Below are 71,167 nucleotides of genomic sequence, written 5' to 3' on the forward strand. Positions count from 1 at the left end.
TGAACACATCCGAGCAAGAATATGGAAGAGACGGAGGAGACTAGGTCGAGAGCTGCTGAATTAACAAATTCTGGAAACATCCTTCTTTTGGACTTCTTTTTGGGCAAGAAAATTACCCTATTAACCATTTGAAGTTGGTTTTTCTGTGACTCACAGCTAATATGGGGTCTTAGCCATCTTCTTGTCCTTTATGGTTCTTAGAGCAGCTCTTTTTTTTTTTTTTTTTTCTTTTTCTTTTTGAGAGAGAGAAAGTGCGTGTGGGAGAGGGGACAGAGGGAGAGGGAGAGAGAGGATCTCAAGCAGGCTCCATGCCCCAATTCGGAGCCTGGCCCGGGACTCCATCCCACAACCCTGAGATAATGATGTGAGCCGAAATCAGGAGTCAGACACTTAACCGACTGAGCCACCCGGTGCCCCTTAAAGCAGCTCCTTTTACCTAGAAGAGAAATAACTGCAAATAAAGTGCATGTGTTCCTTTGATGGGGCCTGGGCTTGGCCTTTGACAATGGTGGTGAGAGCTATGAATCACTGAAAAATTCTGGGAGTTTCTATTCCCCCTGATTCTCACGAGTGCTGTATGGTGTGACCCTGCCTGTTCCCATCTCACTTTCACCCCATCCAGGTACGGATTCAGTAGGATGTCCTTCCGATCAGAGTCCCTTCCTGCGGATTTGGAACCGAGACCAGGAAAGAGATCTCCAGGAACTGGACTTAAAGCAGATTTTTAGGGCTAACATTGCCCCTCATGTACCTTGGGACCCAGAAAAAGCAGGTTTTCACTGAAGGATAAGAATCAAACCAACAGGGGCACCTGGGTGGCTTAGTCGGTTAAGCCTCTGCCTTCAGCTCAGGTCATGATCCCAGGATTGTGGGATCAAGACCCGTGTAGGGCTCCTCGCTCTGCAGGGAGCCAGCTTCTCCCTCTCTCTCTACTTGCCTCTTCCCCTGCTTGTTCTCTCTCTCTGTCAAGTAAATAAATAAAATCTTTAAAAAAAAAAAATCAAACCAACAGAGAAGGGCAGACAGATGTGACGGATGGTTTTCAAGTCTCTGGTTCCGGTTAATTCCTAAGGCCCATTTGTTTACACACTCAGGCATCATATACTTCACTAGCAGATTCTTATAATATTTTCCCTTTTTTGCTTAGTCTAGCTCAAGTGGGTTTCTATTACTGGAAACCAAAAGAATCATTTAAACAGTGGTGTGCTGGTAAATGCTTAACAATCGGCTCTGATTGTTAAAAGCCCTGATTTTGTAGCACTTGCTGATTTGCATGATATAAATACTCCCACTCTTGCTTATTTCAGCTACCAAAGTGGCATGAGTGAACGTGGAGTTGGGAAGAGATGAATGCGTTGACTGGGGAACCGGTCTGAGACAGCTCTGGCACATCGCTGCCTAAAGGATAACACACATCACACACTTTGCAGAAAATCCCTGTTATAGAGAAGGTTCAGGAGTATATACTGATGACTGCTAAGTTGGGAATACTGGAATTAAGAGTTTTTAATTAATTTCCAATGTGCAGAGTCTTGGGGCTCAGGGAGTAGAGCAAGTAGGATTAAGTTTTTAAATAACATTGAAAAAAAATTTTTTTCAGTATAATCATGATTTGGGAGTATTGGGACTCTGGGAGGTAGGGGACTTGAACCAAGGAAGGGGAAAAGGCTGGGAGTGCATGTGGAAAGACGTGGAAGAAGGTGACCTGCATGAGGGCACGATCCAGGCCTTGACAAAAAGGAGGTCTCTTTCTGCAGGTGAGCAGTGGCATTCTTGGGGTGAGAAGGCAAGGCCACCTGGTGTTCCAGGTCCCCACACCAACAAAAGACTCAATTAGGTCATTGGGCTACCTCCTGATCTGCTTTGTTTTTGACTGAAAGCCTTTTATTACACAATTAAAGATAAGAAGGTATAAAATGTATTATGCTGGGGTGAAACAGTCCTTTTATTATGAGGGAGGTCAAATAATCAATCAGTAAGAGTAAGTCTGACATTAGATCCTTTCCTTCCCTTGGTGAGGGGAGGTTGCGGGGTGTGGAGAAAGATGGCCCCCAGCCTTTAAGAAGCCCTAACTACCTTCCCACACTTGCCTCCTCTCTCTGAAACGCCAGTCACCAAATCTTCAAATGTTTTACTCTTCAAATATTGAATCCCTCCTCAATGTTAAGGCCCGTCTTCTGTGGCTCTTCCGGGCAGGCTGGTTCCCACAGTTGAGACCCCTGTTGTAGCCCTGATCCTAGCCAACTATAATGAACCCCCAACCTCCTTTTTATGTTTTATGATCAAATAACTGGAGTTTTTGGATATTATGCACGGATACTCCTAAACTCCCAGAACTTGAATTTTTGTACTTGAGGTCATGAATGAACATTTCAAACAACTGCATTTGTTTACTTTCAAGGGCATCGATATCTTTGTGCATCGATGTTTATACATGTATTCAAATATTTAGTCCTTGACATTTATACATGGTAAAGTGAATGTGTTGATGTTAGTGATAAGAAGGGTAGATTTTATAAGGTTAGTTCAGTTGAGACAAAGCTGGAAATCATTAGACATCCTGGAAGTGGTGGATTTTAGTATCAATTACATATTTGGACGTAAGCCTGTTGACTCTGTTCATTTGTGGGAAAAAGAGAGATAAAAATTAAAGAACATGTGTAAAATGCTGAAAAACATAATCCTGGAGAATATATCTGAAAGGTGATGTGAACTAATTCCTTACCTAAAAATTAATTCCAGATGGAACAAAATTAAAAGATAAAACAAGGAAACCACAAAAGTACTAGAAAAAAACACTAGTAAAAAATTTCCTAATCTCAAAGTTGGGAAGACTTTTCAAGCATAATATAAACAAAACCCAGAAGCCTTAAAAGAAAAGACTTTACTTGGACTGCATACAAATATTTAAACTTCTGGAGACGGAGAGGGAGAATGAGAGAAAAAAAAAAGTCAGTAAATAAAGTGAAAAGGCAAAGGCAAACAGGGAAAATTTTTGGAACACAAAATTAGGGCTAGCCCTAATATCCCCAAATTATAATGAGTTTTTAGAATAAGATAAAGCCGAAGGCGTTAGTACCAAAATGGTTAGCAGAATTGAATAGAAAGTTTACCGAAGAGGAACTCTAAATGATTCTAAATGGTACACAAAAGGATGATCAACTTCACAAATAATTAAATACAAAGGAAAACAAAGTATTTTTCTTATTTTAGGCTGAATAGGTCCAGTGTTTGATGATACCAGCATTGGAAAGAAGGCCCTTTTGAAGCAATGTTGGTGGGAACGATAATTGGTATAATTTCTTTGGAGGGCAACCTGGGAATATAAAAAATGCCTGTGCTCTGAAACCTAGCACTCTACTGCTAAGAATTGGTCTGACACATGTGTGTGTGTACACCCACACGAAATAGGTACATACTGATGGATAGTCATTGAAATATTGTATCTGCTTAGATTGCCAGGTTCCCAGAATCTGCTTTTTAGTTATTTATATTTTATTTTTATTTTTTAAATTTTATTTATTTATTTATTTATTTATTTTAAAGATTTTATTTATTTATTTATTTGGCACAGAGAGAGAGAGATCACAAGTAGGCAGAGAGGCAGGCAGAGAGAGAGAAGGAAGCAGGCTCCCTGCTGAGCAGAGAGCCCGATGTGGGGCTCGATCCCAGGACCCTGGGATCATGACCTGAGCCTAAGGCAGAGGCTTAACCCACTGAGCCACCCAGGTGCCCCTAAATTTTATTTATTTATTTGACAGAGATCACAGTAGATGGAGAGGCAGGCAAAGAGAGAGAGGAGGAAGCAGGCTCCCTGCTGAGCAGAGAGCCCGATGCGGGGCTCGATCCCAGGACCCTGGGAACATGACCTGAGCTGAAGGCAGAGGCTTTAACCCACTGAGCCACCCAGGCGCCCCTATTTTTATTTTTTTAAGTAAGCTCCATGCCCAGCATAGGGCTTGAACTCATAATCCTGAGATCAAGAGTTGCATGGTCTACCGACTAAGCCAGCCAGGCGTCACCCGGAATCATCTTCTTAAAAATGACATCTTTATCATGTTGTTTTCTGATTAGAAGTACTTGGGTGCATTGTAAGAAACTCACAGAACACAGTTATGTTAAAAAACAAAGTAAATCCCACCCCAAAGATGATTACTGCTAATAGGTCCGAGCACATTATTTCCAGACCATTTTTGTGCATAAACATGTGTAATGAGCCTGAATCTTGCTTTCCAAACCTAACAACTGAATAGATTCAGACAAATATTTGAGATCTATTTCTCCTTATCCCAACTCTTACTATTTGCTACCTGAAACTCAGGAGCTGAATACATTCAGAAAACTTGATATCCTTCACCATCTGAATTCACTACACATATTTGAACTCTCGTTCTCTGAATTTAGAAATAAATAAATTTGGATAGCCAGGATCATCGTACAAATATTTTTTCTCTTACAAAAGAAGAATCGTAATATACGCTATTCAACAACTTGCACTTTTTTGCTTATACATATATTTTTTTACATCATTCCATGTTAGTTCATAAAGATCTATCTTATTTTTTTAATGCCCACATAGTACTCCATTGTAGAATTATATCATAATTTATTGAGTGAGTTTCTTATTGATGAGCATTTACTAGTAACCTAAGTATATACAGTAACATAGAAAGTTGTCCCAATAATACATATATATTTTTTCTCTTCCCTTCCCGCTCTAAGAGTGTCTGACTGTGGATCCACTTTTAATTTAGAACTACATGGTTTGGCTCTTAATTATAAACTAGATTATAATTATACTTTTAATGTATGCATGTTTATCTCATCTCCCCACATACTGTAAATTGTGAGCTCTTCAGAACAAGAAGTTATCTTCACTTCTGTGTCTTCCAAAGTGCTCATAAAAATATTGGGCACAGACTTTGGCAGGTTTTCAGAAAGTTATACATAGTGTTACCCTCGGACCCCACAATCCATTCTTTTTAAACACAGTTTTAGAATCTGATTTAAAATTTGTTTTATATCAACTGCATTTTTTACTTTCTATCTTTTGACCTCCTTCACCCAAACAAAATTTTTACCTTAAAAAGTAAGTTGGACAAAAAAAAAAAAGTAAGTTGGACAGTATGTATGGCCTGTCTAAAATTCTGTGAAAGAAGGAAATAAGCTGGTTAATATAGATAGAGAAAAAAATTTTGCCTGGTAACAGTCATCAGAGGTAGAGACTGGGATAAGGGAGTGTGGGCAACAAGAGAGGTAGTACCTTTTTTTGTTACAGTTTTTAATAATGTTTTAATGTTTTTACTATGCAAATATTATTTGAGAAGCAGAAGAAGTAAATATAATAAGTATGCAAAGATACCATAAGCATGTTCCTTGTATATGCTTTGAATAGTAAAAAATTGGATGTCGTAAATAAGAATTGGTTGAATAAGTTCTAATCCTTCCATATAGTGGAATACAATTCAGCTCTCCCCAGAATACAGTTATCAAGTCACACTAAGGGGATCTGGGTGGTTCAGTCGATTAAGCATCTGCCTTCAGCTCAGGTCATGATCCCAGGATCCTGGGATGGAGTGCCACGTTGGAATCCTTGCTCAGAGGGGAGCCTCTTTCTCCCTCTTCCTCTGCTCCCCCCCAACTTGCACATGAGTGTGCTCTCTCAAAAAAATAAATAATTTAAATCTTTAAAAAATAACCAATAATAATATGTTCTTATATAGCTAAAACTGTTAATTATTTCTAGGAGTAATTTAGCTTTCACAGTTATTTCAATAATGTTTCAATTCTTAATAAGCCGCATGAATTAATTTTTCAATTCGGATAAAAGGCTCTTACTTAGTCCATGTTGAAATTAAGGATTTTATGATTTTTTTTTTTACCTCTTTAACTATTCTATCCTGTTAAATCAGGTAAATCTACTTTTAACTTTTATGCATTATACCTTTTTGTAAGTCTCGGGAAACTATAGTGTATTTTAGTAGGAGACTGTTTGTTTAGATGCCTCTTTTTATTTTTTATTTTTATTTTTATTTTTTGGTCTAGACAGTGTTACCCAGTAGAAATTTAAATCTAAGCTACATATGTTATCTAAAATTTTCTAGTAATTGGGGGTGCCTGACTGGTTCAGTCAATGGAGCATGCGACTCTTGATCTTGGGGTCGTGAGTTCAAGCCCCATGTTGGATGTAGAGATTACTTAAATAAAACTTCAAAAAAAAAATGATAGAAGGAAACAGGTGCAATTAATTCTAATAATGTTTTATTTACCCAACATAGCTATACTATCTAATCTATACTAGCTATACTATCTAATAAATGCTATCATTTGACATGTAATGAATATAAAAATCATTAATGAGTTATCTTATTTTCTAACTTTCATACTAAGTCTTTGAAATCTCATGTGTGTTTTACCATCACAGCATATCTCAATTTGGGTGCTGAATTTTCAGCAGTTAAAATGTCTTACCAAGGGGCGCCTGGATGGCTCAGTGGGTTAAAGCCTCTGCCTTAGGCTCAGGTCGTGATCCCGGGGTCCTGGGATCGAACCCCACACCGGACTCTCTGCTCAGCAGGGAGACTGCTTCCCCCCCTCTCTCTGCCTGCCTCTCTGCCTACTTGTGATCTCTGTCAAATAAATAAATAAAATATTTTTAAAAAAAAGTCTTACCAAAACATTGTAGTGTGTTTAAAGGAAACATATTTTACACTGCTTTAGGTCTTAAATTTAAGTTAAAATTAATTAAAATAAAATTTAAACATTCAGTTCCCCAGTCATACTAGTCAATCTCAAGTGGTCATAAGCTACATGTAGCTGGTGGCTGCATTATTGGACAGTGCAGATAAAGAACATTTCCATCATTATAGAAGGTCTATTGGACTGTGCTGGTCTAGACATTGAGCTCTTGCCTGATAAAATCTTATTCATCTTTGGAGCCCTATTACTTAATGGTGCTGGTCATTCAGGAGATAGTCCATAAATGAGAGATATATTCATGGACCCTGAACTGGGGTGACCGTAAATGGGTACCTAGTGCAGAAAGAGAAGGGTGAGAAGACAAATCTTCAGAGTTTGGCCTTGGGTGGCTCTGCTGACTTCCGGCTGCAGAAGGACAAATAGTTATTATACTGGAGGTCTTTTGAGCTTGGTGTTGCAAACAGTTAATGACGTATAGAGTCTGTTTGTTCTCCCCAACTGACTTAATATAAAAAAGAATTTATGGGGGTGCCTGGATGGCTCAGTGGGTTAAGCCTCTGCCTTCGGCTTAGGTCATGATCCCAGCGTCCTCGGATCGAGCCCCACATCAGGCTCTCTGCTCAGTGGGAAGCCTACTCCCCCCCCCCCCACCTGTCTCTCTGCCTACTTGTGACCTTTCTCTCTGTCAAATAAATAAATAAAATCTTATTTAAAAAAAAGAATTTATGTAATGGACTTGCAGACCTAAGCAAGAGTAAAGACTGCCTTTGGAAGACGGTGGGGGGGCCCAGTGTAAACTGGATCCCACTGGATCCACATTATGGTCGTTTGCTGGTGGCAGGAGGGGGCAGCAGAGAGCTTCTAGGGCCGTGCTCTCTGGGGAGCCCCGAAGTACCCATACGTGGGAAAATGGAGTATTAGGGTGAACTCAAATCAGGAACTCAAGACCAAAAGGAAAGCCAGCCTAGTAAGCTCAGTATCAAGAGGGATGCCAAACCAAGTTGAGACCAGGGTCTAAGAAAAGAGGCTAGGGTCTGTAGTTTCCTACCCCACCTCAGAGGGAGATTTGGGCAGCCTCCGCAGACCGGGACCCACCCACCAGCTCCGCGGGCATCAGCCAGGCGAGGACTGGCAACTTGACTTCACTCACATGCCTCGAACAAAACCTTTAGATACCCACTACAATGACAGCTCAATGGTGGCTCTCCCCCTTAACGACCTGGCTCCTTCTGATCCTAAGTCCCCTTATTCTCCTCTGTCTATTAGCACTAATCGCCCCCTGTGTTCTTCGTTTCATTCAGGATCGCATCCTCGAGGTTTCCAGGGTCACTGTCAACCAACTCCTCCTGCATCCCTATACCAGCCTACCCACATCCGAAGGACCCTATAACAACGCCCCTTCGCCAGCAGGAAGTAGCCAGATCTGAATCGCCGCCCCATTACACCAAAAAGGTCGGAATGTTGGGTCGGCGGTTCAGGGAAGGCAGGAGGAACAGTAGAAATGACCGCAGGGGCCGCCATCTTCCAGTCCCCTCCCCGCCTTCCTTAACCCTAGACTCTCCCGCCAAAAGGGTATACGCCCAGGTCACGTCTCCATAGGTAACCTGATACCTATGTAGGAAACAGAAGTATCAGGACCCCCACCCCATACCCTCCGATCACCAAATACCCTACCATATATGGATGTGAGCCCATGCCCTGCCTTGGCCTGATAAAAGACCCCCGCCGACTCGCTCCCACTACGACTTCCTCGACTCCCCCTTTCCAGAGTCCCGGAACCTCTCCCGAGGGCGCCCACTTCCTCCCGGTGCGACTTTCCTGGCTCCCCTTCTCCTGAGCCCTGAAACTTCGCCCGAGAGTGCCTTTAATAAATCTTGCCTTGCGCCCACCTTGCCTGGTGTGTTTACCTCGCCTGCGAAACTTTACAACTAGGTTAACTTTTGGGGGTATTTCTTTCCTATATCATCCTTTTTCTTTTCCCAGCTATATAATTTGAAAATGTGTTTTGTTTTGTAAGTGGTATGTAGGTATTTATTTATTTGTAAGTGGCTTTTATGTTTTTAAATTTTTTAAAATTAAAAAAAAATTTATTTATTTATTTGTGTGTGTGTGTGAAAGAGAGAGATCATGAGCAGGAGAGGTGGGGAGGGGCAGAGGGAGAAGCAGACTCCCAGCTGAGCAGGGATCCAGATGCGGGACTTGATCCTAGGGCCCTGAGATCATGACCTGAGCCGAAGGCAGATGCTAAACCGACTGAATCACCCAGGCACCCTGTAAGTGGTTTTTTAAAAAAACTTAATATTCTGTGAATATCTTTCCTTGTCTTTACACATTCTTAGTATTCTTATACAACATCATTTTAAAATTAAATTAAAATTTATTTTTAAATTTTTATTATTGAAGTATAGTTGATGTACCATGTTATATTAGGTTCAAGTGTACAACATAGTGCTTCGACAATTCTATACATTACGCTAACCAGGATAAGTGTAGTCATCATCTATCACCAATACAATGTTACTAAAATATTATTGATCATATTCTCAGGGCCCCTGGCTGTCTTAGTCAGAAGGGCATGTGACTCTTGATCTCAGGGTCATAAGTTTGAGCCCCATGTTGGGTGCAGAGATTACCTAAAATAAATAAATACAATTTAAAGAAAACAGTACTATTGACTATAGTCTTTATGCTGTACTTTTCATCTCAGTAACTTATTTACTTTATAACTGGAAGTTTGTATCTCTTAATCTCCTTCACTTACAACATGATTTTTAATGGTCCCTTCATCTTTGTTTGGTATAGATTTGCTCTGCCTGATTTAACCAATTGCCAGTTAGAAGACATTAGGATTTTTCCAATTTTTCACCGTTCGAAATAATATAAATACTAGGTAAATCTTTGTGCTTCTCCATAATGCTTTTCTTAGCATAGATGTCTAAAAGTAGAATTGTTAGGAGTTAGTTGGACAGTTAGGGCAGGGCCAGAGTCCCCAGCAAGAAAATATGGAGTCAGGACAGCTAAAATAAAACAGCGCAGACATCCTGTTTGCAGCTTAGGCAGGACCTCACTACCATGCTGCTCTGCAGCCTTTGCAGAAATGACTTCTGCAAAACGTTCTAAAATAAGACAATGTACCACAAAGCATTTGTCAATATCACTGGCAAGGGCAGTTAAGACATAAGCCCCCGGATGTCAGCAAAAAAAAAGACTGGCAGCACGTGGACACGAACCTAAGAGGTAGACAGATAACGTGACCAAAGCCCTAACTGGCACGACTCAGCACACTCTGATTGCTTAAGATAGTTCTGCAAAAGAGCTCGTAAAAACCCCTAAACTTAGAAACTCGGGGGAGACCCTTTCGGGTCCCCTTCCCTCTCAGTGAGCTTTATACTTTTGCTCAATAAACTTTGCTTTGCTGCCTACTCCTTTTCATCTGGTCTACCTCTTCGCTCTTCTTTGAAGCAGCGTGACTAAGAACGGTGGGCACTAAAGGCAGAGAAATCCTGAAACAGAATGCTAGGTGCAGAGGCACATAGCTGTATGTTTTTGGCTTTCAGTTGCCAAATCCCTTGGAAATCCTTGGAAGTCTATAACAGTGTACACTCTTCCACCAGTACCCATTTTCCCAAACCTTCTACCAATTTGGCTAGTATTAAAAATAAGCGAGGAGACAACCATCTCCCACAACCAAAACACCCAACAACTTTGCCAACTTGACAGGTGAAAAACCAAAACAAAGCAAAAAAAATGTCATGTCATTTTCAAAAATAGCATTTCTTTGGTTACTAGATATTGAACATTTAAAAAAATGGTCATATATTGTGTATGTGTGCCTATTTTTGTTACTATCCGTTTTCTTTTCTTCTTTCTTAAAAAGATTTTGTTTTATTTATTTTATTTTTAAAGATTTTATTTATTTATTTATTTATTTATTTATTTATTTGACAGACAGAGATCACAAGTAGGCAGAGAGGCAGGCAGAGAGAGAGAGGTGGAAACAGGCTCCCTGCTGAGCAGAGAGCCTATTCGGGGCTCAATCCCAGGACCCTGGGATCATGACATGAGCCGAAGGCAGAGGCTTTAACCCACTAAGCCACCCAGGTGCCCCAAGATTTTATTTTTAAGTAACCTCCACATCCAACATGGGGCTCAAACTCACATCCCTGAGATCAAGAGTCGCACTCTTGCCTGAGTGAGCTGGCCAGGTGCCCGGGTATTACTGTCAATTTTCTATAAGATACTTTCCTGTAGTTTTCTAACTGGCCTCTACCCAGTGAGGATATTAATCCTTGAAAATATATGCTGCAACAAGCAAAGAAATAGTTGCATATATTTCCCACGTATATTGCCTTTCCATTATTTTTACACATGGCTTCCCAGAAGTTTTTTTTTTTTCTTTTTAAATGAACTTGTTTTTGAGTACAATTTTATGTTTATGGGAAAGTGGCTGAGACGTATGGAGAGTTTCTACCCACCTTTCATCCCATCTGCCCTAGTGCTCCCTTCTACATAACTGTGGTGATTTGCCCAAACAAAACAATACCATGCAGGATTGAAAGTTGTCTGTTCATGGGTGCCAGAGAACCAAGCCAACTCATACCATCTTCATCTTCCTCCGATGGAAAATCTGGTTGAAAGTTTGGTTGATGGACATTTGGAGCACGTTCTTTTCAGATACTGTGATTTTGTGGATTTTCCGGGCAGAGCACAGAGATCTATGTCATTCAGAATGTTCTGAAATTTATCATTCACCGTTTACTAACAGAGCTGTGGGACTCTTTTTACTATGAACAATAACGTTTCTACATGCCAAGGGCATTCAGAGTTTTGATTTTGAAGGGCTCTGGAGCCTGGAAACTCTGCTGGAGGATTTAATCTCCTGTGGTTCCGTTTAATCCCTCACTCTCCCCTCGATCAGGCTGCTCACTTCCTGGGGTTAAAGGGCAAACGTGGGAAGTGTGCCTAACATCATCCTTAATAGGAAGTAACATGCCATTAGAAGAGAGCTATCATCTTTCTCTTTCTAAATTACAGCTTCCCCACTGATAGCCTGATAAAGAAGCATTTGGTCTAAAACGGTCTTTTCCTAGAGCAGAGTGGAATTACCTGGGATGACAGGACAGGACAGTGTCAGAGCAGTGACCCATGGTCTGAGCATGGAGCTCCTCGTGCCTGCTCCACTTCTGATCAGCCCTGACCAGGGGCTTTGTGTAAGTCCCCTCCCGTCTGGCGCCTCATTTCCTCATCTGCAAAGCAAGGGCACTCCAATGATTTCTTTCCGGTTGGAGATTTTTCTCAGTGATTTTCAAAAACCGACTTTATTGGAGTTGATGGATATGTTTATGATGTGGATTGTAGTCATGGTTTCCTGGGTGTATGTATATGTCAAAACTTATCAAAGGGCATATTTTAAATACAGGCAGTTTATTGTTTGTCATGTGTATCTTAATATAGCTATCTAAAAAGATTTTATCCAGCTTCTAGAATGATGAGGCAAGAGAAAGGACAGTGCTCTGTTCTGATAAAAATCTGTTTCCATTGTCAGTAATAGAGAGAAATAAACAGTGCTTTCTGGAGTTTCCTTACAGCCTCCTGCTAAGGTTTGTGCTTTCTTCTTCTCCAGTTTCTATGTGTTATTTAAGAGGACTATTTGCATCCATTCCAGGGAATGTTCATTCTGCTCATCCCAGGCATCATCCTTGAAGTAGACTGCCCAAGACTCAAGAGTATGGGGTCCAAGCTTCTCTTGGATGCCCACTGCGGTTCTACATTCATTTCCAATATCCTTTTCAGGAAGAGAAGAGAATTGTCATGTCTCTAACAAAATGAATGCAATTCATTGGGTAGTTTGTTTGAAATCGTGTTGTATAAGGGCGGTAAAACAAATTCTCCCAGTGGAACTTCACAGCGTGACGTGTGGGAGAGGAGAGGAGCTGTGGGAGGCTGTGTGGAGGTGGTGGTCTGCCCTTCCTGCAACATGCCCTGGAAAGCATCCTTTCCCCGACTTCTTCCATTCTCAGCCAGGCACCGGTCACTCAGCACAGACTCGAGATTCTCCCACGGAAATACTTTTGAGCCCCGCTCACACATTCCCTCTGCTACCACCTGGTCCGGACGCACCACTTTAAATCAGTCTGGATTTCTCCGGGAAGCTCTTTACCTGGCTCTTTGCTTCCAGGGTCCCTGCCCTGCAGCCCACCCTGCCAGATTCATCATTCTCAACACTGCCTTCCTCAATCACTTGCAAGCTTAGCAGCCTCCCGAGGCTACTTCCCCCTTTCATCAGGGGTAAACTCTACTGGGACCACGAGGACTTCATTAGCAGCCCTTCTCGTATCTTTTCCTCTTTCACCTTTCTCGCCATGCCCAGTGGCAAGAAAGGTGTTTCGCCATGTCTGCCCAAGTAGGGCAAGTTTCTGCCTGGACCCAGTCACGTGCCCCATGTTTCTCAGTTCCAGACCTTTCTCATCTCTCCCTACCATCAGGTTGTCTTGAGCAAATCCTACCTGCTTTAAGATTCACTCTGCTCAGACCCCATCTTTCCCCAGAAGCTTTTACTGATTCTCCAAGTACATTCCCATTTCTATGACTACTGTTTACTTGCTGGGAGCAGGGCACATGAGGATGAATTCTGGCCTCTGTCTCTTGGTTTCTGTCTTCTCCCTGACACCCAAGAGAACGAAAAACCAAGTTGATCCAGGAGTTTCTTAAACCGGAAACCGCATGCTGGATACCTTCCCCCTTCAAGTATGTACTTGAGAACTCTAATCCCTGGATTCAAAGTGTGTGTGGAGGAAGAATTTGACACACAGAGGATAGAAGAAAATTTCCTTGTGTCTGTTTGTGGTTGATTCTTGCTGAGCTGGACATAATGTGTGTGAATGATTAAGTGCAATAAGGTATGATTTCTAAAAATAGGTAGTTCGATCCTTCTCTTCTGCAATGGAGAACAAAGTCAGATTAATGTAGACTTATGTTTATAAACAAGGAAAGATCACCTTTGTTTAAAAAAACCCTTTGCTTAAAAATCAGAATATATGGTATCATGTGTTCAAGAAAGAGCTCTAGGGGCTCCTGGGTGGCTCAGCGGGTTAAGCCTCTGCCTTTGGCTCAGGTCATGATCTCAGGGTCCTGGGATCGAGCCCTGCATCGGGCTTTCTGCTCAGCGGGGAGCCTGCTTCCTCCTCTCTCTCTCTGCCTGCCTCTCTGCCTGCTTGTGATCTCTGTCTGTCAAATAAAGAAATAAAATCTTTTTTTTTTTTTTAAAGAAAAAGCTCTAAAACATGAAAGAAATTTGGAAAGATACATACCAAATGATTTTCTTCGGGTAGAGGAACTACTGGTGATGAAATGAAATACTTCCTTTTTATCCAAACTTTCTATAACAAGCAACTTCATTGTCGTAATCAGAAAGACATTTTCATTTTGGGGAAAAGCACAGAAACAAGGACATCAATTTGGTACAAATGCAGATGGATCACTTTAGAAACAGTCCAAAATTGAATATTAAAAGGCCTTCTGTTTTGTTTTAATATAGAGTGAGGACAGGAATGGGCCACCTCTACAGGGAGATTCAGCAGATGTGGACTGAGTGATTGTAGTGTTTCAGGGTAAACATTATAAAAATAAACAAATGAGCAAACTAATGGAATGTGATAGACAGGACGCTGGCATAATTACTATAAATGCTGTGCCCATTTTTATTTGTTTTTTTCTTTTTTGTTTTTTGTTTTTTTTTGGTCAGACACCCAAAAAAGACTTTAACCTCAGGTCTATTAATTTGGCTTCTATCACCGGTCAGTTAGTGGCACTTTATGTTCTAAATCATAAACACATGATTTGCCCTTGGTATGCTCTAGCAATTTTGTTTTCCTTCCATCAAAGTTTGTTATCTCATTGCAGGAACGGAAAATGTACGGATTGGACATATCACACAGGTGGGTGCCTACAGCCTTGAGAATTGGACATGCAGGTGGGAATTTTACCATGTGGGCATTGAACTTGAGTTCTTACACAGATCAGCCTCAGCTGTGGGCCCTATAAATAAAGTTTGGGAGTGACACTGAATTCTGGACTCTGGGAAGACCCTTCACCATGAAGTTGATCCTGGTTTTTTGTGCCCTTCTGGGGCATATCTACTGTCGAGAAACATTTGAGGGGTAAGTTATGCTTTCTGGTGCCTGTTTGAACTTTTTTTTCACCTGATTCAGAGGGTCTCATTGGATAGTTGCAGAATAATGGGTGTGAGTGTTCGGCATTTTCAGATTTAGAGCGGGAACAGTGGGAATAAAGGAATGAGTGACCCAAGGAAGAGATGAATGACACCTAAAGGAAAAAACAGAGTGAAATCTGAACACATACATCTTTCTCTCTCCCCCGGTGATCACAATGAGGGATGATAGGTGTCAGTGAAAATAAAGCAGTCTGGCTGATTGTCTCAGTGCATCTCAGTAAGTGATGGTTTCTCCTCCACCACCTCCTCCTGGCCGTTCTGGGCTTTGCCCTCCCCGTCAGCCCTTGTCCTCCCCGCCTGCAGATCTAGCGCCCAGGCCATGGAACCTCACGAGCTGGGAGGACCGGGGTTGTAGATTTCAGCCCAAACTCAACTCTCGTGGCGTCATAGGATTCACCTTTGCTCTAAAGTACTTTGGTTTCAAGATTCTGTGAAAGGCTTTGGGCGGCATTTCTTAAAGAACGTTCCAGGGAATTAAGGAAGTGATCTAGTAAGTCTGGCCCAAAGAAGTTGGTGGTCAAATAAACTTGGAAATCAGAGGGTTTAACAAACTGTAGGATTTCTAGTGACTTTTACTGAAATTGTGTGTATTATAAATCTATAAGAAGGGATATAGGTTGCTATATTTACACATTTTTTTGATCATCAAACTCCTCTAACTTTTTTTTTTTTAATGTGCTGAGCGACTCAAAGAGCTACTGTTCCTTAGAGCACACACCAGGAAATGTAGCCCAAAGCAGTACTTTTCTCAGTGCCTTCCCATTACAAAAGAGGGGTGGGGGGGGTCTCCAGGGAGTCTGCACTAACCAAAAGGAATGACACTCAAATGGAAGAATTTTCAGATCACAAGGTAGGTGGCTCCTTGCAGGCAGAAGAGCCTTGAAGATCTCAGACTCTATTACTTAGGTATTTTACTAGCATTCGTTGGAAATGCATGGCACTTGGTTTCAGAAGACCTGGGTTCTGGTCCTTGTATATGGCTCTTTGTACCAATCCTTTCCCTGATGCGCAAATGCTCAAGGCAGTGACTCAGGAAGTCAGCCTACTTGGAGAAAGGACAGAGGAGAAGAAATCTCCTGCCAAGGAAGGGTTATACGAATCCAGATCTACTCCCCCACTTATTTCTAAGCATATGTGTTTGCTTGTTTTGTAACTTCTCTTTCTCGCCAAGGAGTCCTTGATATCCTTTATTCCTCATTATACATGTGTACGGGTGTGTGTGGAGAGCACAGCACGATTTTTCAGGGTCCCCGTTGTCTCTGGCATACCCCAAGCTTAGGCCACATGAATGGGGTTTGGAGATGGAACTCTAATACATTTCGGTTAACAACAACAAAACATCGTAGGTCTATCCAGATGTGAATTCGATTTCTTCTTCCAAGCACTAACTAAATGATTCCACTTAAAAAAAAAAAGGCAAAAAAACCTCATTTCTGAAAAGCAGGAACAGACAAGTTTTAAAAGGTATTGCTTTATGACCAGCAGGTGTTATTTTATAAATAATCATTAGCTAAAGGAAAGGTAACTTTAATGGCAAGCTTCCTGCTAGGAGTAGGTACACCTCTCAATTATTAGCTAGATACCATTTCCTGGGGGGGAAGTAAAGCCATTCTACCAAGTCCTCATTCTGGGGATGTGGGTCAGTATACGAGTTATTAGTTTCTCAATTGTCAAAGAGATTATTAACTGCTCCATTAACCTCATACACGCAGGGAGTAACAGGAGCAGAAGGCAACAGGAAACAGTGTCCAGCTTTTGCTTTTAAGGTCATGTCTGTGGTTAATATTCTTAGGGACCAGGTTCTCGAGATCTCACCAAGGAATGAAGAACAAGTAAAACATCTGGTGGAATTGGAGGCTGAAGAACATCTTCAGGTATCCATTCTAAAGGGAGCTTCTGTTTCCCAAAGTGACTACTCCACAGTTAGACACGACGATTGGGATCTCTGACTTTGGACTGTTATCTCATCTTTCCCGACATAGTGTGGAACACTAACTCACGAAGCTGAGATGCAGAAAGCTTGGGCTGTAGTTTCGACTCTGTGGCACTGGGGAAGTCACCTACCTTCCCTGTGTCTCTTTATCCCATTCAGTATAATAAGCATAAACATACCATTCTTCTATCTCACAGGTTTATCGTAAGAGTGAAAAGAGACCGAATGCAAAATTTACTTTGAAAAATTGTTGAATAGCTTTAATGCATTATTTCCATCCTATGATAATTTACAGTATTAATGTTTTGTTGTGAAACGAATTGGATTGCTTGAATGTCAACTGTTAAAAAAAACTGCCATAGTTTTAAATAATCTTTGCCTTCTGCCAGTTTTAATATCTAAACATGGCGGGGGGGGAGGGGGGTTGCAGGGAGAGCAAGTTATAGGACACAAAGGCCCCGGCTTGGATATTTAAAAACCCTCTTGCAATATCAGAGTGATTCTGCAGTGATTCTAGTCTTATGGGCTGGAGGTAAAATAGATAAAAATTGATTCCTGGAAACCTGTCCATTTCCCTGGAATAACCCTCTTATTGCCTCGGCCTTTTACCCCTTCCAGCTTGATTTTTGGAAATCAGCCACAACCCCAGGGGAGACAGCCCATGTCCGAGTTCCTTTTGTGAACGTCCAGGCAGTCAAAGTTTTCTTGGAGTCCCAGGGAATTACTTATTCCATCATGATTGAAGATGTTCAGGTAATTATCCCACCAACCATCCTTCCAGAGTCTCACTTGTTTACATGAACTGAAGGTCCATCATTTTTTGTCATTGGATACCCTCTGCCAGGGAAAAGGACCTGTGGTCATTGCTAGGGCCTTCCTGGAGTCTTGATTAACACTGACCCTCTCCCTTTTGCATTTGGCATAAGTAGGATGTGGTAACTAATATCTTAAGGGAGAGGGCAGAACAGAACCTCTGGCATGAAATGTAAAGTACAAACTGAAGAGTGTTCATTTAAGTGAAAGCAAAATGTTATTCATTTAGTCTTTAATTGGGGGTTAACTTGGGTGCTGGTTTCCCAGAAAGGTAGGAGAGCCATAACACGACCACGGGACCAACTGTCATCCTATATTTGCAGCATCTGGGTGGCCAGAATTCCCGTTAGTGCCTCATCCCCTTTCAAGATGTTTCCAGAATAAGCAAAAGGCATGACCCCAGAGCCTGTATGACAGGAAGAGAATGCTTGGGACTGGGGACCTGAGTGTTAGCATTTCCCTCACAACTGTAGATGCAAATGGATTGCTGTAAACTAATCACAGGTGTGACTGGTGTATCTTAGGTTCTGTTGGACAAAGAGAATGAAGAAATGTTTCTTAATCAGAGAAGACAAAGGGATGGTAACTTCAACTTTGAGGCTTACCATACTTTGGAAGAGGTAGGTGTTTCAAAATGAACGCCAGAGAAATGGGCCGTTTTCTCCTCTGATGACAAGGCTTTTACTTCGACCTGGTGATTTAACGGGAAGTATTCTCACATGATTTCCTAACTTCTTCAGTTTTCTCTAGGATTTCACAGCCAGTATCGGTGTCACTGCTTCAGGCAGGACCCTGAGGCCCACTTGCCCATCCCAAGAGCCATTCCATTATTTGGTATTGTCTAGGAGTGTCTTAAGTGGGCACACAAATAGCCTCTCCTGCTGATGAGCCTCTCCTGTCAAGGCCCCTCTGCGGATTTCTGACCCATGCTGCCCACAAAGCCATTTGAGAGCAGTGCTTCCTGGCGGCCATTGAAAATGGAATCAGGGGCTTCGCCAACACCTCTGACTTTCAGCGGAGAGTTGGGTCTCCCAACCTGACCAGTGCTCTGAGACCTAATAGCAGCAAAGTCTTGTGAGGCCTCTGCTGTCTTTCCTGAGTTGTTGGTGTGAAGACTGCTTCCTTCCTCCAGCTGGGTCACACACTGCCACCTGGCCATCTGGGCAGGGCTGTACTTGCCTCTTCCTGACATAGAGCTTTTCTTGGGTTCAGGGGGGTCCACTTCCCTAAATGATTTGGAGTGGGGGAATGGAGGGGAGGAGAGAAGAGATGGGCATTGGAGGGTAACAGGGGGAGGTGAGGGAGTAGCACAGAGCCAGAGAGGAGGAATCTGGTGGGTACTCATCCCCTAAACCAGCAATTTTAAATGCAAAGAAGTCTGAAACTAATCCCCCCCCTCCCCCCCGTGATTTATTTGGTGGCAAAAGCTAACCTGACCTAAACTCATCTGGGGGCAAACTCTGACCTAAATGGACTCGCTACTCATTTGTTTTACTGCCAGAAATATTAATATCTCTGAATATGGAGCAATGCCACATGTATAACATGCAACATAGGCTTCCTCCGACTTATTATTTTTTTTAAGATTTTATTTATTTATCTGATGTAGAGAGAGAGAGAACAAGCAGGGGGAGCAGCAGAGGGAGCGGGAGAAGCAGGCTCCCCACTTGAGCAGAGAGCCCAACGGGAGGCTCCATCCCATGGCCCCGAGATCATGACCTGAGCGGAAGGAGGACGCTTAACCCACTGAGTCACCCAGGCGCCCCTTTCCTCCACCTTTCTTAAACAAACAAACAAACAAACAAACTTAATTTGAAGTATGTATGGCTCCTCAGGGTTTCAGATAAGGGGTTGCGAACCAGTACAGAGAATGAGGGGTAAAGGGCGTGAAGAAAGCAAGGGGCTCGCCCGCTCTCCTTGCCTGGCCTCGCAAATTGGCGTCTGTGTCCCGCAGAGAACAAGCGCTGGCAACGCGGCTGGAGGGGCCCTTTCCTTGCCGGCCACTCTCCAGACACGCCCAGGCACATCCCAGCCCCAGCCAGGGCCACAGCTTGGGTGCCCCAGCCGCGCAGCATTTCAATCAGCCTCGCAAGTAGGAGCCCAAGGAGCTGGGGACAGAAGTGCCTCAGAGGCCACCTCCCCGTCGCCCCGGGCCTCAGCCAGCCCCGCTACCGGGCCTCCAAATCCACCTTTTTTTGGGGGGGGGGGCTGCCATTCGTGTCCCTCTGCTAATGAGGCGAGCAGCTCTATGGCCGGGGAAAATGCCCGTCCGCGCTGGGCTGAGAAGAGCCACAGGCAAGCCAGAGAAGTGCCATTTTGTTGGAAGCACAAAACTGGAACGAGCCGGCTCCGCTGCCACAAAATGGCTTCCCCCTCCCCAGCCCCTGCGGACGCCCAGTGACTCATCATATCTTCGCTTGGGGGTCCATCGTCCCCAATCCGGCAGCATCCGCCGCGCTGCCCTCTCCGTTCCCGGAGGGAATGAAAAGGAGGGCGAGGGAAAAAGTCACTGATGGTTGCATCACATCATCTATTTGCAAATGTCTACTTATTCGTTTTACACATTTCAGATTTCCCAAGAAATGGATAACATCGTGGCTCAGCACCCGGGTCTAGTGAGCAAAGTGAATATTGGCCATTCTTTTGAAAAGCGGCCCATGAACGTGCTCAAGGTACACAGGTGCAGCTGTGGGTTTTCCTCCCGAGGTTTCTAGAATCTCGCTGCTCGCAGGCGGGCCGTCAGTCCCGGCTCTGCCTGCAGAGCGGCTTCTCCCCCCCACCCCCTTTCCCTTTTCTCCTCCTAACCGGTCCTTGCTGGTTTTGAGTATCCACCTCCCCACTACCCCGCCCCCCCCCCTTTCTTTTTCCTTTTCTCTATCCTGCGCAAGCTGACGCAGGTCTGCAGGAGTGAATTAATGCTCTCATCTTGATAGATTCGCTCGCAGGAAACCAGAGGCGAGCGCGCCAATAGGAACAGAGGAAGGGGGAGGCAGTGCGGGCCCCAGGGCGAGGGGGGGGGATGGAGGAGGTGACGGGGGTCCCAGGGCGAAGCGGGGCGGGGGGGTGGGGTGGGTGGGCAGATGGAGGAAATGACGAGGGCCCCAGCGTGGGGGGAGGTATGGGGGCGGCGGTACGGGCCTGGCCCTGAGGTGGAGGCTTTGGCTGGCAGTGGTGTGCGCCCCAGGGGTGAGGGGGAAGTTGGACGTAGGGGTGCTGGCCTTAGGGTGAGCAGGGGATGGGGGAGGTATTCTGTAATTAATCAAGGTAGGAGTTCTGTACCTTGTTTTCGTTTTCTTTTTTCTCTCTTTTTTAAACCGAGAGATTAAGAAAAGGTTGGGGGGTGGGGAGCGCCAAATACTTGCCTGAGCTGCATTTCAAAACAGAAGCACTCCTGCAGTGTGCGGGAGGAGGACAGGGCATCTGAATTGCACCGGCAAGTGCCCAGAAAACGAAGGCATTTGTTCGCTAGTTTGAAAAAGGTTAAGGTTTTACTCCAACCTGTAACCTCTGACAGTCTTACTGCTGGTAGTTTCAAGCTTTTTAACTTTGCCCAGAAAAAGAGTGAAATTTATTTACCGGGTTTCCTAGAAAGAGTTTGTGAAAGAGGGGGAAAAAAAAAAAGAAGAGAGAGTGAGATAATGTCACAACTCCCTACTAATTTTGGAAATGTTATGGCTGAGAACCAACGGACTCTTTGGGACAGATGGATTTCTCCATAGTGTTTCTCCCAAAGCAGGCTTGAGAAAAGTGGTTTGCCTACTTCATGACACAGTGGTACATTTGCTAATACTTACTACCTTATTTAAAAAAAAATTTTTTTTTTTCCCCTACTGTTGGGCCAAGAATTCCGAGATTCTCCTCCCCCTTGGATTGTCTTGGCCTTCTCTTCTACAGGGTAATTCGTGGGTGAGAATGTTATGTGTTTTTGAAAGTTCCCTGCTTTCTACAATTGAGCTCTTTGGAGGAAAAGACACGAAACACTTATAACTAAAACTCTCAAAGCCCATGAAATGTAATTTTTAGCAAGGATTTGCATTTCTCATTTACCTTATCTCCTATGTTTAGAATGCAGCACAGAGATAGAAGTTGATGGTGCAAAAATAATCTTTTCCTCCCCATTTACTGATCCAATTGGCAAAGCCACTCTTCCAAATAAAACTGAGACACTTAGATCATAAAATTTAAACTCTGGAAAGCACCTCCAGAGCCTACCATCCTGTTTTTATGAAGGACTCGAAAGGTTATCACAAGCATTTTTATTATAAAAATAACACAATCATTGCAAAAATTGGAAAATAGAGAAACAAAAGAGGAAAAACATCCCCATATTCCTAATTCCACAACTATGGGGTGATAACTGTTAATATTTTGTTGTATGTCTCGCTATTTCTTTCTTCCTCCCCCTCTTCCTTTTTCTCACGTGTTTGTGTGCATACATATATACACATACGTGAATTAGCCTTTCAAGAGAATCAAAAAGACGTCATACTATTTTGTAATCTATTTTGTAAAATTTACAACAAATGATTTCAAGTCAGTACATTATCTGTACCTAGTTTTTACAAACATCACAGGAGAAAAAGTCTATTGCCTCTTGTTAGCCTGCATTTAAAATTATATTAAAAGCGCGGGACCAGAAAAAGCATGTGAAATAAGAGTTAATCCACAGCATCTCTGTCTATACCTCCTCCTCTCTCAATCACATCAAGTACGGAAAGAGAGACAGACAAGGCCCCAGGGAAAAAGAGTGGGGACAGGAGCCCCTAGCAGTGGAGCTGTTCACATTTCCACACTGTTTTACAGTTCAGCACTGGAGGAGACAAGCCAGCCATCTGGCTAGATGCCGGGATCCATGCTCGAGAGTGGGTTACACAAGCTACTGCACTGTGGACAGCAAATAAGGTCATTTTCCCTAAAATTCCTCCATTTATTTTGGCTTTCTGGAGTTAGGCCTCACCTAACTACGCAATGGTCTTTGTGGTCCTAACGGCTGATGCTCTCGGCAAGCCTTTCTTTGCATAGGCCTATTTGACCTTTTTTGGGATTGCCGTATTTGCCCCAGCCAGGTTGGGACTGTCCCCGCGCCTGCTGGCCACTGTGTGCTCTGTTAACAGAGAGAGCTAGAAGAGATTGAGAGGGTGGTAAGTACGGACCCCAGGAGTCAGATTTCAGCATACGAACAGACTAGAGAAAAATTGTTTTGCTGCCTCCGGCCCTGAGGGCTGAGGGACGATGTTCTATAAAGCTATACAATCGCCGAAGAGGCTCAGAGGGAAAATATAAACAGGTGCTAGGAGAGTTTACTTTGCCCTACAGATCCAACGTGAAATTAGTTAAGGGTTTCTGGGTTTTTCTGAAAATGTTCCAAATCTGATTTTGAAGTCAGGAGTGTCACAATACCTTTCTTCCACATGTGCATTGGAATTAGAGTCAGGACAGTGGGCTGGGTGTGACCTAGTCTGGTATTGCTTAAGTAATTCAAAAATGACACGCTCTAAATCAGAATGTTAATTCATGAGCAAAGGAAATCAATCCACATCAGATCATTCAAGCATGTGCAACCACGTGCACACCGACTGATACATTTTTCCCTTCAATTAAAATGCAGTTACCTTTAGGGTATTATGAAATGGATATTTAACAGTTGAATAATAATGCCTTAGGATGGCTGAGCACAGGAAATGAATAAATTTTAATCCAGCAGAAACTTCAACTCCACTGCAATTGATCGCAAGGAGAAATTTAATTCCCCAAATGGAATTTAACCAGCCCTCTGTATCTTCAGAAAAAGTCTCTACACATTTAAGTAATCTGTTGTTCGTCGTGAGTACTTCTGGAAAGCTAGCCTCTGTGATGATGAAGGAAAGCTGAAAAAATGTCTTTGGTTCACAGATCCCTATAAGCCACATCTACCATTGCAAAATGCTTCCCCGGAATGAATAGAAAGAATTCTGCTTTTTGAGAGAGAATAGATAAGTGATATCTGAGTTTTACTTAAGATAAGTGAGTTATTCTGACTGGAAATAAAAGTACAGACACTGGCATATTAAACACATGAGCACTGCAAGAGTGCAGGAGACTGGGTTGTAGTTCTGCCAAGTTCTCATTGACCAGCAGTGGTATCTAGTTCATACCTGGAAAAAAACAAAAAACAAAAAAAACAACCACATTGCCTTAACACTCCATCCCGTGTTCCCGGTGAAAGGGGAGTATGAAATTGACATCTGTGTTGTCTCTGCTCAGATTGCCTCTGATTATGGAAATGATCCGTCCATCACTTCCCTTTTGGACACGATGGATATCTTCCTGCTGCCCGTCACAAATCCCGATGGTTATGTGTTCTCTCAAACCAAAGTAAGCCTAGGACCTTTTTCTTCTTCAACAAGAATTCATGGAAGTGTGTTGGAGCTTAAAAGACAAAAGTAACCTTTCTGGTCTTGATTTACCATAAGTGGAATGCGTAATTTCTCGGTAGTGGCCCGGAATTGAGGCGTATAGTGGACTTTATAATCACCTGTTATTCTGACACACGAGGTCTTTACATATTGCCTCCGTCAGAGCCCATTTTAGCTGTTAGGCTGGGCTATTAGAGCTCAGTGTTCACCGTGAGTCACCTAGGAGATTTGTTCCAATTCTCTCTGTGTTTTTTTGTGGTGGGATTGATGGAAAAGAGGAGGCGTATGTTACCTGCTGACAATTAGATTGCAGTAGGATTTGGGTAGGCAGTACAATGCATTTAGCATTTTACTTACAATCTGTAGAAGAAATCCTCTGTAACATCACTAAAAGGAGTTACGTAGATTTTTTTTCCCTTTAAAATCTTATTACAGAACCCCATTGTGGTAACTGTGACCCCACATATATTCAAAGTGAATCAGAGCTTCAAGTTTATTTTTGGAGAGAGCTGAGTACGATAGTGTTTTTCAACGTGTGTTCAAAAAGAACTCATACAAATACTAGTACTCATCTCCTGAGATATCCTATGAATAGAGGGTTCCACAGTCAAGTTTGGGAAGTACCGCCCACCGTATCCCTTTCCTGGAGTGGCATGAAAAAAACACGAAAGCATTAAGAAACTCTTAGAAGTGCTGAAGTATATTAGCGAATTTAGCTCTGTGTTTTCCTGAAATATTCTATCACAGAACTCTTGCTCTCTCCCCACTTGTTGTTGTTGTTATTGTTTTCTTTTTAAAGATTTTATTTACTTATTTGACAGAGAGAGACAGTGAGAGAGGGAACACAAGCAGGGGGAGTGGTAGAGGGAGAAGCAGACATCCCGTTGAGCAGGGAGCCTGATGTGGGGCTTGATCCCAGGCCCCTGGGATCATGACCTGAGCCAGAGGCAGACGCTTAATGACTGAGCCACCCAGGCGTCCCTATTTTTTCGTATTGTTAACACTGAATAGAATGGGTATCCTATGGAAAATAGTTTGCCAGGTATTGATTTGAGGAGATGGGGGATTATTTACTTCTCATTTCTGTGAGACAACAAAGAAACTCCTCGAAGAACCCGCAGAACCCCTAGGACTGTTTGACACCTCTGTGGGCAAGGAAATTAGTGTCATTCCAAAGGGACCTTCCCAGGAGGGAGCAGGGGAAACAAACGGGATTTTGAAGGGACCATCTCATCAAGGCCGAATGACCGTCTTTCTTTTTTTTTTTCCGTTTTCTCTTGCGGTTGGATTTAAAAGAATCGTATGTGGCGGAAGACCAGGTCCAAGATATCAGGAAGCTCCTGTGTTGGTGTTGATCCTAACCGGAATTGGGACGCAGGTTTTGGAGGTGAGCACGGGGACCTCGCCCCCAGGGATGACCCGAAGCTGTCTGTCCAACTAGCTGTTTTGCAAGGGCTCTGCAGTGCTGTCAGCCTGCTAAGCCCATTCAGTATTGAAGCCATTTAAAAACCTATTTGAAAAACACTTAAGTAAATTCCCTTCACAGGCACGCGGCGCTGTCACACATCTCTGAGCAGCATTTAATATATTTTGTCTCACATCTTAGTTTTCCCACAAGCTGTAGCCCAGCTCGGCTTCGCTTCTGAGTCTTCAGAGCAAGACTTGGCGCCATGGCGGGAGGCCTCAGGAAGGCCTGAACCAACCACTAGAGGGGGTTAGGATCTATTCAGAGGAGAAGCATTACATCATCTCTGGATGTTTCGAGAAAGAAAACTAAAAAGAAGTACAAATAGGATTAAGAAATTGATTTTCAAAACAGATTCAAAGAGAAAATACTGGCTTGCTGCTCGGGTTTTGTTGACTTGTGGCTCTCATTTTTTGGGTTTCAGTGGCAGCCTGGTTGGGGGGCTCCTTTATGCTTTTAGGGACCAGTTAAATCTCCTGTGTTTCCCTAATCACAGAGTTGAAATTTGTTCTTTTCCTCACTAGGTCTGGTCACAGTGAGGTTAGAAACTGTCTTTTTCACTGCACTGTCACTAACACCTAATATGGTGTCTGGAACATAGAAGGCAATCACTAAATATTTGTAAGACAAATGAATTAATGAGAGTTATTGAACCAAGAAAAGACCCACTGGGGAATTGTGGCAGGATATGGATGAGTGGCAAGTTCATTCATCGCTTTTATAATAGTTTTTTTTTTTAAGCGTAGGAAAAAAAAAATCAAAGCATCAGATCCAAAATACTGAACAATGCCCAGGAATTCAATGTCAGATATTTTTTTTTCCCCTGAAATATTATGGTTCTTACTAAATAATCTTGCAACAAAGTCACAGGTTGTGTTTGTACTTTGTCTATATCATTTAGAGACTGTGGGGAGTCCCAGCCCCTCCCCATCTCCTCAAAGTTTCTCTAGCATTCAGAGCCCTGGCCAGGCCACAGTGGACCACTTTGGTGGTCACGAGTAACTCCAGTTGCGGAGAAAATCAAGGCCAAAGGTGGCCTTGTTGTCAAATGCAGTTGTGATTTCCTCACTGCAGAAAGGGTGTCAGAGGTTCCTTGCATTTGTGGCTTTGTGATTTAGAAGTACAGATGCATAGAATCTTCTGCTCTTGGACGCGAAGAATTGGAAGAAATCCCAGAAAAAGAGCTTGCTCAACTCCCACCCAATGCAGGAATTCCATCTATAATGTTAAATCTAGCTTTTCTTCCAACAACTCCCACAGAGAGGAGATGATCTAATTTGATAGCTCTTTCTGCCATATAGAGGGACCATCTTTCTAAAGAAGAGAGATGCCTCTAGAATCACTTCAGTTTGGCCTCCTGTGCCCTTAGAGAACACCTCCATCTAATGCAGGGAGAGTCTTGCTGACTTCCAGAGGAGGAACTCCGTGACGCATGGTACATACATCCATACAGCATCTCTCTGAAGCTTACTGTTCCTACTGGGCTTCTTCTGTGTCCCATCAGGACCTGGAGCCAGCAGCAACCCTTGCTCTGATTCCTATCGTGGACCCCATGCGAACTCTGAAGTTGAAGTGAAATCCATAGTGGACTTCATCAAGAATCACGGGAAGATCAAGGCCTTCATTACCCTCCACAGCTATTCCCAGCTGCTCATGTTCCCCTATGGGTATACATGTACCAAGTCAGATAACTTTGATGAACTGGTAAGTTTCCAAAATGTCATTTCCACTCAGCCTTGAAGGTCCACTGTGTGGACAAGTAAGTTTCAGTCACAGAGCTGGGTCCCATGATGGGGGTGGATTAGTGACAGGTTACAAAGACGAATAGGTCCAATCACCGAGAAGAGTGGGACACAGGCAGAGGTTTGAAAGACTGGTTATGGATTTTCCCAAATTAAGTTTCCTTGGGAAATAGAATTCACGAAATCACTGTTGTCTTGATCTAGATGAGCGGGAGCCTCAATGGGACCGTAAATTCCCAGGGCGTGCTTTCTGTTGCTTAGGAAATAACTACTTGAATTTGAATGTGAGTCTCTCAGATCTGTAGTTAGATGCTGTCAGATGCTCAAAGCGAAAGAGTACTGTCTCCCAGCCTATACCTTCCTGGTGCTTTCTGCTCTGTGACCTTCTGTCCTGCTGCACGAGCGAACACTCCCTTCCCTCACTTGCTACCTTCCATCATCTTTTCTGTCTCAGGAATGACAGGGACCTCTCAGAGGGCTCCTTACAGGCATGCACGAGCTATTCCCAGTTGAGGAGAATGTGCAGTACTCCCAGTTTGGCTTTTAGGCTTGGTTTTTGAGACCCATATGTTAGATAAATCCTGAGATGGGAACTTTTGGTCAGTTTACTTTCAAATACGTTAACGATCAGCAGCTCCTGGCAGAAATGGAATAAATTATTCCCATTCAGGTGTATCTTTCATCTCATCCATTGGATGTTAGCCCTGTAGGGCAGTGCTCGGAGTTTTGATGGTGAGTAGTACCACTCAAGGCCAAATCAAGGGAAAAAGAACCTTAAGATTGAAAAGAACCTACAAGGTGCTTTTAGTAGACCTAGATGACCTTAAATTCTCCAAGCCTGGTGCTCACATCTCTGCCACATAGTCATCCAGCCTGTGTTTGGACAGTTTCCTGCCTCCCAAGGGCTTCTGTTCTGTGTTAGGGCAGGTGTGACTGTTTGAGTTCTTCCTTACAGAGAGCCCAAACCTGCTCCTTCCTGGTTTTTACCTGCCAGCCCTGGTTATCATCTTGCTTCCTTTGAAAAGAAGCAAGTCCATTAGTCATTTGAAGACCAGTAACCTGCTTCTTCTAGGTTTTTCTGTATCCCTACAGCTCCTTCAAACATTCATAATATAGCACTGAGTTCCCTCACCATGTTGTTTGCTGTTTTCCGAACATGCTTTGGTCAGTCTCTGTTCTTCAAGGGTAGCTCCCAGAAGTGAGCATAAAACCTGTGGGTCAGCCAGCACAGAGTGGAGCATGGCCATGGCTGCCCTCCTCCAGACCGTGCACTTCTGCTTAAACAGTTGAGGGTCACATTAGTTTTTTGGCAGTAGCCTCGTGCCGTTGACTCATGTTGGGCTCATTGACAACTGAAACCCCCAGGCTCTCTGAGGATTCTGCTGAGCCAGGTTTCCCCCATCTGGTAATTGTACAGTTGTTTTCCTGGACCCAAGTTCAAGACCTTACATTTATCCCTAGCAAGGACAGTAAAGCCTCAATCAGTCAAAATTGGAACCCTCAAATAATGGAAAATATTTTGCTGAGCTCTACTTCTTGGAAAAAGAGACAATCATAGGGAGGTAAGCCAATGTAGGGATCTAGCAAAAAAAAAAAAAAAAAAAATCAACTTCCCTGGTACATCCTGGGGTCAGTATGTATTCTCTTTAGTCCCTTACTTCCACCCTATTTCCCTCCACACCCTCAACAAGGAAGGATGGTGGCAAAATCATGACCCTGGTTTATTTATTGCAAACACCTGGATAATCAGACAAACAATGAAGGTCTTCGTGTTGTATTTTTTTTTTTCGTGTTGTATTTTTGAAGCCAACAGAAGTGAACTAGTGTTGACTTCTCAGTGACAATGACTAAAATGGAAGGGCGTTGTGCTTAAGTCTACGTTAGCCTGAGGGTCTAGTTAATCAGAGGGACCCATTCTACATTCTGCACTTGGGCATTGAATCTTCAAGAGGCAAGTGTTATCCATCTACCTTTCCTTGGTTCTTTCTAGAATGAAGTGGCCAAAAAGGCCGCCCAGGCTCTGACCAGCCTGCACGGCACCAAGTACAAAGTGGGACCTATCTGCTCAGTCATCTGTAAGTATCTAATGGGTTTTCACAAATGACCCACTAAGCGGGCACCATGGGATTTTTGGGCCAGAGCCTGTCAGTGCCCCGATATGAAATGTGTAGGTCTCCGTGCAGGCGCTCAGCCCTGCCTGGTTTCCTGCCACCAGGTACTATGTGGTATCTGGAGCAAAGAACTTCCTAAATACTTGAGCTGTGTGCGTTCCTCTCTGCTTCTCCTGATCCTTCCAGCCCTTTGTCATTACATGGAAACTTTTTGCCTAAAAACAAGCTTTTGTCAAGACTTAGTCCTGAGCCATCACTTTTATTAATTGTTCCTTTCTGGGCTGAGGGGTTTCCACCCTGAATAATGCCATGGACTTATTGTGGGGGCAGAATGGGGGCGATTCTTTAAAAGGACCCAGATATTTTGGTGGACAGACTCTCTTGCAGCCATTTGTGCATGTAGAATTTGGGGAGACAAAGGGGACGATCAGTCAGGAGTACTGCCAATGTCAGGAACAAAGCTGGGGAGCCTGCTGTCAGACTTTCTGAGACTCTCCTCTCCCATGGTGGATTGGGATAGAAACAAGAAACAACTGCAGGGCCGTGGGAAATCCTAATGCACCCATGCAGATTCTAAGTCCCCCAAAGGAGTCTCCCCACTTCCTTAGGGATAAACCCAGAAACTCAAGAGCCCACGGTTGAATGCCCAGGAGTCTCCCTGTGCTCCCACGCCCATGGACCCTTTGGAAACAAATGCCTCTTACAGGCACACACTCCGTTCAGCACTCTTTTATTAAGCCTCTACTATGGGCTAATCAGTATGCCGAGTACTACAGACATAGAGAATCCACAGAAAACTCACTGTTTAATGTGGGAGATGAACAAGAAGATGAATGTCGGTATGCTGTGTGCTATAGTAGGCTATACGTGGTACAAAAGTGTTAGAAAGTTGGGAGGATTTGACAGTGGCAGAATCAGGAAAAGCTGTATACGGAAGCGGGCAGGATTTTGATGGCTGCTCACCAAACAGCGAGAGGAGGGGAAAAGAATGGGCCATTCCGACTCTTTAACAGTGCAGGCAAAGGCACAGAAGTAAGAAACTGCATGATGGACTCTGCGAACCACAAGGAGGTTTGGGGCCCCTGGAAGAAAGTAGGAACAAGGGGAGTGAGGGTTCAGGTTTTTGGGTGCCATGTTAAGGAGTTTTAGTCTTGACCCACAGGACCCCAGAAGCCACTGGAGAGTTTTCAGCAGGGAGTGAGTGTGTTGAGGCTCCTAGCAAGAGTGTGGAGGCTGGATTGCGATGGGCTGGGAGTATGAAATTCCTGCAGGAAGAGGAGGACTTGTTCAGGGGGAAGTGGTGGTCCACACTAGAGCAGTGCCGTGGAGGATCTAGGGAGACATGAAGCAGGGAAAACCAAAAGGCTTTGGTCATTCATTGGATGTGGTAGAGTTTCTCACCGAAGGTCATTGAACAGGGCCGTTAACAGAGGGAGACCTCCAGGAAGGTGAAAGGTGGTGGGTGGAGAGAGAGTGAGTTCAGCTCTGGGGAGGGTGAGGCTGAGAGGACTGTAGTGTTTTCAAGTGGGGACATCCTGTAGGCTGTGCACCACGTGGCCCTGGGCTTCTGTGGAGAGAGAGAGACTTAAGAGTAGTTGACATTAAAAAAAAAAAAAAAAAGTAGTTGACATAGAAAGGATGGTTGGAACAGGAGAGCAAGGACACCACTAGCAGTAGGAAGGGCCCTGGATGGAGGAGGGGAGCAAGCGTTCAGACAGCAGAGGGGGCTTGTGAGGGAGGGCCACCCAGCGGGGCTGGGCAGAGGGGCCAAGAAGCTTGTGTTTCAGAAGCCAGGGGAGGAGCAATTTTTGGAAAGGAAGCAGCAGTTAACGATGATGAAAGGCTATGAGAAGGTCAGCTATGACAAGGACAGAATATTTACCACTGGATTTTTATCACTGGGTTATTGGTGACTTTAAGCAGACCATTTCATAAGCATGGTGAGGGTCACGGGAGGAGCACATGGGATGGGGGAGAGCAGAGGTCTGGAGCCCACGTGGACCCCCTTTGGAGGAGCCCAGATGAGAAGGGAAGGAGAGAGAAATGGAGGGTTTCTTTTCTGAGATGAGAGACTTCTTTATTGACTGTGGGAAAAGGACCAAGAGAGAGGGAGAGGTGGAAGACACAGGAGAGACAAGAAATGAGCAAGGCAGTGCTACTGCTGGCTGGGGGAGAAAGGGGACAAGAAGGAGTCAAGTAGGGGTGCGTAGATCAGGCTCGAATAGGAGGAGTGAGTCTGCAGATGGGCTGGAGGCACCGGGAGCAGCTATAAGGGGTAGGAGCGTGGTGGGAATCCAAGGGATGGCACACTTGTTAGTCATGGTTTTCTTAATGGTAGTCTTGGAGAGCGGAGGAGCAAGAGTTCACCTAGTATATCTAGGACAATCAATGGAAATCCCAAAACTACTGATCATGATTATGGTTTTTCTTTTCTTTCATTTTCTTTTCTATTTTCTTTTTGCCATTAATGAGTCACTTAAAAGACTTTATAGAAAAAAGAAATCTAATGATCATCGCATTTTATGTTTCAATTTCTTTAGTAATTTTGTCAATGAACGCAAATATATTTATCTAGTTGTAATCAATGTGTGTGTTCCATTTTGTGTCCAGCCTTTTTCAGTTGATGTTATTTCCTGCACACATCTATGCTTTTCCACTCTAGGTACTTGTTATTCCAGTAGATTGCTATATCCTGGTTATTGGGCCTTTATATTGTTTGCTAAATGGTGCTACTACATGTTGGTGCAAACATGTTGGTATGGACTTCTTTTTCTTTTAGGTGATCCTTTTGGTGTATATTCCAAAGGCAGGATTATCAAGTCAAATGGGATGAATAGATTTGGAGCTCTTGTTACGTATTTTTTAGCCTATTCTTTGGGAGGACTGATCTGCTTACAGTTGCCCTGACCTTTTAAACCACGTTCCATGTGGGATTGTCCTCCCCTTTGGCAGAGGAACCCCCAGGGAGGAGGGTCCTCTGACTAGTGGCACTGGGGAGGAAGGCCATGATGGCCACTTGAGGTCAAGGAATGCATGGTTTCTGAGTTGGGCAGCCTCTGAGTGGAGGCTGGTACTGAGAATGTCAGCAGAATGGCATCCTGTACTCTCCATGTGGGGTCTCAACCATTTTATTACAAGGAATCTGGTTTTTCACCGTTCTTATCTAAGGCATGTCCAAGTGAGGTATACCTTGGAAGGCTGAGGTTTAGTGTGCTTTACTTGGTAAGGTTCCAGATATTTCTAATAAACAAATATCAGACATGTGTAAGGTTTACCATCTGATCTGTTGGAACCTGACCATTAATGGTCAAGCAAGTTCGGGCTCCATTTTTCCCAGAGCTGACTCTGTTATCCTTGATTCTGGCCTCATGCCAGCTTGGACAAGCACTGCCTTCTAAGAGCAGGTCCCAATTAAGTACTTTTTGCCTCCTGCCCTAGATTGGTATGTAGCTCTGGGCTGAACACCTGCTTCACTCCACCCAAGAGGTGGCTGGACTGCTGTGGTGGGTGAGACATTTCCTGGGTAGTTTCTCATCTGGAAAGGGCTCTGAGGAGCTGTGCTATGATCACTGAAGTTGTTACTTGAGTTCTTTCTTTCTCAGAGAGGTGGAGGTTGGGGATGGAGGTTGGGGTTGGAGGTTGGGGATGGAGGCCTGGTTTTGAGTTAGAGTTCTGCCACTTTGGAACCAAGTGATCTCGGGCAGGTCACTCATCCTTCCTTGATTTTTTTCATCTGTGAAATGGGTTGTTGAGAGTTTCAAAAGATAGGATGTAGAATAAAAGTGTTTGCAAACTGTAAGGCGCTGTATAAATGTTTCTTGTTAGTTTCCTGCTGGATTACTCCCCTTCAGGTACCTCTTCCTTCCACATGGTCTGACTTTTTTGATAGGATCCTAGTCATTTATTGATACTGGTGCTTATAATCACAACTGAAATTTATTGAATGCACGTCCTGCATACTTATTTATTGAATTTATTGAATGCATGTCCTACAGCTCCTTCCCTTAATTTCTCAGAACCTCAGTTTCCTTATCTGTAAAATGGGAATAATACTAGCATCCACCTTGCCACCCATGTGGGGATTAAATCAACTGATTTAGCATGTATCTAACATATTTAGTAAGTGCTCAAACAAGTGTTGGAATCATACACACAGTGTTCTCCCACTTAACTCTCCCTATGAAATAAGTACTGTAGTATTATCCCTATTTGATAGGGATAATGATGAAAGAGAGGTAAGTGCCTTAGGTGACCCAGCTAAAGATTTGCAGAATCAGGATTCAATCTGAAGCCAGCGTTCTGTCTACCATGGACCTCTTAGTGGGATAGGCTGTAGGCAGGTAGCGTAAATTAGTAAATTTGGTACCCAGGAAGATTCAGTTCAAGTCAGCAAACATTCGGGTGAAGGCAAAGACACAAATCACAGACCTTTATAGTGTTAATTTATAATATTAACCACTAATCCTACTTCTTCCTGGTACAACACCCTTGTCTCCCCCAGGTCTCCTGCTGGTCTCTCCCACTCTTCCATCTGACCTCTACCTGCCTTCCCTGGGAGGGACCTAAGTGCCCGTCCATTGCTCAGCTCTTCTGAGTCATGATTGCCATAGGTCTTTGTAGGTTAATGCCACCTTCCTTCATCATCTGTCATGTCAGTGGCCACACGTTACACAGGTGCACTTTACTTTGTTGGTGTCACCCATCGTGTATAGGTGCCGGGCATATTATTTGATAGCAGAATAAAACCTACTCCACCCTTATGCTGAAAGTTCCCTGAGGGCAGGGGTCAAATCTCTTACTCTATTGTTGTTGTTGTTGTTGTTTTAAAGATTTTATTTATTGATTTGACAGAGAGAGACACATCGAGAGAGTGAGCACAAGCAGGGGGAGTGGAAGAGGGAGAAGCAGACTCCCCACTGAGCAGGGGGCCCAATGCAGGGCATGATCCTAGGGATCCTGACCTGAGCCAAAGGCACACTTAATGACTGAGCCACCCAGGCGCCCCTCTTACTCTGTTTGTAATCCCTCCTCTCCCACGAGAGAAAAGGATGTCTGCATCTAGCACTCCTCTAAAGAAGGAAGTGGTGTAGCCTCCTTAAGGTGTAGAAGATGCCAATTAGGAGAGCAGGCAGGATTCCAAGTGGGTGGGTGAGGCCAGAGGCTCCTAAGAGTGCAAGAGGAAGGCTAAGTATAGCATCCATTTGAATAACACCTTTTGCTTTTCAAATTAATCTTGTACTTTTTCATAAGCATGACCCCCTATGAAGCTATCCCTGCTCTCAAGGTCCACGCAGAGGGGCCTGACTTATCTCTGGTAATGGTGAAACCTAACACAGAGGTTATGTGTCTGGAGATGCCGGCAGGAACAGCATAACCAGACTTTGTTCTCATTTGCCCTTCAGACCAAGCCAGTGGAGGAAGCATTGACTGGTCATATGACTATGGCATCAAATACTCATTTGCTTTTGAACTGAGAGACACCGGTCGATATGGCTTCCTCCTGCCGGCCAGTCAGATCTTGCCCACAGCCGAAGAGACCTGGCTTGGCTTGAAGACGATCATGGAGCATGTGCGAGACCATCCCTATTAGGGATCTGGGGAATAAACACCATTAAAAGCTCTTTGGTTTGAAGCATAGTTGGGTTGTGATTATTCCTTTTTTCTAATCCTGATCTTGGAGGACTATTGCTCTGATTTATGTTGCCCTAAAACATAACAAGCCACTGAACTGTACCCCTTCATCTTTAAAAACCATGAACAAAACCCATCCTGAACAAAAAGCCTCCCAACATCGTTTAAAAATTTAAAAAAAATTGTGGCAAAATATGCATATCATAAGATTGACCATTTTCACCATTTTTAAGTGTGCAATTCAGTGGCATTAAGTACATTCACAAGGTTGTGCAATGATGACCATCATCCATCTCTGGAAATTTCTCATTATCCCAAACTGAAACTCTGTACCCATTCAGCAATAACTCCCCATTCTCCCTCCCCACAACCCCCGGAAACCTCTATTCTACTTTCGGTCTCTGTGAATTTGCCTATTCCAGGTACCTTATATAGATGGAATCAGATAGTATCTTGTCCTTTTGTGACTGGCTTATTTTACTTAATAGAATGTCCTCAAGTTTCATCCATGTTGTGGCATGTGTCAGCCCCTTCACCTTTTTTTTTTTTTTTTTTTGAAAGATTTTATTTATTGGGGCACCTGGGTGGCTCAGTGGGTTAAAGCCTCTGCCTTCGGCTCAGGTCATGATCTCAGGATCTTGGTATCAAGCCCCGCATCGGGCTATCTGCTTCTCCCTTTCTCTGCCTGCCTCTCTGCCTACTTGTGATCTCTCTCTGTCAAATAAATAAATAAATGAAATCTTTTAAAAAAAAGATTTTATTTTTTTATTTGACACAGAGAGTTAGAGGGAGAGAGTACAAGCAAGGTGAGTGGCAGGGAGTGGGAGAAGCAGGTTCCCACAAAGTAGGAAGCCTGACGTGGGGCTCAGTTCCAGGAACCTGGGATCATGACCTGAGCCGAAGGCGTTTGCTTAACTGAGTGAGCCATCCAGGCACCCCGCCTCTTCACCTTAATAGAGTAACATTTTAGAACTAGCAAGTGACTTTCGAGTTCCTTTTTTTTTTTTTATGATTTTATTTATTCATTTGAGAGAGAGCATGAGAGAGAGAATGAGACCTGAGAAGGTCAGAGGGAGAAGCAGACTCCCCATGGAGCTGGGAGCCCGATGTGGGATTTGATCCCTGGACTCTGACATCATGACCTGACCTGAAGGCAGTCGCCCAACCAACTGAGCCACCCAGGCGCCCTCGAGTTTCTTTATTCAATAAATACTAATTAAACAACTACATCGTGCCATACATTATCCTAGGTACTTACGTATTTTCTGGTCCCATTGTTGTCTTTGGCTTTCTTTTTAGACATTGACTTCCATTAAGGATTGAGATTTTCTTCCTGTTGATGGTTTTCTCTGGGTAAAGAAGGTGGGAAGTGAATGTTAGCTTGCCTAGAATTCTGGGTACTTGATTCTTTAGTTCGCATTTCTTGCAGATTCAGCTCCCATCTTTTCTTGTTACTAATTTCAAAGCTGAAATCTATCTTGGAGCCCAACCATTGTTATGGACCGGGGTGTGCATAGGAGTTCAGTTTCAGTGCTGGAAGGATGAAAAAGTCCTGCTAAAGCCCCCAGCTCTATGATTCCTGACAAAGACTCTCCTTGACTCAAACTTACTTGGACTTCTCTGAGCCCTTTTTTTGACTAGGCCTTGTCCTTGGGCCCTGTTTAAGTCAGTCTTAGCAAAGAATCCTAAGTCATCCCCCAGTCCTTGATATCAAATTGAATTCCTCATCCTCCACCTTTGATGACTAAGTTCTTGATCTGCCTTTGGCAAGAACCCTGTGAGTCCAGTTAAACAAGAAGCCCCCTACCCTTGATGTTTTCCCTTAGCAGTATTCCCTCTACTGACCCCCCTCACTCTGCTGTCTTCACTGAACTTGGAATTGAACACAATTACTCTCTCCTGTTGCGTGAACCCTATTGTAATAATCTTGAATAAAGTCTTCCTTACAGTTTTAATAAGTATCAGAACAATTTTTCTTTAACACCGCCGATAGTGACATTTGGTTGTATCCACTCTGCCTTGAGCAAGAGCAGAAAGAATGATGTAGACCATGGGGACAATGGGATGGGGGAGGCTTTCGTTTTGGGGCTCTGAATTTGAGGATTTGGAGCTCCCAGAACAGAGTCGTGGAGATTATGAGTGCCTTTCATTTATTCTGATGTGATTTGGTGGAAAGGATACCAGATTCAGAGTCTAGCAAATGTAAGAAAGTCTCATTATTTATTTTTTTTTAAAGATTTTATTTATTTATTTGACAGACAGAGATCACAAGTAGGCAGAGAGGCAGGCAGAGAGAGAGGAGAAAGCAGGCTTTCCACAGAGCAGAGAGCCCAATGCGGGGCTCGATCCCAGGATCCTGGGATCATGACCCGAGCCGAAGGCAGAGGCTTTGACCCACTGAGCCACCCAGGCGCCCCGAAAGTCTCATTATTAATAATACCATTAAGCCTTACCTTTACTCAGACCCCAAGGAAAAATGATATTTTATCCAGACAAACACTTCTTCCTATCCCACTGACCTCATGTATTTCTACTTTTTTAGTGGGGTCTTAAGAGTTAGATGTCAGATTCCTAACAGAGGTCACAAACCCTCATCATCACCTGCTCTGGTGAAATTCTCTGACAGGTCTTATCAAGTCTTCACTTTATTTATTTATTTATTTTTACTCTAGAGGTAACCTCATTTGGGGTTTAAAATTTGGCCTCTCCTATCAGTATAAATTCTTTCCAGCACTGTTGGGACTTCCCTATTTACTGAAAAAACACTATTTAAATACCAAATGATGAGCAATATGGCACCCTTGGCACAGACTTTTCCAGCCTGAGGATCAAGTTCCTGGCCTTGTAAATCAAGACGCCTTTATCACTCCAAAGGAATGGAAGAGGCATTGGTAGGGGCCCGCCTGATGTACCATCACGGTTGCAAGGGTGCTTGGGAATCACATTAGCATTTTTGAGGACATGAGTCTGCCTCAGACTTCTTATAAATACAGCTTGACTCAGCCACTCTATGACTGACAGCCTTGGGACTGACACCCTTGGGACATGAAGTGGATATTGTTCTTTGGGGCCCTTATTGGGCTCAGCGTCTGTGGCCGAGAAAAGTTTTTTGGGTAAGTTCCTTTTGGATTTATTATTATTTGGTTGGTTCAGTGCTATGGGAACCAAATGGATTTGAAAATGATTGGCTGATTATATCTCCAGTGGAGTTGCCATTGGAAAAGAAGACATGAGCTCGTGTCCCAGTTCTGCCCTGTGTCATCCCGGGCAAGTTCCTTCTTTGTCAGGTTCAGTCATGCCTGTGAAATCGGGACCAGGTGGCCTCCGCAGTCCCTCCCTAGCTCCCTAATCTCCTGCCAGCTCTTTTCCTTCCCAGTTCTTATTTCTAAGGTCAGTTCCAGACCTCTTTTACTTTTTCACTTCTCTATTATGAAGTACCAAGAACTACCAGCAATTGTTTCTAATTTCTGCCGTGCTTAGGGGAAAACCTGGGTCTTCGGCTTTTTGGTTTCACCTCTCTGTTAGTGGGGAAGGCTTTGTAGACCTGGGGCTTTCTCGTCAGCATCTGGGACACAGAGATTTGCTAGCTCTTGCCTAGCCACAGTGGTGAGAATTGGCATGAAAGGTTACGGCCGGATTGTGTGTGCGTGCATGTGCGTGCGTGTGTGTGTGCGTGCATACGTACACACATGGTCAACACGGTCCGTGCGGAATGCTTTGTGGTCTGCGGAGGAGAGGACATTTGGGCGGTAGGATAGATGGAAGGATGCTGTGGTCCCCTGCTGGAAGATTGAATTCGAATAACTCATTACTGCCTAATGCTTTGCCATTTGCAAAGAGCTTTCATGTGCATTATCTTTTGGGTCCCGCAACAACTCGGCCAGGCAGGGGTGTTATTTTCCGCAATCTAAACATGAAGAAAACTCAGCCTCAGAAAGGTTAAGGAACCTGCCCAAGCCCACTTAACTGGTAAGCAGGGGAGAATAGTCTATCTCACAGAGATATCTCTATCTGTTAGTCTACTCTTTCATATGCTAGCTGGCTAAAGGGACTTGGGGTTTGTTTATTGGGGTAATTACTTATATGAGATTGAGTAATTTTTATGGTGATGACTTCTTTTCACACCTGGTGTCTACTGTGGAGTAGCTCAGAGGGCTTAGGCATAGCAGGTGGCCAGAGAAGCTTTTTCCACCGGCAGCTCAGCAGTCGCCGTGTAATAACTATGCTCGCTGCCGTGTGGGCTGAAGCATGAAGCTGTCACGCTCTCGCTGCAGCTATTCACATGGCCGGAAAAATCTTTATTTCTCAGGATGCAGACTTTACTTACAGTGTGGTGGACGCCCCAGTTGAGACAGCAGGGTCTGGCGCTGGAGTGCCCACCATGGGAGCGGAGCTTACACAGAAAGGGCTGTGTGCATGAGCTAATTGCAGACAGTGTCGTCCTCACCCCAAAATCTGTTCTCAGTGGGGACCCAGCAAAGGTGGTGGGATCCTTCCAGGGGCTCAGAGACATGGCCCTCACACCCAGCTCAGTGACCATTTTCTAGCAAGGGGAAACTGGCCTCAGTGAGAATTCAAGTGGTGGGAAGCCAGAGTACTGGTTGGCTAGGAGCAGGGACAGTACCGATGGCGATGAAGATGATGGGTTTTCTCCCCTACCCTCACCACCCCCGTCCCCAGCTTTTGTTCCTTCCGCTTAATGCCCCACTGCCCCCAGTGTCTTGTTCTGCTGGTATCTTCTGTCCTGCCCTTTGGTCATCTTGAGGATGAGACGGTGGCCAGGATGCCTAGAGGTGCAGGACAGATAGCAAACAGGAATGTAGTTGCCGAACCAGTTGGAGCATTGGCAGTAGCTGGCAGGCAGCTACGAGTTCCATGAAATCAACTTTTGTGGTGGCTGGGGGTATGGGTGAGAAAGGCACAAGGGACAGGCGCTTGGCTTGTGTGCATGGAACCGACGGAGGCATAGAAGCTCGGCACCAGCGGGGCTGTTGACTGTCAGGATGTGGGATGAGTGGGAGGGTGAGCGAGGGGAAGGCGCCCGTCACTGTGCTGGTAGCAGCTGGACGGCGGCAGGTGTGGGAGAGGCTGGAATGAATACATCACTAAGAGCACCTGTGTGGAGTCACAGGGGTCAACACGGCAACTTGCAAATTCCAACATATCCCCTCTCCCAGACCCGTCTTCCATTTTCAGGGAGTTTGAGATCTTTGAATGGATTTCCAGACCACAGAGATAGGTTGTGTTCAGCTATCAGAACTCTCAGGGCTGGGAAAGAGCATTTTTCAGATAGAGACCAGGACGATTAGAAAATGGCTCCCCTTCACTGGGTACCTCCTTACGTTCTTTCTGCTTCTAGGTTTGGGTGGACTTAGGCTCACGAGAATGGTGTTAGATCCACCCCACCCTCCCTGCTCTTTTAGCACCATCTGAAGACTCTCCTTCCAGGTTAGGGAGAAACCTCATGGGTGCTGACAGTTGGTTCTAGAGCCTGGGCGTGAGATTGTCAGGCAGATAAGGAAAAGGGCTGTACATCCAGGCAGAGGGAACAGCATGTGCAAAGGCATGGAAGGGCAAAGGACATGGTGAATTTGGGATTTCAATGAGGCTGGAGCTGAGAGGATGGAGGAGGGAGAGGCGGAGGAGAGACAGTTGGGGAAGGGCTCCACTCTGCACCCATCCTTCCACTCGGCCTCTCTGCACTTGGGTTGCATCTTTGTCCTCTGTAGCTTGGCTGATAGAACCTGATGGAGTGTGCTGTGGATTTTTTCACGCTCGGGGCCAGTTAGATCCACTGTGTTCCACTGTCGTGGACTGTGCCCAGGAGTGTGGAAGCTCTGTTGTGAGGTCACCAATCCGGGAAAAGTAAAATGCATGCTCTGGGTGCTTGTGTAATGTGATCTTCGTGTTCTGCAGAGCCCCTTTTTCTTATGTTCCTCTCTTTTTTTTTCTTGCTCCTTCTCCCTCCCCTCCTTCCTTGTCATTGTTCTAGTTAATGCTGTATTTTACGAGATGCCTCGTTTTGTGGATGGAGATGTCAATGTACAGGTGCTTTCTAGAACACTCATTTTAAAGACTCCTCTTTTTCTGGAGTGTTGGGGGTGGGTTGTGACAGAGCATAAGTTCGGCAGATGGGCCCTGGTACTTAGCCAGGAGTAAGGATTTCCCTTCTGTTTTAAACCTGTTCCTTTTTTTGGGAGGCTGCTTGCCTGTGTCGGGGAAATGGTGGTTTGACTCCCCACCTTCGCAGGGCTGCAGTTCAACCCCTAGCAGGCCTGTTGGGTTCTGACTGAGACCTGCTCGGCCAGTGGCTTCTCCTCCGTGGCCTCAGTAGCTCCCAGGGCTCGTGCTTGGCAGCCCACTTCCAAGGCCTGGGTGGGCTGGGGAGAAAGCTGGCATTTCCTCCAGACCCACCACCTGCAGGGGAAGCCACTCTGCGGTGGACCTGGCCTCTCTGGGGCTGAACTAGACCCCCTGGAGAGTCTCCAGAACCTCCCGGAACAAAGTGAGACCCTGAGAGTCCCATCTGGATTGAGCCAGTTTTCTGATGGGAAGATGCGGTTCGGCCACGTGAGGCTGCACATTTAGCTCCCTGTGACAGAACCATTTTCCCTGTCAACAGGTCCTTCAGCCCACAGCCCTCTCCAGCAGCTCTTCCCGCATTCATTCGGGTAAAGGGATGACGCATGTGACAGCGTCGAGTGCGGATTCATTCGGGTGGTCACCTAGCAACGGCCTAATGGCTCCCCCTGGCTCCCTGAGCCGGCTGAGAGCACAAAGGCAGCTTTTCAGGCTCGGCCTTCTCCCACCCACACACAGGACTTTGGGGGCCTCGGCCCCTGCCGCTGCTGCGGAAGCTAAATGGTGTAGATGAAGCAAGTTCGGGACAAACAACAAAGGGGGGCTCGGGACTGGCCGGCTCCCTTCTGAGCCTTCTCAGGGCCCCCCTGGGGAAGACTGAATCCCAAGTCAGCCCCAGCACCCAGCCCGTATTGTACTTCACATTTGTATGGAGTTCTGGAGCTGGACGGGATTGGGAGACCACCCAGCAAATAGCTAACCCTCCAAGGATGGAAGGTCTGTTCTCTTTTCCAGCTCTTTCCAGTGTGGACCTTCAGCCAGAGTCTCAGTCCGGGCCCCTGACAGTGAAGAAGTGCTCCTTTATGTCTTGAGTTAGCTTTGCGTGTAACTCAGGAACATTCCTTTCTGCAAAATATATATGTTTTTCATTATAAAGTAATATGACCACATTACAGAAAACAGATACAAGGGGAAAAAAAGTCAGTCATCCATAATCCCACGACCCGGACATAAGCACTGTCAGCATTTGCTATATTTCCGTTGTCTGTTTTTCTTCCAATGCATCTGCTTTTTCCATACTTGTAATCATGGCATACATACAATTTTGTGTCCTGCTCTTTCACTTAATATTTCCCTTCAAGTTATACTATAAGCACTTTTTCATATTTGCCACGTAGTCTTATTTTTAATGGCTATACATTATAACCAAAGACTAGACCATTTCCTCTCATTCGGCCCAGTTATGTCTGGGACATAGGCTTGGGGTTTATTTGCCAGCTGAAAGCTCACCATTATCTTTTGCCTTTTTTTTTTTTTCCCCTCCAGGGACCAAGTTTTTAGGATTAATGTCAGAAATGGAGACGAGATCAGCAAACTAAGTCAGCTAGTGAATTCAGACAACCTTAAGGTATGTGGCTCTTCTGAGTCCTCTTGAGTATCTCTGACTTCAGTGACGAAAGACGCTTGCACCACCGGCATGGTTACTCCTGGAGAGTTTTTGTGTGTAGTCCTATATTAGTCAATGGGCCCTCACACGTTTTTGAGGGCTGATGGGGAGAAGTGCCGTAGATCATGGCACTGCTGTCCTGGGAGCTGGGCGCCCTCAACGGTGGGCTCCCTCTTTCTGTCTGTCATTGACTTACTACTTCTTGGACTTCGCCAGGTCTGGCCTTCTGGGTAGGCCTGACCAGACACAGCTGTGAAATGGGCAGAGTTTTCCCTTGGTCAGAACCCAGCTCCTCAGGGATCATCCTGGCTTTTGGAAGTTGTTTGAGAAGAATGAGCTCATTGTGCCTTTTACCTGAACTGTCCTTTAACCTGGTTTTATTTTCCATTTTCTTCAGCTCAACGTCTGGAAATCTCCCTCCACCTTCAGTCGTCCTGTGGATGTCTTGGTCCCATCTGTCAGTCTGCAGCCAGTCAAATCCTTCTTGAAGTCCCAGGGCTTAGAGTACTCAGTGACAATTAAAGACCTGCAGGTGGGTAGGCCATGGTCCCTAACTGGTCTTGTGTAGGGCAAAGCATACAGAGTGGACCTGAGACACGTGCAAGTCTTGGTCTTATCCTTCTCCATTTTATAAATGAACTCATTGAGGTCCATGGAAGTAAAGTGCCGTGACTTCTTAGTGGGAACATGTTGTTTTAGGAAGGGCATATACAGGTTAGGGAACTGGACAGATCTGGATCTGAATCCTGATTTTGCTATCAGCTGTGTGACTTTGGACAAGCTATTAACATCTTGAGACTCTATTTCTTTATCAGTAAAATGGTAGTAGCAGTGATGCCTACTTCATACAATTGATTGAGAAAATTAAATATATTAAGTGTATGTGAAATGCCCAACGGTACTTGGTCCGTCAAAGATGCCCCACAAATACAAACCCTCTCTCCCTTGTTGTATTTGAAGTCAAGAGGGAAGAAAAGTGTGTGTGTGTGTGGGGGGGGTGGTTTATGTTGGAGACTCGTCATGAAAAGCATCTTTTGAGAATGAGGGAATGTCACCCGTAGTTCTCAGCAGCAGGAACATCACCACCCAAGCTAGACACCAGCCTCACGACCTGTATCGGAACAGCAGGACAGTGTCTGGCTCATGTTCTCTCCTTCACCGAGGTGGGTTATGGACTAATTGGTGATTTGGCCCGGGAGTTTCCTGATGGCGTGAGCAGCTGTGAGCTTATTAATCATCCTCACATGTCACAGACATCTGCCAGGAGCCTTCAAAGTATGAGTGGTTATAAGAATTTCTTTGTTTCTGAATGGTTTCCCAAGCTGTGTATTTCAGAGGCACTGGATACCAGATGCAGGCTGATGTCTAGAGAATTCATAGTACAGAATAACCAAATAGCACATATGCTGCTTTTGGGGGAGTAAGTGGGTTTTGAATGGGGTGGTGTACTTTGGGTGCCAAGAAATAAGCTTTTGTAGATACGTGGAAGAAATCTGACCCCCTTTTACACCTTGACATTTGTGTGCTGAGGGTGCCGCCATCTTGGCCAACTCATGCCAAAACGTGGCAGAAACAACTTGAACCTCCGTCTCCAGTGGGTCACTTCACAGCATTGCCGTGTCTATTTTAGGCCCTTTTAGATAACGAAGATGAAGAAATGCAACACAATGAAGGGCAAGAGCGGAGCAGTAATAACTTCAACTATGGGGCCTACCATTCCCTGGAAGCTGTAAGTGTCTTGGAGCAGGTTAAGATCAAGGTCATTGGCATCTTGGGTTTTGTAACCCCTTTTCTTACTTGGAGGAAGCCCTGGTCCATAGTGCAGTACCCCTTTACTAAGGGGCTAAAATGTGAACACTTCCTTTTTTTTTTTTTTGGTAATTCTTGGGTTGTTTATCTCCCACCAGCACCTAAGAGCATAGTGAAACACAACTGAACATTTTCTCCCACATGCATCCTTCCTTCCTGAGGCAACCCCTGAAAGAAAACCATGAAATAATTACAATCATTTCCATCCTTGTAATTCAACCTTCTTATACCCCACCATAATCCCTGTATTTTACTCACCCAGATTAAAATGTTACTTATTCTAGGCAAGTAGACAAGTGGTTATTTCCAAGGTTAACCAAATATTTCCACTCATTTATCATGATTACTTATAATGCATATTTGTACTATAATGTGTTTTGGTGCTGTGTTTAGTTAAAAACCACTTTATATAGATGACTGACTTTCAAGGTAAGCCAACACTTCCAATAAAAAATTTGGAGCTGAACCACTTAATATGATATTAGAACTTGAGGAATCAAGAGGGGCTATAGAATGGGACTGCATCACATAGCCTACAGTTTCCTTACGACCCTCAATGTCTTCTACATTAGTCTAGAAACTCTCTACTAGCTCAGAACAACATCTCAAAATGAAATTGTTATTCTCCTTCCCATACCTGCATACACATTGTTCTTTATAACCAAAGATGGGGTTCCTGGCATGCTTTTCGTGAGACATAGACTTTGAGTTATTTTTCTTCTAGATGAGGGATTATTTCCAAGGTTGACCAACTGTTTTCACTTCTTTCCCATGATTGTCAGTAGCTTTGTTTATTGTATACACTTCCAACTGCACTGCCCCTTGATCCCTTTGGTGACCAATGACATACATCTGCAAAGCAGCTGGATAAAGTTTGGAGTTCAGTCCAGGGCCACGGACAAAAGCAGAGCTCAGGGCTCACACAGGGATCAGACCCATGACGTGAGCCTCGTTAGCGTGGTACCCTCCCTAGCTGAGCTAAGTGGTTGCAAATGTCACCCAAGACCCCGGGAATGCCATCCCCTCACCTGCCCGCTATGGGAGCTGCACTTTCTCATGGGCTTGGTTTTGCTCTCCGGCTTTAGGGGTCACTGCCATCTGATTGCAGCTTCCCCCACATCCCCCATCCCCCGTGAGGCCTTCTGCTGTGCCTTGGTGTACAGTCTCCCTCTTGGCTTGATCACATGCAGTTCTCTCTAAAAACAGCTTTGAAGAGCTCTCGTTCTGTAACTGCTTAGGCCTGCTTGGGTCTCTGGTGGGAGTCTCCTGTCTGTCTCAGCCAGGGTTTCCAGTTTCTGTTTTCCTGTGTGTTTGTTGCTGTTGCGTTGTTTCTGTTGTTTGCCGGCTGAGTTTCCTCCTCATGCTGGCAGTGTGAATTTGGACCCTTCCTCCCGATATTGCTTGGTGTTTTAACTTCTCCTGGGGGACTGTCTTGCCTCTCACGGTTCAGGGTGGGCATCTGGCTTTTGCTTCACTCTCTAGGGTCAGTAGGTAGAGTTTCCAAGACCTTTTCATGGCTGGAGTGGCCGGTTCTCAGCTCTCAATTTCCAGCTCCTTGGCCCACGCCGGTTCCTGTGCCCTCAATCACTACTCCTGACTTGCTGTAAACCCTCAGTGCCTACAGCAGATATCTGGTCCCAAGGCTCCATTTTCTCCTCTCCACTCAGCTGGTTAGGTCCCTTTTCATTTCTCACCCCTGCAATGTCTCCTTTCTTGATTTTTAAGCTTGGCTGGGAATTATTTTCATTGTAGTTTCTCTGGCTTGAGTATGTATTTGGGGGGCGGTTTCTTGCCTCTGCTCGGTCTGCCATACTGACTGCCGCTCTGGCAGACTACTGAAGCTGGAATTTTAGTCAATATCGATCGCGTATTTTTCTCCGCTGTAAGGCTCCCTCTTCTACTTTTAAGGTCTAAACATACATTTCTATATTTCTTTCTTTTGCCCTCAGAAGTTTTGAGCAACTAAGATGGATGAACCCTATTTAAATCAAGTTTTTTTAGAAATTGAAACCAAATGGAAGCATTTGCTGCCGTGATTTACAGCTCTTCACTCGCTCTCTCTCTCTCTCTTTTTTTTTTAAAGGATTTTATTTATTTGGCAGAGAGAGGTCACAAGTAGGCAGAGAGAGAGGGGGGAAGCAGGATCCCTGCCGAGCAGAGAGCCCGATGCGGGGCTCGATCCCAGGACCCTGAGATCATGACCCGAGCCAAAGGCAGAGGCCTAACCCACTGAGCCACCCAGGCGCCCCTCTTCACTCGTTCTCTTAAGGCCATTAGAGGAATCTCCAAAGTGGGGGGGCTTGGACTACAGGGTATAAGCAAGACGCTTCACTGGGTTGGAGGAAGAAACTATGACAACTTCTATTTATGTTCTACATACGTTTATACTTATTATTAATGCTACCATTTTGTTTCTTTTTTTATAGTGTACTTAATACATTTGGTACATTATTCTGCTGGTATACATAATGTATTGCATATACGTAATATACATAACATATGTTTATTATAAAACAAATACACATATATATGTATATATATATACATGGTGTATGCTAATTAAAAAAACTGGTAAAGAAAGTGATCAAAAGGTTTGGAGAGGACCGTTTTCAAGAACGTTGGCCAAATGGGGCAATTGCTGATTCTCCCATCTGGTGTGGCATGAAGGACCACACTGCTAGAGGAGTCTGTGGGCAAGTCTCTCTAGTTTAGTGGCCTATGATTTTATGGACAGATAAAATGTGCTATTCTCTAGAATGTTGTAGAAAAGGGCTCTTAAGACAGTTCTTCAAGAAAAAGTATTCCATGGCGATAATATTGTCAACCCTGAGATCACAGGGCTGGATCAAATCATTGATCAAATCAATGAAGAAGTCATTGGGGTAAGTAAGATGAAGTTCACAGATACCTACCCAGAGTTGAAAACAAAATTTTCAAATGCCCCTGAGCCCATCTTTCAATGCTTCAGATTTACCGTGAGATGGACAGCATTGCTGGAGATTTTCCTGAGTTGGCGACCAGGGTGAAGATTGGGCATTCATTTGAAAACCGGCCCATGTATGTACTGAAGGTGAGGCTCGAGGTCTTCAAGAGGCCTGGCTGGACTCAGGCTCCTGGTCCCTTGTGTCCAGGACCCAGCCCTCAGACCCCTGAAGGAGGGAGGTTTTTAGGCTCTTCTTGATTTCAGAAGCATGGGGAGACATCTACTGGGGCTCAATTTTGGTGTGACTGAGAGTTCCCTGTTTTTGCCTAACGTGGAAGGAGTTAGAACTTAGAAGGAGACCCGTTGCAAGTTTTGACTGAAAGACAGGATCAGCTTGAGGGGAGGGTCATGGGTGGGAGAGGATGGAGTGGGTGAGGGGTATGGGGATGGAGGTGGTTTGGGTCTGTTAGCATTCCAGAAAGCGCTCAGATGGGCCACAATCTTTTGCCTTCATTCTTACTTCTGAAAAGCAAGTCAAATTGGGATCGTTCTACAAATTCTATTCTACTTTTAGGGGTACTTATTGGAAAAGCAATCTAGGAAGCTAATTTTAGGGTTGATGTAATTTTAAGCCCAGCCTATGATCCTTGGCTGCACAAAGCCTAACTTCTAGATATTTCTAACAGATTCAGGTCTATATTGGCAAAAGAGGTAGAGAATTTATGGCAGGGACATAAATTACATAAATAACCCAGCCAAATGAATAAAAAGGAATTTGGAGATATGAAGCATGGAACAAGTGAGGATGCTAAGAATTTGTTAGATCCTTAGTGTCATATAAGCCCGAAGAACCCAGACTCCTGGCTTGAATTACCAGCCAGAGGAGGTTTGCCACTGAGCCGGTCGCTCTAAAATAATCCACATAAATTTAGATGATTTGCCAACCAAATGGAGACTCTGGCTTCATTAGCACCATGCTTTGACCCAAGGTGGCCGGACCCCACACTAAAAGGCAGGAGCCAAAACTCATTTAATGCCATTTGCAAAGAGCTATAGTGAACCTCTGTCTTCCTCTTTGTAAAATTGAATTCATTTATTGCATCAGCTGGAACACGCCGGTTCATGCACTCTCGGGCCTCTCTCTGTTGGGGTACCATTTGAGGTCTTTCAAGAGACATAATATTATCTCTAATCACACTGGCATTATCATTCACAATAGCAATTGTTTCCCCTTGCCATTTGCTTCCAGTCCTGGAGCGGCTCAAGTGGCCCGGAGCCGCGGCCGGGCCTCGCCAGCCAACCAATTAAGCTCCCTGGTCACGGATAAACCTGATAAATAGATGGTACCCTCAGGAACAGTTGGTCTCTGAATTATCTTAAATTGATTAAATGAATAGGGGTGAGCTGGGAAGAGGAGAGGTGAGTGGAGACACGGGCAGGAGGGTCATTTTCGGGCCTCTTTGTCCTTCCACAGTTCAGCACCGCGGAAGGCAGGCGGCGGCGGCCAGCCGTTTGGCTGAACGCAGGCATCCATTCCCGGGAGTGGATCTCGCAGGCCACGGCGATCTGGACTGCGAGGAAGGTCATGTCGCGCGGTATTAGCTGACAATTCTGGGGGGCCAGGGTGCCCCTGCGGGGTCCCAGGAGACTGGGCCTGGGGGGATGAGGTGGGAAGGTACTCAGCACAGAAACAGTTGGAGGGAGGGCTTTTTGGGTTGGAGAAGCAAAAGGTCAGAGTCCTTTGGTCAAGCCACTGTGGCTAAATGACAAAGTCCATTCATGGCAGCGAGCAAGCTAATGAGCTGTAGAAATAGACCCGAAACACTGAGCCCATAGTCAGCCCCGCAGAAAGGGAGCAGAGTTTTCTCCGCAGCGTAACTCAGACCAACTTAGCCATCAGCCCACCCTAGCCCTCTAGACCCTCAGGGATCTCAGGCTGTCTCCATGTGCCCCACTACCCCAGAGTCTGCTTTAAGGCAGCACTAGCCAGAGGAGGGGTGTTGCGTGTGGAGGATGTACTTTCCCTACCCGTTAGCGTGGGGGCCCAGGTTCCCCAAAACTATGATGATGTGTGGCTCTTCCCTCCCTTGTTCCCACCCCCTGGAAGAAAGGAATCAACCAGGCAGCCCCAGACTCTGCAGTTGATGTCATCAGGAGGTCATGTTCCCCCAGGGTTTGAAGCGCTCCAAGAGTTTTGCAGAGAGCTGTGTTTATGAGGGGGACAGAGAGGCTGCAGGGGGCACCTGGGGAAGATACACGGGGTTCGACCGGGCACCCCAGCTGGTCACCCAAGAAGCTGACAAGCTTCTTGTCTCTGCTTAGATCGCATCTGATTACGGGAAGGACCCAGCCATCACCACCATCTTGGAGAAAATGGATATTTTCTTGTTGCCTGTGGCCAATCCTGATGGATATGTGTACACACAAACTCGAGTGAGTAACACTGAGTGAGCTGGGCTTGAAGGTGAGAAGAGTCTAGTGAATTCCTTGCTGTGCCACCCGAACAGCTGTAGGAACGGGGAGAGAACTCCCACATGCGTGCACGTTACAAGCTTCCTCGGGCTCCATTTCTCACTCATCCCCTGAGTGGAGAGTCACCAGGGAATATTTTTTCTTTGAGAGAATAGTCTAATGAACTCCCTCTCATTGATCTTGAACAATTATCAACACTTAACCAATCTCTTTTCATTTCTTTCCCTCCCACACATTTTTTTCCCTTTTGTTTAAAAGCACATCCCTGACATCAGGTTATTGGACCCCAAGTTTCTTTAATATGCATCTCTGGTTGATGGTAATTAAAACAAAACAAGAAAAAAACCCAAACAATACACCACTGTCACTTAAAAAATTTAACGGAATTTCTTTAACATCATCTAATTCCCCCAATTATCTTTTAAATGTCTTTTGAGTCAGTTTGTTGAAATCAGTCCCCAAATAAGGTTTTGGACCTGTATTTGGTTGTTGCCGCTCTGTATGCTTTTTAAATCTACGGCGGTTACCCACCCCCTCACACACCTCTTTTAAAAATGTCATTCATTTGTTGGAGAAACCAAGTAAATTGTCCTGTAGAATGTCTCACGTTCTAAATTTGGCTGATGGTTTCTTTGTTGTGTGTCATTCGTTCCTGTAACCCCCGTATTTGCTCTTCACTTGTAGTCAGAGCTTGAAGTTCGATTGGGTTCAGTTGAGTTTTTCAGGCAAGAATAAAATAGTTGCTGTGCACTTCCTGTCAGACCAGTGGTAGTTCGGGCAGACGATGTCTGTCTGTCCTCCTTCTGCCGAAGCCAAAAATCAATTTGGAGGGTTCAGGTGACATCAGTCTGGTTCTTGCGTTACAAAGTTCTTATCAGGGCATTTTGGGGGAGTCCTTCTCTCTGAGCCCAAAGGGCTGAACCTCCTTTCTCTGGGAGATGAGAGGAGACTGCTCAGTCCGTGAGGACTGGGGCCCCAGTGATCCTCCAGACAGAGCTAAGAATCTTTCTCCATCATAGACACCCGCCCCAGAGAACACCTTCGCTTCTCCTGTGCCCTGACCCACCCCTGAATGCTTATTCCCTCCTTGGTGGTCTTTCCAGAACCGACTATGGAGGAAGACACGGTCTGTCAATCCTGGAAGCCCTTGCGTTGGTGCTGATCCAAACAGAAATTGGAATGCTAGTTTTGCAGGTAGGCTGGGGATGGGGGTGGTGACTTTCCCTCCCTGCTGCCCCTGGGGAGCCTGGTCCACAGGGCGCTGAGCGGGCAGTGAGGGAGCCAGTTTCCAGGCTGGCTCCATTCCTGCTTCACTGAGAGACGTGGGCCAATTCCTTACACTCCGTCTCAGGTTTTTGTTTTTTGTTTTCTGTTTTTTTTTGTTTTTGTTTTTAACATTTTTGGGGGGTAGTTTTGAAAGGGAATGACTCAGCAATTCTTGTTCTCCTGAAAGTACACTAATATTTTAAAAATGGTTCTAGTCTTAGATGTTCAGATCCACGCTCTGTGCCCTGGGCATCCCCGCTTCTCCCGGGCGAGGGACTGGTTGGGTGGAAGGGCTCTTGGTGGTAACTGGGAAGAGAGTAGTTAGCACAGTCACCCTGCCAGACCAGATCGTGGGACGTGGTGAGGCTTCAATCCCAGCAGTTGACCCTTAGATGTGTCAGTGTGACACGCAGCCCTTTGGTGTCACAGAAAGGCTGTGAGGATTAGGAGATCCGGGTTCTGAGTTCCAGCTGTTTAAAAACCATCCCTACAGTCATGCCCACTGGCTGCCGGATAAAGTGTTCCTGTGTGTTCCCTTATTTATTCGTCTGACCCAGTGAGTGAGTTTTATTATCTGAAGCGAGACAGTTGGACTCGGAGACAGTCTCAGGAGCAGGTGGCCAAGAGTTAGGGTCGGAGCTCGCTTTGCAGCTCCAGAAGCCGGCAGGGCTCTCTCGCGGTCTTCCACAGCTGGGCTGATGTCCTGTCTTCAACCTACTTGCACCTGCACACTCGCCCGCCCCACACCCTGTGGCGGGGAGAATCCTGGGTCTGTGGGAAAGGAGCTGAGAGAAATGGGGGAACTGAGGGCGTGGAAGTTAAGTCAGCTCTTCCCACAAGCGGAGTGGTTTTACGCACCTGCCACGTACCTCAGGGAGCTGTGTCGTGAACCAGTACAGAAGGCAGTATCTGAATACCGGCCAACTGGGCGGCTTTAGCCACAACAATAGATTATTTTTGGCAGCACTTGGCCATTAAGATCTGAACCAAGAGAATGAGTTGACACCAGAATAAATGGAGTCATTTTCATTATTAATTGGTATTCATATTAATTATCTGGAATACTTATTAATTACAACTCATTGTCGAGTACGATATTAATTATTTATGACAGCTGTTAGTGATGCAATACAAGGTTGACTCTATCCATTTAAAGGAATCCTTCCAGTTTTCCCTCCTCAACTGTGGCAGATCCGGTGCCCTCCCCCTTCTGCACCCCACTCCCACCCGCCATGTACACATATTGTGGACTAGGCTCCTGGCGGGGTGGTCCTTCCATGCACCTGTCCATGGCCACGCCCCTCCTGCTTTTCCTTCCGGGTTCAGTGTCCTGCATTTCTGTTTTCTTGCTGATGGGTTCATGTTTCTGCTTGGGCCACTCCCCACAGGAGAGGGGGCCAGTGACAACCCTTGCTCTGAGATATACCATGGACCTCATGCCAACTCGGAAGTGGAGGTGAAGTCGGTGGTAGATTTCATCCAAGAACACGGGAATTTCAAATGCTTCATCGACTTGCACAGCTACTCACAGCTGCTGATGTATCCATACGGGTACACCGTCAAGAAGGCCCCAGATGCTGATGAGCTGGTGAGTGACGGGCTGCCTCCCACCTAGCCCTGGGCCTGCTTGACCCGGGGTGCTGCCACAGTGGTCCTTCCACAACTTATAGAGACAGTCCAGGAGCCTGGACTTATTTCATTAGGGGCCTGGTCTTCTCTCCTTCTGCCCTTTGGATTGTGCCATCAGACCCCCTGGGGAGTAGAAGACAGTTCTCCTTATTTCTGTGTTTGCTGTGACTTCCAAGAACCACGCCTGACCCCTGCCTTTCCTTCTCAGTTGTTTTTCTGACCAAAATGTGTGACAGACCCATTGCTTGCCAAAAACTGTGGGTGGCATTGTGCTAAGTGAGGGAGAGGTGCTCCTCATTCCAGTCAAGTAGAATTGAAGTAGGGTGCCAGCTACAGCCTAGGGGTGCTCTGCGTCACATGTAATGACTTGCCCTAGGATGTGAACAGACACTTAGGGTGGACTGACTAGAGTAGGGCTGTCATCTGTAGGGTGAAGACAGGCTTCTCCCTCTATGCTGGTAGACTCCAGAGCGCCCCCCTGCCCAGGGCCACAGCTAGTCTCTAAACCTCCCAGTAGATGCAGGGCTCATGCTAAGTGTGGGCCACATTCTGGTCTCAAACAGGTGTTGGCATATGCATATAGGATGGCCCTGTCTCCACCTCCACTCTGGGAACACCCAGCTCTTAGAAGGTTTTCTCTGGAACGTACTTGGCCTTCCCACACGTTCATGAACATGACACTCCCATCCCTCAAGAGAGGTGAAGATGGTGGTGTATTCACTAGGTTGGGTTGGTGAGCAGCCCTCCATGTCTCTGTGTATCAGGCTTTGGCTCTGGTTGGATGGAAAAGGAGGAGACCAGAAGGGAAACTTGAGGGAAGGGCCAAGAACCTTCCACACCATTGCAATGCAGAGTAGCTGAGGGATGTCAGGTTGTGGGATCCATTCTTTCTCACTCTGCTGGTCCCCCCTCCTAGGACGAGGTGGCAAGGCGTGCGGCCAAAGCTCTGGCTTCCCTGTCGGGCACGACGTACCAAGTGGGTCCTACCTGCACCACCGTCTGTAAGTACTCGCTCTATTAGTTATTTAGAAAATGCTTGGAGAGGAAACTTGAAGTGGAAGGAGAGCCGCAAATTAGGCTTACTACGTTGCAGTCTGATGGTTTTGGCTGTTAGCGATAGACTGAATTTGTGTCAGGCCTGTGGAATGATAGCTGCTGTAGGCGGTTGTCTCCATCAGTACTGTCACTACGGTCATGCTACGTGTCACCTGCCCATGGTGAGTTTAGTCCTGCTGGCATGCTGGAGTCTGTGTCCCTTCTATTCCATGAAAGATCCCGACATCGTTTATCAAAAGTTCCTCAAGAGCATCGTTCCATTTTCAAAGGAAGCCCACCTTCGGAGATGCAGACCAAGGTGGTGGTAGTGGGCATGGAGGAGACTCCGTCCTCTTCCCATCAGAGACGAGCACGAGTTGGAGCACAGCATGCTGGGAGCGGAGGTCCTCTCGGCAATGGTTAGCATCAAGCCAAAAGAAACACCCCAAACAAACCCTACCAAGGCTCCAAACCTGAAGAGGGTCTTCGGGCTCATTACCTACAGCTTCAGCCTCATTTTGAGGAAATAGCTTTGTTTTGGTTTCTCACTGAAGTGTTTCATGTGAGCATTTCACTCTGTTCCTACGGAGATCCTTCCAGTTTCCTCATTCCATGAGTCTGAGCTTTAAACTTAAAGATCAAATCGAAGAATACTATCGTTCTCCAGGAGTCTAGCTATCAAGGGGAAATAAAAGCACAAGCATGAGGAGCATGGTTCTGACACCTTTGCAGCCAGTGCCCGTCTTTTCCCCTCTAGTGTCTCCTCTGTAAGTAATTTTCCAGCAGTGGGTCCCCCTCAGGCCCCCTGCAGACTTGCCGATATTTCTGTCCTATTCCACACCATAACTCTCCATCCAAGCGCTCCACCTCAGCTAGCTGTTCCCTTCAGCCTTCCTATTCTGGAAAGTTTCTCCATCCCCCCTCCTGGGTCCTCCTCTGTATCTGACCTCAGCACTCTTGTGTGTGTTTCATATGCTGCCTTGTTGCATAAAGCAATTAGCCTGATGTGGGTGTTCGTGTGGCTAATTGCGGGAACCATCCATTAATTATTCATGGTTGATTATTATTAGTGTTGTTAAATGGGAACTCCTCGGAGAAGAAACACCTCAGGAGAGTTTCTCCATCCTCTGCTCCATTAGTGAGAACTGAGTTTAGGACTGCAGAGGGGTGAAGAGACTTGGTGGGAGTCCTTTGGTGAGGCCCTCTCGAAAGAGCTTTGTGGGTCACCACAGTCCTGGCTTTTGGGTCAAACACCAGTTTAAAGGATGGCCTTGTCAACCCACACAAAACACGTTCTTCCCAGCCCAAGCTCTGCCAAAACCAAGAGATACTCATCGGATTCCTCCAGAACCAGAGGTGGAAGGCGCTCCCTGAGTGTTGTCCAGGAGACATAATATTTCCTAAGTCTTTCAAGAGTCCATCTTCTGTATTGTTTAAAGGCTTTGCCTACCCTCCTTTGCTCCCCAAAAATGTAATCAATTTTTGTATAATAACACTCTGATCCCATGGGTTATTACATGTGCTACACGCATGGTTGACGTCTGTCCCTTCAAGTGCCAGACCTTTTCTTAGGTTAACCATTTTAGCTGAAAATTATCTCAAATTTCACACTTTCTTGCCTTTTTAAACAGAGCATGTACAAGGGATTTAAGCTCCTTTCTTCATGACGTAGTGGCCTTCTGAACATTAGTAATAATGTCCCGGAGGCCTTCCGTGCCACATTGCACTTTCATTCCCTGTGCTGGGCAGCCCCAAGCCCATTTTGCTGCTTTAATTTGTGCATCTGCTTTTTTAGAGTTTTCCCGTTCCTTCCCCTGGTCAGACTATACTGCTTTCAGACTACCTGCCTCTAGCAACCTTCTCCCCTTCTCTTCACTACTAAGGGCTGGGACACAAGTTCTTTAGGCTCATTTGACTCGTGGATAGATCCTGAGTAAGAAGGATGTTCATGACAACATTGTTCATACTCACAGAAGCCTACTGAGTACCTCAATGTCCATCAGTACAGTACCGAATAAAAACACATTTTGTGCAGGCACACAGTGAAACAGTGTGCCCACCCCCCCTTAAATGAATGAGGTGCGTCTGTAGATGCGAATAGGGAATAATCTTTAAATGTCAATTGGGAAATACAGTGTGATTTTTATTTATTTTAATTTTTAAATTTATCTTATTATTTTTAAAAAGATTTTATTTATTTATTTAACAGCAAGATAGAGAGAGAGAGAGCACAAGTAGGTAGAGGTATATGAAACCACACAAGAATTTCAGAGACTACAGGAGAGCCTGTTTCATAACCTCATGGGGCATGGCATCACAGCATCTCTAGAAAAGTCACAAGTGGAGGGGTGCCTGGGGGCTCAGTTGTTAAGCCTCTGTCTTCAGCTCAGGTTGTGATCCCAGAGTCCTGGGATCGAGCCCTGCCTTGGGCACCCTGCTCCACGGGGAGTCTGCTTCTCCCTCTCCCCCTTGCTTATGTTCGGTCTCTCTTGGTATCTCTCTCTGTCAAATAAATAAATAAATAAAGTCTTTTAAAAAAAAATCACAAGTGATACCATGAGAAATAACCCTCAAGAATAATGGAAAACAAAAGGACCCATCTTTTCATTTAACAGACATGTACCATAAATACTAAATGGACTGGGAGGAGGTTGAGGAAAGCATGGGCTTTTTTTTCAGCAGATGGCCTTGGGTTTCAATTCCAGTCCTACCATTTTCCGTCTATATTTCCTTAGATAAATTACTCATTCTGAGTCTGGATTTCCTTCTCTGAAAAACAAGGACGGTAATACCCACCTCACTGGGTTTTTAAAGATTAATGAGGTCATAGATGTGAACTTTTCAATATAAATGACCAGCTTATGGGAGATGTTCAATAAATGATAGCTGCTATTGACATCATTATTTTATTATTCAGTGTCATCCACACTTTGCGCTTTTAGCCAGTTTCTGCTCTAGTAGAGTTTGGCTGGGAAGAAGCAGGAAAGCAGGCCTCTTTCTTTTCCCCAGCCTCTTGGCAAAAGGAAGTCTCAAGGGTTGTGCTTTGTTCTCTCTGTGTTTATCAGTTATCTCTTGCTATGTAAAAAGTTATCCTAAAACCTAGCAGCTTAAAATAATAAACATTTATTTTCTTCCACTCTTTCGCTGGGGTAGGAATTCAAGAATGGCTTAGCTGGATGGCTCTGGCTCAGGGCCTCTCCCAAGGTTGCAGTCAAGGGCTAGAGTCCTTTAAATCCTTGACCCGGCTGGAAGGGTCTGCTTCTCGGGTGGCTCACTCAGCTGCTGAGTACTGGCAGGAGGCCTCCGTTCTCACCACTCAGACCTGGTGATGGGACACTCTCTGACCATCCACACGCCCTGATGCCTGGCTTTCCCCAGAACAAATGATCTAAGAGAGAGCAAGGCAGAAGCCACGGTCTTTATGATCAGCCTTGAAGGTCACACGCCATCATTCCTGCAATTTCCTGTTAGTTACCCAGGTCAGGGCAACCCCACTCAGTGTCAGAGGGGACCACCCAGGGAGGTGAAAACCAGGAGACAAGGATCATTGGGGCTGGCTTGGAGGCTGCCTGTCTCACTCTGTGAAGATTGGTTTTGAGTGACTGGAAAGAGTCTAAACAGTGAGTTAGCGAAAAGGTGGGCTCGAAGATTTAAAATCTCTTGGTTTGAGATGAATGAAGATGACCATCGTGTAGGACAGACTGAGACATACGGATCAGGCCGGTGTTCATGTGTTGGTGGCCTGATGACCTTCAGAAAGAATTCTAGGTCCCTAAGGAACCATGGGCAGGCAGAACTCCTGAGGCCTGCCCATCTACCCTGAAAGGACCTGGGGTTCAAAGGTGTTTTCTTTCCTGACTTACAGATCCAGCTAGCGGGAGCAGCGTTGACTGGGCATATGATCATGGCATCAAGTATGCATTCACGTTTGAGTTGAGAGATACTGGGCACTATGGCTTCCTCCTGCCAGCCAACCAGATCATCCCCACTGCAGAGGAGACCTGGTTGGGGCTGAAGACCATCATGGAGCATGTGCGGGACAATCTCTACTAAATGAGGCACTCTGCTCTATCTCCGGTTATTTCTCCCCATGTACGCGTGCTCACCGAAGCCATGATTTAAAGGGAGCTTGTTCTTTCACATGTGACTCAGAGCCCTCTGGCTTTGTGGGGAGCACAGGTCAGCCCCTCCTCAGCCCTCATCCTGGAAGTTCATGCATTCTGGTGGTGCACCTCAGAGGGGCGCTCTTGCCACCCTGCTGTGTTTCAGTCCTGCTGGTCCACTGAGCCCTTTCTGTGGCCTTCCTCTCACATAACTGGTTGGGCAGGCCACACTTAGCATCTGGGTCCTGGGTAGCATGTCTCTATCTCATTTTGAGAACAAAAAAGCATCTAAGATAGTTCCCTAGCCTCGTCCCATCCGGCCAGGCTGGTGACCTTGTGCTGCTGGGGCCCCAAGGGTGATGCTGTGGGCGACAGTGCCTGTCTTTGAGATCAGTCTCAAAGGTGACATAGAACTTCCTTTAATTTATCTCACTCCTTCTTGAATATATTTGTCTTTGAAAAATAAATCTTGTAAGGTTATCAGTAGAGGCCATCTTCCTTTTTTGTTTTTGTTCTTGGTTTTTGTTTTTTTTTTTTGGTTTTTGTTTGTTTGGGGTCTGAAAACAAAGTAGTGGATCACTTTTCCTCACTGGGCCCCAAATGCCCAGATACAACAGTTCTGATCACGTTCTTCCATTCGTTACACAGTGTAACGGGGATCCCAGAAGGGGATCTGTGCCACCATAGGTACTGTTCACCCAGGAACCCTTAATGAAGTGGTGATCTAATAGCAGGATTGCTAAATTATCCCCATCTGTCCTCATGGGCTCACCTCTACTTTGCCTTTTGAACTTACTTCAAAGATCTTGCCCTCACCCTACGGGTCCTAAATTACTCCTCTGACCTGGATAATCTCACTGCACATTCCTGCGGCACATTCCTGCCTCTGCTCTGGTGTACCTTGTGTTTCCTCCTCCTGGCTTTCCTTTTGGTCTTTAAAGACAACTTCTACTTTGCATCTTGGTCCGTGAGCGTCCAGGTGGAGCAGGGATTCCTCAGTCAGCCTTCTCTTGTTCCATTCCTTCTCAGCGCATACCATCTGCCCTTCTTCCTTTTTTTCCTTTTCTCAGACATGTCTGTTAATCTTATCCTCCTGCCTAGGATTCGTGCGGCATCTGGTATGTGCTCATAAGCCAATAAATATTCAATATGAGTCTCATGATCCTCTCCGATTCTTCGCCTTCACCTGAATGGAACCAAGCCATGGTTTTGAATATGCAGCTCTTTCTAATGTCAAAAGTCAATTTTTAATCCCTTTCTGTATCGCATGACTTGTAGGAAGGCCTTCTCTCCCTTGGGCCGGGGGGCCTCCAGGGCTGTGTTACCTTGGTGATTGCACTCTGGTCCTGGGTCTAGTTCTTAGTGTTTTAGCTCAGGCGCTTGATATTCTTGGTGTCCATGTTGATTAGACTCAGGGATGCTGACTCACGCCCACAGAGCTCAGATGAGGCATGTGATAAAATCAGAATACGGATTTATTAATTTACATCATGGCATGTAACTGGTTAGTGGATTGGATCCTCACGTCGGTCTGCATGGTACATTCTCTCCCTGTAGGCAAGATACATGGGAAGCCAAATTATAATCAGGAGGTTGTTTAGTGAGCAGGGCGTCAGAGCAAGGAAAGTTAATTACAGTCTATGATTAGAATTTTTAATGGTATCCAGCTCTAATGGCATGACATATCTAATTCTAGAACCAGAACACACCTGCCAGCCAGCCAGCTGATCGCTTGTGCCGGCTAGTCGGGGTTGCCTTGGACCAGACAATACCCCAGGAGGCATGACAGTGTTTGCGTCTGGGACTTGCCTCTAACCTGGCTCTATGTGTAGACCTTCTCACCCCCACGAGTGAGATGGTCCTTTACGTTCCTTGAGGGAAAGAGTTCCTAAACAATACATAAAAAGCCATGAAGAGGATACCTGTGACTATAATAAAATTAAGAGCTTCTGTCCAGTAATATACACATAAAGAAAGTGAGAAGTTATAAACTAGACGATGTTTACTACATTCATATACACACAACAAAGGGCATATGAAGAAATCCCACGACCAATAAGAAAAGCACAAAGAACCAAGAGAAAATGGACAAAAGTTGTGAGCAAACATTTCACAGAAGAGGAAACGTGTGTATCTTATAAACATATGAGGAGAGGGTTACTGATCGAGGACCTACGAGTCAAGACTGCAATGAGATGCCATTTTATACTCTTTCAATTTACAGAAATCAAAACGTCGGAGAGGAGGTGGGTGATAGGATCTCTTGTCTATTACTGGTGGGCATGTGAATCTGTAAAGCCACTTTGGAAAATAATTTGGCATTACCTTCTAAAGTTCACACCTATGGTCCAGCTGTTCCACTCCAGGCATAAACCCAAGAAATTCTTGCACATAAACAACAGGAGACATAGAAGAGAATGTTTACAGTAACACTGTTCATAATAGCAAAAACCGAAAAATAATCCGAAAGTCCACCAATGGGAGAATGGGTAAATAAAGTATGGTATTTTCACATACTGAAATACTATACAAGAGTCAGAACAAAATTTAGTATGATCTCCTTTCTAGAAAGTTCCAAATAACTGAACAAAATGCAAGTAATAATTCCCTTTCAGGAAGCCATACAAAATTTGAAAAAATTGTAGGGAAAGGGAAGAAAGATAGGATACATGCTCAGACCCCTTTTCCTGTTCAGTGTACCGATTCCCAGCTGCTGGGAGCGTTAGCTGGCAGCAGCTCAAGGCTCCCTCCCTCTCTGGAGAATTGCAGTTAGCCAAATAGGGGCTGACTCACACAGGAAGCTATGCACTTGTTTTCCCTGTATCACCTCCCCAAATGTCAGCCAATGCCTGACTAACTTGGGGGCACAAACAGCTAATCTTTTGCTTCAATGTAGGGTCACACTGTGGTGCACTGTGGGCTCCAGAGCTCTGAATACCTTTTCCAGCTGATTCCACATCCTTCCTTAGCTTCCCCACCCCCCCATCCTGTCTCACTTCTCAAACTCCCCCTTTCCTGAGAACTCCCTCAAAAAAAAAAAAAAATCACCTAAACAAAATCCTTTCTCAGGCTCTACTTCTAGGAAAACGGACTTAAGACAACAGGAAGTGAAGAGCCTGGCATTCTGAGTGATGATTCCCTTGGATGGGGAGAGGTGGGGGAATGAGATAGGGACCAGGACCCTATGGTTAGATTCAGGTTCTGTTTTTTCCAGGAATTTATGACCTAATTTTGGGGGGGGGGACGACTAATTCAGTAGCTAAATAAATCATAAAAGAGGGCCATGCATGGGTCAACGATGAGCACAACATTAGCCAAGGATTATGATTAATCTAGTTGTCTGTACCTGAAATCCAGTTTTAAAGATGTTTATAAAAGTACGGATTTGAACACAGAAATGTTTTCCTATTCAGTATGCATTTACTGAACGTCTAGTTGTGCCAGCAACAGTTTTAGATGCTGGCAAGGCACTGGCAAACAAGAAGGCAAAATTCCTTCTTGCATGGAATTTCATTGTCGTTGGAGAGACAGAAAGTACTCAAGAAAACAAATTAAAAATTTTAATTTGGTTAATGAGAGCTGCCATAAATAACAGAAAACTGGCTGCTGGAAGGACAGAGATGTATGGTGGAGGGGCCTCCCGATTGGGAAAATTCGAGAAGACAGTGTTTGGGCTTGTGGTATAAAATTTTTCTTATCTCTCTTCTTTGCATTCTTTTTGGACTCCCCAAACCATATGAAAAAATGTAGGCTAGATGTTATAATGCACATTTTATAGGCAGAAGATCTCTCAAGAGCGGTGTGTCTCTTGCCCAAGACAAGTAATTGCTATTTTCTGTTCTCTAAGTGAAGACCACACTGAGAAAGAGAAAACTTGAGTCATGAACATTCACGGACACAACTTAAATTTCTGAGACACACTTAAGCTTGAAAGGCTTTCGTACCTCATCAAATAAGTCTTTATGGAATTTTCCACTATTAAGGACAGCAATGAGGATGGAAAAGGGACAATCTATTGATGATGGAAGAAGGTATTTTGTGTTCTCTCTCTCGCTCTTTTTTTTTTTTTTTTTTTTTTACAGTACTGGGGGTATGGTGGGGTTTGCTGAGTCATCCCCAAGTCTTACACCCAGTCTTGTTGGGGTCCAAAAACAGACCTTGGTGACATGACTGACAGGATGAGGGATACAGTCCATGGCTATCAATGAGACTAGCTGTCATCTCTGTGCTGTCAGCTTGAAACCAGAGCCACCAATGGAACTGCAGTCACTTGGGGGCTGACACACAGACCACATCCACTTCTGTCTTCTGGTTTGTAGATGGCGAGGAGTGGGAGGACAGCCCAATTCCTTCGCTTGGCCATGTGTCCTTGATTCCTTGATGGAATCTCGGGGAGCTCCAGTTTCCTCATATTTAAAATAAGAACAATGGGAGTATTTACAATAGTGTCTTGAGAGTATTCAGGAAGCTGATGTGTTAAAGTATGGAGCACCTTCCCCGGCAGGAGCAGTTCTCAGTGTGTGTTAGCCTGAATCATTTCTCTCACCAAGTGGTAGACATTTCTTCATGAATCAAATGATTGGCGTTTCCCCTAACATCCTTTAGATTTTTCATGCAACTTAATGACAGGTCTCAACAGTTCACAGAAAAGCACTTGTTGGATGCAAAGTCATTTTTAGTATTATTTGGGTATTGAAATATTGGGGTTCTTTCTCTGGGAGCTTTCCCATGTTAAGTAGATATTGATGCCCCTTTACAGGGTTAATACCCAGTATTAACCAAGGCCAATCCTTCTCAGGCAAGGATTATTGCCTGAAGCCTTCACAGGTCCAGCTTTCAAGCACAACCATGTCAAGTCTATGGGGTCACCTTAGATTTTTACGGGGCCCGGGAAGACCCCACTGTAAACTTCTTGCAAATGAAGTTGAGGGTATGTTCCGGCTCTGGGATGTCCTATGGAGGTTGCCCTTGTTTTATGTCACTATACTAGGACCAACTATGAAGAATCATTTGTATTATCACCATCATCCTTATCTTTCTATTTGATGAGTTCTGGACTTTTGCCAAATCACACAGCTTGCAAAATAAATTCATTCTACTATTTGTATTGAGCCTTAAATCATGAACACCAGCTGTTTCTTGTATTTGAAGTAAAGCTCCAGGTGTCCTGGGGGCATCCAGAGAGCACAGTTTTTTTCCTCCTCCATGATGTATGGGTACTGCGGGGGAGCTGGGCAACTTGCTCCTTTAATGCAAAAAGTGAATCTCATGCTTTTGTGTGTGTGGCTTTCTTTCTTTCTTTTTTTTCTTTTCTTTCTTCCTTTCTTTCTTTCTTTCTTTCTTCTTTCTTTTGGTATCTCCTACAAGGTCAAGCTCAACAGCTGATAAATATTTGTTGATTTGATTTGCTGCAGGGGCAGTGAGTTAACAATTGCATAAGCCATACTCTCAACAAATTAGGGCAGCAGGAAAAGAGTACTTTTTAGAACCAGTTGGTGGAATTCTGGAAAACAGTTTGGAATGCATGTGCCTAAGTTCTAAGACAGAGCATAAATTAAACCTTCAGAGATAAGAAAGACTTAATATTGGTTGCATTGCTTGCATTTTTGTAATGATTTATAGTTTCAAAAATGCCTTTATAGATATTGGATAATTAAATTATCACAAACACCTGGTGATATACACGGGCTGGCTGCTACTACTGTCCCTGTTTCACTGATGAGGACTCCGAGTTTTAAAGAGGCAAATAGCATGCCCTCCAGCCTGTCTGGTCTCACCACCCTGATTATCTGCCTGGCTCCTGGAACCTTTGTTTCCAGTTTTGCAGATGAGAGGTGCTGTAAGGAGGAAACAGGAGCCCAGGTCTCCCTCTCTAGCTGCCACTGCTGGCCCATGATGACTACAGTGGAGGAGCGTTTTTTGTGTTTCCTGTGGGTCTGCCCTTCCTGGGCCTGAACCCGAGTTTGCCATCCAGGGTGGACTTGGGATTAACGAATGAATGTTTCACTTATTATGAAACATCCGGAATGGACCCCAAAGCCTATTTTCATCCTTTAGACCTTTATGCCCTTTCATAGGGATTAGACAAACCGTAGGACCCACCAACCCCACCTTCAACTATTAGCTTCTCAAAATTTGGATGACAAAATATCCAAGTTTTTGGATGACAAAATAGATATATTTACTTTTCTTGAGTATTTAAACAACTTGGGCTAACCTTAGGAAACTGTTGACCCAGGTATGGGGCTCATCATTTTCTCGAGGCACGAGCCAAGAGATTTTCTTTTGGACCCCCAGGACCTAAGCATACACGGGTGCGTCATAAGGAGACAGTCCGTGAGTACCTGGAGTGGTGTCAGTTTCATGCCTGATCTGGAAGCAGCCTGGTGTCTTCTTTCCACTTAGCTAAGTGTCTGAGGCTGTCTCCCGTCCTCAGCTCCAAGGACATTGCCATGGCATTGTTCTTTTCTGACGGATGTGGGAAACACAGAAGTCAGAGAAAGCAAAGCCCTTCTGCTCCAATTTCCGCAAATCTCTGCGAGAAAACTCCGAGACGCCAGGCCCCGTGGAAGAGGAAGGATGGTGATCTATCGCGTCATTGTGAAGTGGTATTTCTAGAGCTCTGTCAGAGGTGGCTGTTGGTGGACAGGTATTAACTTGTCAAGGAGGCAAGTCAAAGAAGAATGCACCAGATCTTCCTTCCCGCCCTCTTGCCCCAGGGCCATCGGTTGGATCAACATTTAAGGGGCATGTTTCTCTGTGTCCTCACGCTCCCTGGTGCCTGGCAGGTCTAGGGGCCTTCCATTTGCTCTGGAAAATAAGTGAGGGCCTTGTGGAGCCAGAAAGATACTGGATCAAGATGGACAGTGGATACGTTGCTAGGTTGGGGAAGGCCTGGTGAGAGTAGCACTGGCCCTGGGAGAGAGTGTTCCCCTCTTTGCCAGGGCTACAGGATGGTGGAAGGCTGTAGATGCCTGCTCCGAGGACTCAGAGGCCAATGGCGCCATGACCTTTAGAAATGAAACCAGCAGGGGCTCCTGGGTAACAAGCACACTCAGTTAAGCGTCTGACTCTTGGTTTCTGCTCAGGTCGTGATCTTGGGGTCTTGAGATAAAGCCCCATGTGGGGCTCCACGCTCAGCATGGAGTGACTCTCAGCATTTTGAGACTCTCTCCATCTCTCTCTCTGTGCCTCCCCCTGTGCTCTCTCTCTCCATTAAATAATCTTAAAAAAAACAACAAAAAAAGAATGAAATGAAACCGGGAGACTAGGAAAAGGCAGTCCAGAGCTATTTCCCTTACTCCCAATAGACAGAGAAATAATAACAAGTTGATCAATGTTTTCCTGAGTTGCTCAGACCTGATGGGAATTTTGTTCCAGCAATGTCGGGATTTTCCTTTTTATTTTTCTGACACTTGGATCCAGATTTGTGAACCCTTCCCTAACTGTTCCCTTCATCAATAAATGAGCAACATATGGTCCAGAGTGAAGTTGTTGCTTAGGATTTAATGTCCTGCCTGTGTTCTTCTTCTTCTTCTTTTTTTTTAAAGATTTATTTGTCAGAGAGAACGAGCGAGCGAGCACAAGCAGGGGTGGCAGCAGGCAGGGGCAGAGGGAGAAGCAAGCTTCCCACCAAGCAAGGAGCCCAATGTGGGACTCGATCCCAGGACCCTAGGATCATGACATGAGCCAAAAGCAGCCACTTAACCAAGTGAGCCACCCAGGTGTCCCACCTACCCTGTGTTCTAAATTTCCATTTTTCAGGAGTCTTGTCGAACAGTTTCTCATGGTCTCAACACCCAGGATGTATCTATGGTCCTGAGGAAGGACAGGCTTCACTTCTCTTGCAAGACCCGCTTCTAAAAGCAGGCTGCCTTCTCCTTTCATATATGATAAATTCCCGAACGTGTATGTACATAAAGCCTAAAGTATGAAAATCTCACAATAGACACAGGCTGTGATGAGAAGTATACTCCCAGGGAGCCAGAACCTTTCTACTCAGAGTTGAATGCCGACATCAGGCTCTACCGGGGAGCTTGTCAACATCCCTGGCCTTGCTCTGACCTGCTGGATCAGAATCGACATTGCACGTGATTCCCAGGTCATTCATGTACCCAGCAAAGTCTGGGAAGCACTGAGCTAAACATGAATGCGGCTAATTACACCTCCCCTCATCATCTTTTGGACAGGTGGACTCTACCCTGCCCATAGAGAAGAATCACTTGGGGGCTTTTGTGATTACTGATGCTCGGGTTCCATCTCAGATCAGTTAAAACAATGTCTGGACTTTGGTTCAGTAACAATCTGCCCAGATACTGCTCATGGACAGCCAAGGCTAAGGTCGACTGTTTTAAACCCAATTTCCAGTGCCATGTCCCCAGTGTTTGACACATGAGTTGGGAGACGATTCTCCATGGATCTTTCACGTTTCTGCATGTCCAGGTCATACCAGATGAGAAGAATAGAAATCATTAGAGGTTTCAGGTTCCCTTCACTCAAAGTTTCTCTTCTGGAATCCCGCGTACTGCCCATACAGGTGTCACCAGGCCCCCTTTGTGGAAAACGGGGCCCAAGGTACTGGCACAAATATGGATATGGCTGTGAATCACAAAGTCCTTTGTCTCTGGGCTAGGATTTTTGTTTCTTCAGCCAGCATCCATGAAATTGTGGTAAGTTCACATATTAGCTTCCAGGTAGGGATGAATCTTCGAGCGGTCACAGTTCTTGACAACATCTTTTATAGTTTTGCTCTTCTCCTGCCCAAATCAATACCTTGTTACCTGGGTGGACCCAGTGAATGTCCGAGTGAGGCTATTTCCTTCCAGAACGTCTACCTCCATCTTTAGCTCAGCCACATCAGGCTTATTTCAATTGTTTGATCACAAGCACTAATAATGTTAGCTTATATTTTGTACTAATTTTTATGAAATATGGGCCAAATGCAAAAAAAACACTGCTGTTTAGATGAAACCAAATAAGGTGAGAAGCTACATTGGCAAGCAGTCCTCCCACGCCCACCCACAGTCCTATTGTTATACAAAAGTGTGCTGTGGTGGAAGAGACTGGATTCGGTATACACAGGGAATGGCACGGCATAATGGATGTCAGTCAAAGAGAGCGTGAAGTTCACACGGACCCAAGCACTCATTTTAAAATTCTTGATCCCAACAGCCTGCCAGAGGAAGACGTTCTGACTCTTGGCGACAAAAAGGAACAGCGAAGATGAAAATCCCCACCACACATCAGGTTCCCAAAAGACAACCTTGATCATAGCAGTGCTTAAAAAACAGCTTCTCCCCCCAAATACATTGATTTCAAAGATAGTGAAATTCTTCAATATCTGTCAACATTGATTTAAATAAATTTTAATTGAAAACTTTTGCCATCTGACACAATGTGGGAGGAGAAGCGCTTTTCGAAACAAAAGAATGAAATTATGAGGCTTTTTTTTTTTTTTTTCAAAATAAATCAGTCCCTGAGCAATAAGGCCAACATTTTTTTTAAAGATTTTTTTTATTTACTTGACAGACAGAGATCACAAGTAGGCAGAGAGGCAGGCAGAGAGAGAGGAGGAAGCAGGTGCCCTACTGAGCAGAGAGCCAGATTCGGGGCTTGATCCCAGGACCCTGGGATCATGACCTGAGCTGAAGGCAGAGGCTTTAACCTACTGAGCCACCCAGGTGCCCCAGTATTTTAGATGTTTTTTCATCCTGCACCCCCATAATGAAAAAATTGTTAACATGTCACATCCAACATATGTCATTACTTGTTTATAAATTCTGGGCAAATACTGTTGTACTCATTATATATTTTATAAAACACAAACAAAAATTGAAATAAAAAAAGGATGAGATGAAAGTACACAGAAGTCTTAATCATTTCTTCCTTCACCCCCAGTGGGAATGAATGCCTCACTTTGGAGATACTGGATTTAGTTGGAATGCTTCTAACACCTGTATCTGATTTACCTTGATCTATATTTTCATTTTTTAAAAGATTTATTTATTTGAGAGAGAGAGGGAGGAAGAGAGAGTGAGTGTGGGGGGGTAGGGGCAGAGGGAGAGGGAGAGAGAATCCTTACGCAGATTCCCCACTGATCGCAGAGCCCTGCATGGGACTTGATCCCATGACCCCGAGATCACCACCTCAGCGGAAATCAGGAGTTGGACACACAACTGACTGAGCCACCCAGGCGCCCCCATGAACTATATTTTTAAATGTAAAAAAGACAATTCTGTGAGAACTCTTGCTCTATCATACCTTGTGGTCCCCCAAACCTATTATGATTTATTTTTGGCCCTTTTCAGAAAGATTTTGCCGTCCCTTGACAGGGAAAGCATGTGGGTCACATTCTCTCTCTTCCATGTGGTTGGGACTTCTAAGCTCCCCACAGGGCCGAACAGGTAGCTCTCCAGCCCAAGTGGCTGGTCCTGGTTGTAGATGCATCCCTTGGCCTGCAGACGCCCTTCCTCTAAAGAGTGAGAAATGGCTTCTTGGGTGGTGGTTGCCAACCATCCATGTTGCTGGGGACAGGCTCTTGGGCCGTGGTCTTGGGCACCTCACAGTGGTCATTAGCTGGGTTCTAGTGGCCAGCCCCTCAGCCACAGTATGGTGAGAACTGTGGGCTGAGACCAGAGCATGTCACCGGGCAAACCCTCGGACCCATAGAGGCTAGGTGGAAGCAGGTGGGAGCTCGGGGTTCCCTTGGTGGGTGGCTGGCCCAGTGGGGAAGAGAGTGGGTATAGTGCATCTGGGAGGAGGCCAGGTGGGTGCCCTGTTGAAGGCAGCCATGTAGCAGAGGGTGGCCGACGAAGCTGTCACCAACAGCTTGGCCTAGGTTTGGTGATGGACACCATTCCGGGGGGAGGGGAAGGCAAGACCCTGATATTGGAAAGCTGCCCTTGAGGAGGACACCAAGTGAGGTCTTTGGCTGTGGGTGGTGGGAATGGGGTCTAGTAACGAAAAATGGGGAGCAGAACAGAGCAAAGGTTTGGGAGCTCTGAGCAGTGGATACAGAGCTGGTGGTACAGGGAGGGGTGAAGGCCTAGGAGGGGTGAAGGCCTAGGTAAAGGCCAAGTTTCCCAAGCTCCCCACACTCCCCAAGCTTTGGGCAGTTATTGGAATGAGGGAATCAACAACTCAGGCAATAGGTAGGTAGGTCATGGGCAGTGACCTGGGGCTCCTGGGTCACGTGGGTGAGGATGACACAGCTCCAGCCCACAGGGGGATTGTTTGGTGGTTAGACTGACGCTGGCAAACAGGCAGAGTCTACACAGTGGGTGAGGGGGCAGGGAGGCACAAGGCATGAGCAGCTAAATTGAAAATGTGGTCTGCTGGCTATGGCTTCCCCTGGGGGGGGGGGGGTCCCGGTGTCAGATCTGGAATGATGAAGTGGATTTGGAAACTCCAGAGAAGCCTTAACCACCTTTTGGTGGGTTATTGCTTTCTTGGATTCTCATTACTCCATTTCCTCAGAAAGCACCTGTCTGGCTTATTTCTGGAAGGTGGGATAAGCCTGTTTTGTGTTAATTAAATCACATTTTGAGTGTACCGGGGGAGCTGGCTATGTTAAGAAACTGTGGTAAATCCTCTTGTTAATCAAAGAATCCTTTTGTAATGTGAATGATGACACTCCTGTTTCTCTGTGTTTTCAAATTACATTTGATATATTTATTTCCATTAAACACCCAAAGGGGACTTTTGGAAATCAAACATAATTTAGTTTGGGAATTTTATTTGTAAATATTGGAGCACCTCGTGCCATCTCGGGAGACCCTCAGGGAGGTCCCCAACCAAAGTGGGAATTAATGCCTCTAATGAAGAGGGATTCAGGGCAAGAATCAGATTCCCTGCAGCCTCCGCACCTTGCTTTGGTGGGTTAACTCCTTCGTGTCGTTACCTAACTCAGCTCAAACAGTACCGTTTTTTGAGCTTCAGTATTTTTGTGCGGTAACATAGGCATCAAGTGAAACCGAAGTGTACAGTTTAGTAGCGTTAAGTACATTCACATCACTGTGCGACCCTCAGTTCCATCTACTTCTGGAATTTCTTCATCTTCCTCAAAGAAACTGTCCCAGTGAAACGTTAATTCCTGGGTTGCCCCCACTGGCCCCTGGAAGCCACCCTTCTGTTTTCTGTCTCTGTGTATTCGATTACTCTAGGTATCAAATGCTGCTGTTTACTTATTTATTTAGAGAACACGATGGGGGGAGGGGCCGAGAGAAAGAGAGAGAGAGAATCTCAAGTAGGCTCAACTCCCAGCGCGGGGTTCCATCTCATGGTCCCGAGAACATGACTTGAGCTGAAATCAAAAGTCGGACGCTTACCTGACTGAGCCACCCGGGATCCCTAAACTTCACTTTTATTTTAATCGGTCATACGGTACAGTGTTTAAAGAGTCAAATAATTTCAGAAGACTTGTTATAAAAAGCAGCCAAACCTTCGTTCCTCCTTCCCACGTCTTGCTCTCTAGCGACAACCATACTGAATGATTTTAGTCTTGACGTTCACATCCATAGACCAAGGGAAGGTGCTTATGTTGCTCCTTCTTGATTGTTCTGTTTTAGAAATTTTCTATTGATTTCTCACTATGAAAAATAAGAATTTATGTTCCCCATCATTCCTTTGAAATATGTTTTATCATGAGGCATAGCATACGTACGAGAATCTTCCATAGCCTGTTAAAAACTAAATAATATTACTTGTTCAGCTTAGGAACAAGATGGGGAGGGAGGCGGCGCCTGGGTGGCTCCGTGGGTTAAGCCTCTGCCTTCAGCTCAGGTCATGATCTCAGGGTCCTGGAATCGAGCCCCACGTTGGGCTCCCTGCTCAGCAGGGAGCCTGCTTTCCCCTCTCTCTGCCTGCCTCTCTGCCTACTTGTGATCTGTCTGTCAAATAAATAAATACAATCTTAAAAAAAAGAAAAGAAAAAGAACAAGACCGGGCACTATTAAAAGCCTACACGTGCCCCTCCTTGTGATCCCTTCTCTTTTCCAGATGAATCTGGAAAATCTGTGCTAATAATTTCCTTTTCCTCCTAATTATCCTGTGTGTACATATTCCCAAACAATCTATTGTTGAGTGTTACCTGTTTGTGAATGTAAACATATAAATGGAAACATACGGTATATTCTGATTTTGCTTCTTTCACTCAGTTTTACG

At 45.1% G+C, this 71,167-nt stretch overlaps 2 protein-coding genes across 2 annotated transcripts; both read left to right on the plus strand.

Moving 5' to 3' along the window:
* Positions 1-14,793: 14,793 nt before the first annotated feature.
* On the plus strand, positions 14,794-34,981 carry CPA2 (carboxypeptidase A2; the record flags this gene model as incomplete). The annotated part of the gene is made up of 11 exons (XM_080831455.1): positions 14,794-14,858; positions 16,725-16,806; positions 17,484-17,618; positions 18,203-18,298; positions 20,249-20,350; positions 22,482-22,580; positions 23,922-24,032; positions 25,370-25,460; positions 27,043-27,242; positions 29,271-29,355; positions 34,794-34,981. The coding sequence occupies 11 exons, from the start codon at positions 14,794-14,796 to the stop codon at positions 34,979-34,981; spliced, it is 1,254 nt and encodes a 417-aa protein (XP_080687581.1).
* Positions 34,982-38,038: 3,057 nt separating this feature from the next.
* Positions 38,039-59,158, plus strand: CPA4 (carboxypeptidase A4). Its single transcript, XM_080831456.1, has 11 exons — positions 38,039-38,135; positions 42,649-42,730; positions 43,167-43,301; positions 44,400-44,498; positions 47,547-47,648; positions 48,976-49,083; positions 49,824-49,934; positions 51,077-51,167; positions 52,628-52,827; positions 53,785-53,869; positions 57,769-59,158. The coding sequence occupies exons 1-11, from the start codon at positions 38,068-38,070 to the stop codon at positions 57,954-57,956; spliced, it is 1,269 nt and encodes a 422-aa protein (XP_080687582.1). The 5' UTR covers positions 38,039-38,067; the 3' UTR covers positions 57,957-59,158.
* The last annotated feature ends 12,009 nt before the right edge of the window (positions 59,159-71,167 follow it).

Source organism: Martes martes (assembly GCF_963455335.1).
Source record: "Martes martes genome assembly, contig: scaffold_241, whole genome shotgun sequence".
Taxonomy (NCBI): Eukaryota; Metazoa; Chordata; class Mammalia; order Carnivora; family Mustelidae; genus Martes; species Martes martes.

Bases quoted from the DNA above. Each gene is read 5' to 3' on its own strand.
- CPA4 (XM_080831456.1), top strand. From the start codon at position 38,068: ATGAAGTGGATATTGTTCTTTGGGGCCCTTATTGGGCTCAGCGTCTGT. The intron at 44,499-47,546 runs GTAAGTGTCTTG...TCAATGCTTCAG, and splicing joins CCTACCATTCCCTGGAAGCT to ATTTACCGTGAGATGGACAG. The intron at 47,649-48,975 runs GTGAGGCTCGAG...GTCCTTCCACAG, and splicing joins GGCCCATGTATGTACTGAAG to TTCAGCACCGCGGAAGGCAG.